Genomic DNA, 72,089 nt, shown 5'->3' on the forward strand with positions numbered 1-72,089 from the left:
CTGAATTGCCCTTAGGTGTGTGTGTGTGTGTGTGTCTGCCCTATATGGCCTACTGGCCTGTCCAGGGTGTCTCCCCCACCTGCCGCCAATGACTGCGTGGATAGACTCCAGCATCCCCATGACCCTGAGAGCAGGATAATGGATGATAATGGATGGATAATGGATGGATAATGGATGATAATGGATGGATAATGGATGGATAATGGATGGTAATGGATGGATAATGGATGGATAATGGATGGATAATGGAGGATAATGATGGATAATGGAGGATAATGGAGGATAATGGATGGATAATGGATGATAATGGATGGATAATGGATGGATAATGGATGGATAATAGATGGATAATGGATGATAATGGATGGATAATGGATGGATAATAGATGGATAATGGATGGATAATGGATGGATAATAGATGGATAATGGATGGATAATAGATGGATAATGGATGGATAATAGATGGATAATGGATGATAATGGATGTATAATGGATGGATAATGGATGGATAATGGATGGATAATGGATGATAATGGATGGATTGATAAATTATTATGAGAAAATGCAAAGTGAAGCTTTGATGAATTTACCCATTTTATGAATGTATTATAGAGGGGCAGTTAAAGAGTCTGGGTTGGGGGCAAGCCCAAAACAGTGAAATTCGGGCACTCTGAATTTTCAGCATACTGAACAAGTATAGAAATGTCCTCACTGAGACACACATCTTCTCTTCTTAGCTAACACAACCCAACTCTTAACACATACAATAACCGTTTTCTTCTTCTTGAAAATCAACCCTGGAGGCCGAAAAACTGCCTTGGCTGAAGACTCAGCCAGAAACACCCTGCCTGCTTCCTTCCGCTTCCTGGGCCAGCCTGGTCTGTCTTGGGTGCATGAGCAACTAGCCGAGCAGTCCATCAGGACAACAACACACGCGTGTAAGGGCAATAACACTTCCTTTGATGATTCACACGTACTTTCAGTGATTTGGGGGAGTTGGTTTAGAGTCTAGGATTCATATTTCAGCGCTACCCATTGCAGAAACCACATTCATGTTTATCTTATTACTTCCTATTCAACTGGCAAACAGGTCTGGATCAAATGAATCAAAGACCGATGTGAACTTCCTGTTTAGGAACCTTTCTGACCTTCACTTGTCAGATGTGGTGTTTCACTCTACAGCTGTTGGCAATAGACCAACATTCATCTCATTTGCATAAAGGGAATGTGTTGAAGTTCCTCATTCAGCACAGAACATTCCTTGCTCCCCTGGAGGCTGTGCGTGTTAATGACGTCATGGCTCAGCGTGTCGATCCTTGGAGTCTAGAGTCTCGTCTCGTGAGGTGGTCATTTAAGCACCACATCATGCTGCACACCAGATGAGGCGTCTCAGCCAAGTGGGGCAGTGTGGCAGTTTATAACGCCGGTAGCATCACCCCTGGGAAAGATGAAAAAAGGCATTCAATACTGAACAGGTATTTGATGAATAAATACATGTTAATTAGGGACATGTAAAACATGCTATTCGCTGCACCGGTGATATTTTACATCATTGTCTTGCAGGAAAACCCCACAGCTGATGTTTGAAGAGTCATAAGCAGAGGAATGTTATAAGGTACTGTCCCTGTAGTACATGTGTCATCAGTTTATGTTGTCTTTTAAGCTTGTGCGCCACTTTGGTCCAACTGCGGTTGTTTTAAAGGTGCTATATAAATACACTTGACTTGACTTGACTGCTGTAAAATCACAGAATCCTACACATTCACTTTTCATAACAAGTCTTTTTTTCATTCACGTGTCAATAAATGTGTATGTGTGTCACCCTGCAGGAAGCTTAAAGCTCTAATGTCAGGATATCATGGCCAGGACTGGGGCTCGTGTCAAGTGTAGGTATCGTGCACAATGCGTAGATCACCAATAGTGCCCGGGCTACACAAAACTCACACAACAAGTTAGCTCAACAACACCACAAATCAGTACCATGCACACTTCATAGTCAAGAGTGAGCGGCAAGTAGCAATAATGTAACTAGTGATGAGCAGATTACCAACAATGTTGTGAATACTGGGTGATTTAAAAGACAAATATATGAATATATAAATACGTAAATATTTTGCTAGTAAAATGATACAGTTCCATGAATTGTTCCAAATGCCAGCTGCATGGGTTTGAACTTGATGTGGGCAGCAAGCAGGAGCTGGTGCAAAGATATAAAACAGAGGTAGATGGGTGTCCATCATGGTGTCACACCGGGGGCAGGAACAGAGGACCCAAATCAGACAGTGGAGACGGGCTGGTTAAGAACAATGCTTTAATGAAGCGAAACAGACTTATAGATAGCAAGGAAGACCCGGGACAAGGCCTGAAGCATCTGCTAACTGAGAGTCAACATATATATATGTATATATGTATATATATATATATATATATATGTATATATATATATATATATATATATATATATATATATATATATATATATATATATATATATATATACACTCACTGGCCACTTTATTAGGTACACCTTGCTAGTACCAGGTTGGACCCCCTTTTGCCTTCAGAACTGCCTTAATCCTTCATGGCATAGATTCAACAAGGTACTGGAAACATTCCTCAGAGAGTTTGGTCCATATTGACATGATAGCATCACGCAGTTGCTGCAGATTTGTCGGCTGCACATCCATGATGCGAATCTCCCGGTCCACCACATCCCAAAGGTGCTCTATTGGATTGAGATCTGGTGACTGTGGAGGCCATTTGAGTACAGTGAACTCATTGTCATGTTCAAGAAACCAGTCTGAGATGGTTCGAGCTTTATGACATGGCACGTTATCCTGCTGGAAGTAGCCATCAGAAGATGGGAACACTGTGGTCATAAAGGGATGGACATGGTCAACAACAATACTCAGGTAGTCTGTGGCGTTGACACGACGCTCAATTGGTACTAAGGGGCCCAAAGTGTGCCAAGAAAATATCCCCCACACCATTACACCACCACCACCAGCCTGAACCGTTGATACAAGGCAGGATGGATCCATGCTTTCATGTTGTTGACGCCAAATTCTGACCCTACCATCCGAATGTCGCAGCAGAAATCGAGACTCATCAGACCAGGCAACGTTTTTCCAATCTTCTATTGTCCAATTTTGGTGAGCCTGTGCGAATTGCAGCCTCAGTTTCCTGTTATAGGCTGATAGGAGTGGCACCCGGTGTGGTCTTCTGCTGCTGTAGCCCATCTGCCTCAAGGTTCAACGTGTTGTGCGTTCAGAGATGCTCTTCTGCATACCTCGGTTGTAATGAGTGGTTATTTGAGTTACTGTTGCCTTTCCATCAGCTCGAACCAGTCTGGCCATTCTCCTCTGACCTCTGGCATCAACAAGGCATTTTCGCCCACAGAACTGCCGCTCACTGGATATTTTCTCTTTTTCGGACCATTCTCTGTAAACCCTAGAGATGGTTGTGCGTGAAAATCCCAGTAGATCAGCAGTTTCTGAAATACTCAGACCAGCCCGTCTGGCACCAACAACCATGCCACGTTCAAAGTCACTTAAATCACCTTTCTTCCCCATTCTGATGCTCGGTTTGAACTGCAGCAGATCGTCTTGACCATGTCTACATGCCTAAATGCATTGAGTTGCTGCTATGTGATTGGCTGATTAGAAATTTGCGTTAACGAGCAGTTGGACAGGTGTGCCTAATAAAGTGGCCGGTGAGTGTATACACACACACACACACACACACACACACACACACACACACACACACACACACACCCACACACACACACATATATATACACACACACACACACACACATATATATATACATATATATATATATATACACACACACACACACACACATACACACATATATATATATGCATATGTATATGTATATGTATATGTATATGACGTGTGTGTTTGATGATCTGACAAAGCGCCAGGGCAACCAGGGGGATACATATAACATTAGGGAGCCAATCAGTGAGATTGGGCTCAGGTGAGCAGGACAGGGCAGGAGCAGGAAAGCCAATCAGAGAAAGTGGAACAGGTCAGTAAAGCAGGGGCAATCATGTAAATGGGGCAATCATGGGGCAATCATGAGGCTCAGGCAAATGGGGCACAGGTGAGCAGAAACACCAATCAGGGAATGGGGGTCAGGTGAGCCTTGATGGCCCAGACCACACAACCATGACACTTGGCAGATTAAAAATCCAGTGTGCAGCTTTGTTCTGTATAATTTGCAGTGGTTAGAAGAGCAAAGACGTGCATTGCAACCATCTAGATGCAGGGTTCATGTAGTCATGAAAAACCTGGACTAGTTGATAATCTGAAAATACAATTTCCAGGTCCTGTAAAAGATATGGAAAATTACTGGCATAGCAGTGGGCCAAGTGCTGAGCCCTGAGGCACACCTATTGTACCCTGTCAGAGGGAGGACACCTGACCTTTCCATGATGCCATTTTGTTGGCCACAAATTGTCTCTGCACCAGTACCAGTACAAACTGTCCCATTTGCAATTAATTGTTTTTGTGAAAGCAGCTGTATTAATTGGTTTTGAAGGGCTGGTCAAGTCAAGTCAAGTCAATTTTATTTGTATGGCCCAATATCACAAATTACACATTTGCCTCAAGGAGCTCTACAGCAACACAACATCTCAACTTTAACTTTACACAGAGTGTAATTCTCTGACCAAATAGGCAGGCTCACACTTTTATAAATTGTGACTGGACAAACAGTTAGCCTATAGTTGATCAGATAGATGGGGCACAGTGGTTCTATGCCAGTGTTAAAATGGATACTGTCATCATTTTTAAATGCCCCAGATTTCCTTTATGCAGTTATATCACCCAGTCTGACCCTGGATGACTCTATCAAGACACACACCATTAAACCCTGTTTAACGTTCGCTGCTTTATTTTGCTCTGCTGATTTAATTTCTCAGTGCAGTCAAGGTAGCCTGGCATCCCGGTTTGGCTGCATCTGGGGGGTCGCAAGGGGAACATTGATTCATTAGACCTTTTCTGTTTTACAGAAGCTCTGCCAAGGCTGCCAATGGGAAAGTTCAGAGGCATCACAAGGCGTCATCTGCAGGGAGGAGGATGGTGTCTGATCTCAGCAGGTAATCCATCCAAACATGTTTCTCACTGTAGGAGGAGGGAGAGGGACTTGCAAAAATTGTCATTATGCAGCAAGCTATCATTATGCTCAGAGGGGAGGCTACTGTAGGGAGATGGGAACGCAGACAGCAGAGGTAACCAGCGAGGGAATATTCCTCTGGGAGTCATGGTACCCAACCACCTGGAATCCAACCTCTCCTCCAGGCCCCTTCCACGCAATCTCTAACCTCCGTGGAGGGAAGTGCAGAGGGAATAGACACACTGGCAATGGGATTTGTGTTTAACAAGGGATTGCACAGACAAAGCAGTTTGGTTATCCATATGTACACACCACAAGCAGAGCATAACACAATGTCACGCAATGTTGAACAGTGTGAAACGGTGAAATGAAACACAGCGTTAAAACACATCCTGATACAACACAATGCAACAAGACAATACAATTAACAATGCAACATGAGACAATGCAACACAACACAATGAGACACGATGGTCACTCTGACAGAGCTCCAGCATTCCTCTGTGGAGATGGGAGAACCTTCCAGAAGGACAACCATCTCTGCAGCACTCCACCAATCAGGCCTTTATAGTAGAGTGGCCAGACGGAAGCCTCTGCTCAGTAAAAGGCACATGACAGCCCGCTTGGAGTTTGCCAGAAAGCACCTAAAGGACTCTCAGACCATGAGAAACAAGATTCTCTGGTCTGATGAAACCAAGATTGAACTCTTTGGCCTGAATGCCAAATGTCACGTCTGGAGGAAACCAGGCACCTCTCATCACCTTGCTAATACCATCCCTACAGTGAAGCATGGTGGTGGCAGCATCATGCTGTGGGGATGTTCTTCAGCGGCAGGAACTGGGAGACTAGTCAGGATCGAGGGAAAGATGAATGGAGCAAAGTAAAGAGAGATCCTTGATGAAAACCTGCTCCAGAGTGCTCAGGACCTCAGACTAGGGCGAAGGTTTACCTTTCAGCACGACAACGACCCTAAGCACACAGCCAAGACCACGAAGGAGTGGCTTCGGGACAAGTCTGTGAATGTCCTTGAGTGGCCCAGCCAGAGCCCAGACTTGAACCCCATTGAACATCTCTGGAAAGACCTGAGAATAGCTGTGCAGCGACGCTCCCCATCTAACCTTACAGAGCTGGAGAGGATCTGCAGAGAAGAATGGGTGAAATACCCCAAATATAGATGTGCCAAGCTTGTAGCTTCATACCCAAGAAGACTTGAGGCTGTAATCGCTGCCAAGGGTGCCTCAACCAAGTACTGAGTAAAGGCTGTGAATACTTATGTACATGCAATATTTCAGTTTTTTATTTGCAAAAATGTCTACAAAACCTTTTTAACTTTGTCATTATGGGGTATTGTGTGTAGATTGAAGAGGAAAAAAGGAATTTAATCCAATTTGGAATAAGGCTGTAACATAACAAAATGTGGGGAAACTGAAGGGGTGTGAATACTTTCCGGATGCACTGTACATATATATATATATATATATATATATATATATATATATATATATATATATATATATATATATATATATATATATATATATATATATACACTACCGTTCAAAAGTTTGGGATCACATTGAAATGTCCATATTTTTGAAGGAAAAGCACTGTACTTTTCAATGAAGATAACTTTAAACTAGTCTTAACTTTAAAGAAATACACTCTATACATTGCTAATGTGGTAAATGACTATTCTAGCTGCAAATGTCTGGTTTTTGGTGCAATATCTACATAGGTGTATAGAGGCCCATTTCAAGCAACTATCACTCCAGTGTTCTAATGGTACAATGTGTTTGCTCATTGGCTCAGAAGGCTAATTGATGATTAGAAAACCCTTGTGCAATCATGTTCACACATCTGAAAACAGTTTAGCTCGTTACAGAAGCTACAAAACTGACCTTCCTTTGAGGAGATTGGGTTTCTGGAGCATCACATTTGTGGGGTCAATTAAACGCTCAAAATGGCCAGAAAAAGAGAACTTTCATCTGAAACTCGACAGTCTATTCTTGTTCTTAGAAATGAAGGCTATTCCATGCGAGAAATTGCTAAGAAATTGAAGATTTCCTACACCGGTGTGTACTACTCCCTTCAGAGGACAGCACAAACAGGCTCTAACCAGAGTAGAAAAAGAAGTGGGAGGCCGCGTTGCACAACTGAGCAAGAAGATAAGTACATTAGAGTCTCTAGTTTGAGAAACGGACGCCTCACAGGTCCCCAACTGGCATCTTCATTAAATAGTAGCCGCAAAACACCAGTGTCAACATCTACAGTGAAGAGGCGGCTGCGGGATTCTGGGCTTCAGGGCAGAGTGGCAAAGAAAAAGCCATATCTGAGACTGACCAATAAAAGAAAAAGATTAAGATGGGCAAAAGAACACAGACATTGGACAGAGGAAGACTGGAAAAAAGTGTTGTGGACGGATGAATCCAAGTTTGAGGTGTTTGGATCACAAAGAAGAACGTTTGTGAGACGCAGAACAAATGAAAAGATGCTGGAAGAATGCCTGACGCCACCTGTTAAGCATGGTGGAGGTAATGTGATGGTCTGGGGTTGCTTTGGTGCTGGTAAGGTGGGAGATTTGTACAGGGTATAAGGGATTCTGAATAAGGAAGGCTATCACTCCATTTTGCAACGCCATGCCATACCCAGTGGACAGCGCTTGATTGGAGCCAATTTCATCCTACAACAGGACAATGACCCTAAACACACCTCCAAATTGTGCAAGAACTATTTAGAGCAGAAGCAGGCAGCTGGTATTCTATCGGTAATGGAGTGGCCAGCGCAGTCACCAGATCTGAACCCCATTGAGCTGTTGTGGGAGCAGCTTGACCGTATGGTACGCAAGAAGTGCCCATCCAACCAATCCAACTTGTGGGAGCTGCTTCTGGAAGCGTGGGGTGCAATTTCTCCAGATTACCTCAACAAATTAACAGCTAGAATGCCAAAGGTCTGCAATGCTGTAATTGCTGCAAATGGAGGATTCTTTGACGAAAGCAAAGTTTGATGTAAAAAAAATCTTATTTCAAATACAAATCATTATTTCTAACCTTGTCAATGTCTTGACTCTATTTTCTATTCATTTCACAACATATGGTGGTGAATAAGTGTGACTTTTCATGGAAAACACAAAATTGTTTGGGTGATCCCAAACTTTTGAACGGTAGTGTATATATATATATATATATATATATATATATATATATATATATATATATATATATATATATATATATATATATATATATATATATATATAGTGGTTTTTTTCCGGAAACCATCAATGGTGTTGGTAAAAGTGCTCAACAAATGTGGAGCGGAATATTAAGATAGATGTAGGAAAAAAAACTTTAATTCACAGCAGTACAAGCCTGTTTTGTGCGTCACGCACTCATCAGCAGCTGATGAGCAGCTGAAAGGAATTGGGAACAACACCAGAAGGTCAAAGCATCAGCTACTGGTTGATAGAACAGTCACCTAAGAGTCGAATACCAGACAGACCAAACTGAGCAGTCTGGACTGACTACAAGAAAGTCTATGATTAAATGGCCCTCACCTGGTTACTGGAGTGCTTGGCACTATACAAAGCCAACAGCACACTACTAGCCTTCACGAAGAACTCAATGCGGCAGTGGAAAACAACACTAGAGGCCAACTCAGACACAATCACACAGGTAACCCTCAAACGTGGCACATACCAAGGTGATGCACTGTCCCCGAGGCTGATTTGCTTAGGCCTGAACCCCCCCAGTCAGATCACCACAGGGAGTGGATATGGATACATGTTAAGAAGTGGACTTGCCATCAGCCACCTCTTATACATTGATGACATTGACTTGCTGATCCACCTCACCAGGTTCTACAGCGGCGACATCGGGATATCATTTGGACTGGACAAGTGCAGCCGAATGGTGGCAAAAACAGCAAAGGTGGTGAGAACTGAAGGGGTTGAATTACCAGGTGGCAAGAAAACAGACATGCAGGACAGTTACACGTATGTAGGTATTCAACAGGCAAATAAAAACCACAAGGAATCAGCAAGGAGGTCAACTACAGCCAAATACCTCCAGAGAGTGAGGCAGGTACCAAGGAGCTGGCTCAATGGGAAGAATAAGATCCAAGCCATCAACACATATGCCCTCCCAGTCACCAGATACCCAGCTGGAATAACAAGCTGGCCAAAGAAGGAGATAAAGACCACAGATATCAGGACACAGAAACCCCTCACAATGCACAGAGGGTTCCACCCGAGATCCAGCAGCCTGAGACTGTACGTTAAGTGAAAAGATGGGGGCTGAGTGTTAGTGAGTGTCAGGGCCACTATCCAGAATGAAACAAGGAACATCCAAGATGACATCAGAAATACCCCCCCCCCCCAGGATGAGTAAGTAGCAGAGGAAGAAGAAGAAGAGGAGGTGTCATGGAAGACCAAGCCCCTCCATGAGTTGTACCATCGATAGATAGAAGATATCGCTGATATCAAGAATCCTACCAGTTGCTAGACAAGGCTGGACTGATGGGTAACACAGAGGCTCTGATCATAGAAGCACAAGCACAGGCACTCAAACCACCTCTGTTGAGGCAGTGGTCTACCACACCAGACAAGGCCCAAGATGCAGGCTGTGCAAAGACGCCCCCGAGACAGTCCAGCACTTAGTAGCAGGGTGGAAAATGCTAGTTGGGAAATCATACACTGAAAGGCATGGGATAGTGTCCAACAACATCTGTACTGAATACAGACTGGAAGTCCCCAAGTCCAAATGGGAGATACCACCAGAGGTGCTTAAGAATGGCAGAGCTAAGATCCTGTGGGACTTCAGGTTCCAGACAGGCAAGTAGGTGCTGGCTAACCCACCAGACATTGTGGTGGTCGATAAGGACCAGAAGACAGCAGTAGTGATCGATGTAGCAGTTCTGAGCGACGGCAACATCAGGAAGAAAGAGCACGAGAAGCTAGAGAAACACCAAGGACGGAGGGAAGAACTAGATCAGATGTGGAAGGTGAATCCACAGCAGTCCCTGTGGTAATAGGAGCACTAGGGGCCATGACACCCAAACTGGGAGAGTGGCTCCAGCAGATTCCAGGAACAACATCTGAGGTCTCTGTCCAGAAGAGTGCGGTCCTAGGGACAGCCAAGATACTGCACAGATCCCTCAAACTCCCAGACCTCTGGTAGAGGACCTGAGCTTGAGGAAGACACACACCACCCGAAAAAGGGTGAGGGGGAGATTTATTCTTATATAAAAGTGTATATGACGCAGGAAGTGGTCTTCCTCATCTGAATGAGATGCACCAGGTTCACTGGCACCTAAGCTTAATCCTGTAGTAATCCCTACCTAGCCTATATTCATTATGAGTCATAGACCAGGAAACAAGTCTACCTCATAAATGTGAGGGACACCTGCTGTGCGTCATACAAACGCCGGAGGTTGTCTTGTGTGTCATGCGTTGATGCTTTGTCAGTAGCATCAATACACGACGGCACATGAGCTGTGACATCAGGAAACAGGATTCATTCTTTAATCAGAAACCAGCATTCCCCAAAAAAGCAAAAGCAAACAAAACAAAAAGAAAGCACGGGGAACGTCTCAAAGCTAGCTTCTTGGCGTCTGAATGAGCCTTCCCCTTCAGGCTCACATGTGATGGATTGCAGTGACAGTCAAATACAAGAAAAAACTCTGCTACTAAATCAGGCCAGAGACGGGGCGCAGGCAGTAGATGTGTGTGTCCTCGTCATGCAGATGCTGTAACAGATGACTCATCCTGCTTGCACCCACTGCCACCAGAGCATTGTGGGAGGGCACATGGCTGGAACTGGCTTACGGTGCGTTGTGCTCTATCAAACGTGGAGGCTCCTCACTTGTACAGACGCAGTCCAAGCTAACGTGTGTGTGTGTGTGTGCGTGTGTGCGTGAGTGTGTCTATGTGTGTGTGTGTGCGTGCGTGTGTGTGCGCGTCTGTTTGTGTGTATGTGTGCGCGTGTGTGCGTGAGTGTGTCTATGTGTGTGTGTGCGTGTTTGTGTGCGTGTGTTTGTGTGTATGTGTGCGCGTGTGTGCGTGAGTGTGTCTATGTGTGTGTGTGTGCGTGCGTGTGTGTGTGCGTGTGTTTGTGTGTATGTGTGCGCGTGTGTGCGTGAGTGTGTCTATGTGTGTGTGTGCGTGTGTTTGTGTGCGTGTGTTTGTGTGTGTGTGTGCGCGTGTGTGCGTGAGTGTGTATGTGTGTGTGTGTTTGTGTGTGTTTGTGTGTTTGTGTGTGTGCGCGCGTGCGTGTGTGCGTGTGTGTGTGCGTGTGTGCGGGTGTGTGTGCGTGAGTGTGCGTATATGTGTGTGTGTGTCTGTGATGTGCAGCGTCTTCAAACACGAGCTTTTCCCCCCTTCATCGAATTAAAGCACACCGGAGACCTTGAAGAAAACAGACCCTGACTCTTTTGTCAGTTGACCGAAGTATTTAGGTCTCTTTTGGGCAATAACTGTGTTGATACCACGTTTACTTTTGTGTATTAGGGCAACATATTCAATACCACAGGTAATGACCCAGAACACAGATTTTTCCATTGGTAAGCAGTTGCAATCTTGGCAAAAACGCAGGGGCACAATGACAAAACGCTACAGCCCAATGAGCTGTGACTGTCCCTGTCTCGATGGCTGGAATACTCACATCTGTCTTGCATCTCGTCTTTGTCTAGCTGGCTGGAATAGTCACATCTGTTTTGCATCTCGTCTTTGTCTGGCTAGTTGGAATAATCATATCTGTCTTGCACCTCATCTTTGTCTAGCTGGCTGGAATAGTCATATCTGTCTTGCACCTCATCTTTGTCTAGCTGGCTGGAATAGTCATATCTGTCTTGCATCTCATCTTTGTCTAGCTGGCTGGAACAGTCATATCTGTCTTGCATCTCATCTTTGTCTAGCTGGCTGGAATAGTCACATCTGTCTTGCATCTCATCTTTGTCTAACTGGCTGGAATAGTCATATCTGTCTTGCAACTCATTTTTGTCTAGCTGGCTGGAACAGTCACATCTGTCTTGCATCTCATCTTTGTCTAGCTGGCTGGAATAGTCATATCTGTCTTGAATCTCATCTTTGTCTAACTGGCTGGAATAGTCACATCTGTCTTGCATCTCATCTTTGTCTAGCTGGCTGGAATAGTCATATCTGTCTTGCATCTCATCTTTGTGTAACTGGTTGGAATACTCACATCTGTCTTGCATCTCATCTTTGTCTAGCTTGCTGGAATAGTCACATCTGTCTTGCATCTCATCTTTGTCTAGCTGGTTGGAATAGTCACATCTGTCTTGCATCTCATCTTTGTCTAGCTGGCTGGAATAGTCATATCTGTCTTGCATCTCATCTTTGTCTAGCTGGGTGAAATAGTCATATCTGTCTTGCACCTCATCTTTGTCTAGCTGGCTGGAATAGTCACATCTGTCTTGCATCTCATCGTTGTCTAGCTGGTTGGAATAGTCACATCTGTCTTGCATCTCATCTTTGTCTAGCTGGCTGGAATAGTCATATCTGTCTTGCATCCCATCTTTGTCTAGCTGGCTGGAATAGTCATATCTGTCTTGCATCTCATCTTTGTCTAGCTGGGTGAAATCGTCATATCTGTCTTGCACCTCATCTTTGTCTAGCTGGGTGAAATAGTCATATCTGTCTTGCACCTCATCATTGTGTAGCTGGTTGGAATAGTCATATCTGTCTTGCATCTCATCTTTGTCTAACTGGGAGGAATAGCCATGTCTGTCTTGCATCTCATGTATGTCTAACTGGTTGGAATAGTCATATCTGTCTTGCACCTCATCTTTGTCTAGCTGGTTGTAATAGTCATATCTGTCTTGCATCTCATCTTTGTGTAACTGGTTGGAATAGTCATATCTGTCTTGCATCTCATCTTTGTCTAGCTGGCTGGAATAGTCATATCTGTCTTGCATCTCATCTTTGTCTAGCTGGCTGGAATAGTCATATCTGTCTTGCACCTCATCTTTGTCTAGCTGGCTGGAATAGTCATATCTGTCTTGCATCTCATCTTTGTCTAGCTGGCTGGAATAGTCACATCTGTCTTGCATCTCATCTTTGTCTAGCTGGGTGAAATAGTCATATCTGTCTTGCATCTCATCTTTGTCTAGCTGGGTGAAATAGTCATATCTGTCTTGCACCTCATCTTTGTCTAACTGGCTGGAATAGTCACATCTGTCTTGCATCTCATCTTTGTCTAGCTGGCTGGAATAGTCATATCTGTCTTGCATCTCATCTTTGTGTAACTGGCTGGAATAGTCACATCTGTCTTGCATCTCATCTTTGTCTAGCTTGCTGGAATAGTCATATCTGTCTTGCATCTCATCTTTGTCTAGCTGGTTGGAATAGTCACATCTGTCTTGCATCTCATCTTTGTCTAGCTGGCTGGAATAGTCATATCTGTCTTGCATCTCATCTTTGTCTAGCTGGCTGGAATAGTCATATCTGTCTTGCCTCTCATGTATGTCTAACTGGGTGAAATAGTCATATCTGTCTTGCATCTCACCTTTGTCTAGCTGGCTGGAATAGTCATATCTGTCTTGCACCTCATCTTTGTCTAGCTGGTTGGAATAGTCATATCTGTCTTGCATCTCATCTTTGTGTAACTGGTTGGAATAGTCATATCTGTCTTGCATCTCATCTTTGTCTAGCTGGTTGGAATAGTCATATCTGTCTTGCATCTCATCTTTGTGTAGCTGGTTGGAATAGTCATATCTGTTTTGCCTCTCATGTATGTCTAACTGGGTGGAATAGTCATGTCTGTCTTGCATCTCATCTTTGTGTAACTGGCTGGAATAGTCATATCTGTCTTGCACCTCACCTTTATCTAGCTGGCTGGAATAGTCATGTCTGTCTTTCATCTCATCTTTGTCTAGCTGGCTGGAATAGTCATATCTGTCTTGCATCTCATCTTTGTCTAGCTGGGTGGAATAATCATATCTGTCTTTCATCTCATGTTTGTCTAACTGGGTGGAATAGTCATATCTGTCTTGCATCTCATCTTTGTCTAGCTGGGTGGAATAGTCATATCTGTCTTTCATCTCATGTTTGTCTAACTGGGTGGAATAGTCATATCTGTCTTGCATCTCATCTTTGTGTAGCTGGCTGGAGTAGTCATATCTGTCTTTCATCTCATCTTTGTCTAACTGGGTGGAATAGTCTTATCTGTCTTGCATCTCATCTTTAAAATCACACTGCTTAAACGGAACAGAAGACAGACCCTTGTAAGTCCCCATGATTTTATGAGGACAGGCCATACGATGTCTTGGTTACGTGAATGTCCATTAGGAGACGATATCCAGACGCCCCTGTTCATCATATTCTCTTCATCTGTTCTCACACGACCCACTCCCAGCAGCTTGCCCCGACAGAAGGGCTTCATCATTATCTTCATCATCATCATCATCATCATCATCATCATCATCTGTATCACCGCCTGTGTGCTGTGCTAAAACAGCAGAGCATGCAAACTGAAAACGAGTGCTTGGTGCACTTCATTCACTCCGGTGAGTGTCTGCGACTTGGTGCACTGTTGTCAGATTGGGCTACTTTTTGTTTGATTGGGCGGGTAAAAATGGCTCTGATAATCATAATTATTATTACGTACATACACCGGACGGACAGAGAAACCATCTACTAAACGGCAGTAAACAAAAAAAAAGAAAGAAAAAAGGGCTATTTTTTGGCGGCTTCAGAGCTCTGCTATTCAAATCTGGCAACAGTGCTTGGCTGGCTTCTTTGGCACCACAGTGCATCACACACTGGGTATAAGCGCATGCATGCCCTCACACAATGATGAGCACACGTGGGGAAGGAGCATGTTAGAGGTGCGGGACTCCTGCTTGTAACGTGGTAAAGGTGCTGACCTGTGTTAGCTATGGCTCAGATTCAGATAAGTGGATGGACATCGCCAACAGCTTGCTTCCTGCTAGGTCGGCTTTTATACCATCCATCATGGCCTGGGTTATTCTGCAAAGGGTCCTTGAGGCCGAAATGGACCATGGGCTTCTGCCAACCCAAATTCTCCACTGTCCATTTCCCCCGTCGCTGTCAGGCCCTATGCTGGAATATTGCATAAGCACAGGTCCACAAATGGGTTGAAGGGTGCTCACCATGTGAGGAATAGTAATAAAAGCAAAGTGTCCTGTCACATAGCGGTTATAATGTCCACGCTAGCTGACTCTCTAACTTGTGGCTAACGTTAAGTCAGCTCTTATAACCTTATTCATAGTAAACACACTGCCAACAGCAGTCTGACTTACGATACTAGACGAAGCAACACAACAACACACTGACTACATGTTCTATTGTTCCCACGTTGTTTTAAAAACCCACAATGCACTGAGGCGAAAAGTATCTGTGGCATATCTACTGCCGCCGCTAGGGGCGCTAATTTAGGAAACCCTCCCGTGGGTCGTATTAGAGGACAAACGACCTATGTGGTCGCATGGGTTGGAGCAGTGTTTCTCAACCGGGGGTCCGCGGACCCCTAGTGGTCCGTGGTGTAATTGCAAGGGGTCCGTGAAAATAAAATATCTTTAAAAAAAAAAGATCATATGACATTTATAGAAATAGGATTATTTTACTCAAATGTGACTGAGACCTTTATCTACCTAAACTATAAAGGGTAACAGGACTTTTTTCTCTAATTACATCTGTTTCACAAGTTTAATTTATTGTATTTTAATAAGAGATCTCGCTCCCGTTTGCATTGTTAAAGTTACTGAACACATATTCTGTTTTGTTACATATATCTGAAAGTTACTGAACACATATTCTGTTTTGTTACATATATCTGAAAGTTACTGCATAAGAATTCTGTTTTGTTACATATATCTGAAAGTTACTGCATAAGAATTCTGTTTTGTTACATATATCTGAAAGTTACTGCATAAGAATTCTGTTTTGTTAACTATATCTAAGTTACAACTGAAAGCTCTTATTTTTGCCCCGGAGTGAATAAATGCTATAATGCAATTTAAAATGCAGTTTCTACTGTTTCTATCAAATTGCAACCCCCCTCCCCCAAGATCAGGTGGAGGGGTCCTCAGGGTAGATCAACAATACGCAGGGGGTCCCGCACCCCAAAAAGGTTGAGAACCACTGGGTTGGAGGACTCGTTGCAACCTACACATTTCACAGCATGATCTGCTCATAACAGCCTCAGTGTGTAGCCATACATCCCCACAACGCCCACTCACGCCAGGGTACATGTGCAAGCAGAGAGGAAGTAAGCTTGTTCACATGGGTACTTCCTTGGTTTGTGTGTCATGTGACTCTGCTGGTCTTCCTGTCACACACTGTCATACTGCATTTGGTAATGCTTTAAATTGCAGGCCAAATAGTCTCTCATCTCACCTCACCTCATCTCACCTCACCTCATCTCACCTCACCTCACCTCATCTCATCTCATCTCATCTCACCTCATCTCACCTCACCTCACCTCACCTCATCTCACCTCATCTCATCTCATCTCACCTCACCTCACCTCACCTCACCTCACCTCACCTCACCTCACCTCACCTCATCATAATTTCACCTCACCTCACCTCACCTCACCTCACCTCACCTCACCTCACCTCACCTCATCATCACCTCACCTCACCTCATCATCATCTCACCTCACCTCACCTCACGTCACCTCACATCACCTCATCATCATCTCACTTCACTTCACCTCACCTCACCTCATCATAATCTCACCTCACCTCACCTCACCTCACCTCACCTCACCTCACCTCATCATAATTTCACCTCACCTCACCTCACCTCACCTCATCATCACCTCACCTCACCTCATCATCATCTCACCTCACCTCACCTCACGTCACCTCACACCACCTCATCATCATCTCACTTCACTTCACCTCACCTCACCTCATCATAATCTCACCTCACCTCACCTCACCTCATCATCATCTCACATCATCTCACCTCACCTCACCTCACCTCACCTCACCTCACCTCATCATAATTTCACCTCACCTCACCTCACCTCATCATCATCTCACCTCACCTCACCTCACGTCACCTCACATCACCTCATCATCATCTCACCTCACCTCACCTCATCATAATTTCACCTCACCTCACCTCACCTCACCTCACCTCACCTCATCATCATCTCACCTCACCTCACCTCACGTCACCTCACATCACCTCATCATCATCTCACCTCACCTCACCTCATCATCATCATCTCCCCTCCCCTCACCTCACCTCACCTCACCTCACGTCACCTCACATCACCTCATCATCATCTCACCTCACCTCACCTCACCTCACCTCACCTCACCTCACCTCACCTCACCTCACCTCACCTCACCTCACCTCACCTCACCTCATCTCATCTCATCTCATCTCATCTCATCTCATCTCATTTCATCTCATCATATCATAGGCTGCTTCTCCGGGTCGGGTCTTGGTGGCAGCAAGCTAAGTAGGGAACTCCAGACGTCCCTCCTCCCAGCAATGCCCTCCAGCCCCTCCTGGGAGATCGGACATGTAGTCTCTCCATAAGGCGTTCCCAGGCCAGATTGGATATGTAGTCTCTCCAGCGAGTTCTGGGTCTACCCCGGGGTCTCCTCCCAGTTGGACGTGCCCAGAAAACCTCCAGAGGAAGGTCAAATAGTGCTACGGGAAAACAACAAGTCATCTGTGAATAAAATGGGTGTAATTGGACTATGGTGAGATGTAGCTACTGAGTACACAGGGGGCTTTTATATCTTTAGTTTGTTTACTTGTCATTATAATGTGCTGTTAAGTACAATATAAATCAACACAGTATGGGATAAACTCACAATTCACGTTGTACCAAACACGAGTATTGTGAATCTTTTGTGTCACGAGGATGAATATAAGAAGTAATTATCTGTTAAACTTGAATAGAAGAAGTAATTATCTGTTAAACTTGAATATAAGAAGTAATTATCTGTTAAAGTTTAATATAAGAAGTAATTATCTGTTAAACTTGAATATAAGAAGTAATTATCTGTTAAAGTTTAATATAAGAAGTAATTATCTGTTAGTTGAATATAAGAAGTAATTATCTGTTAAACTTGAATAGAAGAAGTAATTATCTGTTAAAGTTTAATATAAGAAGTAATTATCTGTTAAACTTGAATATCAACCACAGCAAAGATAAAACAACATTTGATATTCACCTTATATTCAAGTTTACCAGATAATTACTGTCTATCGCTGTGACACAAAACTCAAAATACTTGTTTGGTACAAGGTGACTCGTGAGTTTATCTCATACGGATGCAGTGTGATGTAGATTATATTCAACAGCACATTATAATGACATTATAAGAAGCAAAGTAGAGATGCAGAAAATACTCTATTTTACTCTTACATTACTCAGTAGTTACCCTTCGTCATACTACAGTTACATCTATTTTTACTTGTATATTACTTGGAGCGTTTCTTTTTTTTGAAAACTTCATTTTCTGACTTTCAAGTTTTTTGGTACAGGTATACAGGGTACACACAAAAAAAAACATAGGTGAAACCCCCCCCCCCAAAAAAAACAAAAAAACAAAAAAGGCTCAAGAAGAAGAAGAAGAAGAAGAGGACTATGCAGGGACATCTCATTCCAACTCCACATAATAACTGTTTTGGAGGGTGTACACATATATTTGTATAAATATTGTAGTTACAACCATGTAAAGAAGTAATTTCAATAAAAGAGAAAACCTTCAGTAAAGTCCAAGAACGGACTCCAGGTCAAAGCAAGGTTTTTGCGGGTTTTACATATTTTATACCGGAGCTTTTCTAAAGGCAGAAAGGACAGCACCTCCCTTAACCACGGCAGACATGATGGAGCTCTATTCCACTTCCAGTTAAACAGAACAGGTCTGCCAGCTAGCTAGTAATGGCTTTATTCCACTTCCAGTTAAACAGAACAGGTCTGCCAGCTAGCTAGTAATGGCTCTATTCCACTTCCAGTTAAACAGAACAGGTCTGCCAGCTAGCTAGTAATGGCTCTATTCCACTTCCAGTTAAACAGAACAGGTCTGCCAGCTAGCTAGTAATGGCTCTATTCCACTTCCAGTTAAACAGATCAGGTCTGCAAGGTAGCTAGTAATGGCTTTATTCCACTTCCAGTTAAACAGTACAGGTCTGCCAGCTAGCTAGTAATGGCTCTATTCCACTTCCAGTTAAACAGAACAGGTCTGCCAGCTAGCTAGTAATGGCTTTATTCCACTTCCAGTTAAAGAGAACAAGTCTGCCAGCTAGTAATGACTTTATTCCACCTCAATTTGAAGAGAACAAATATGTAATGAAAACAGAACAGGTTGGCCAGCTAGTAATGACTTTATTCCCCTTCCAGTTAAAGAAAACAAGTCTGCCAGCTAGTAATGACTTTATTCCCCTTCCAGTTAAAGAGAACAAGCTAAAGAGAACAAGTCTGCCAGCTGGTAATGGCTTTATTCCCGTTCCAGTTAAAGAAAAAAAGTCTGCCAGCTAGTAGTGACTTTATTCTTCTTCCTGTTAAGAGAACGAGTCTGCTATGAAGCAGTTAAAGAGAACAAGCTAAAGAGAACAAGTCTGCCAGCTGGTAATGACTTTATTCCACTTCCAGTTGATGAGAACAAGTCTGCCAGCTAGTAATGACTTTATTCCACTTCCAGTTAAGAGAACGAGTCTGCTATGAAGCAGTTAAAGAGAACAAGTCTGTAATGAAGCAGATGCTGGAACACCTGCCTGCTAACGAGGACTTCTCTGATAATTAATGAACGTCCAGTAATTTAACATGTTGGTTTCTCTCCATTCACCACCATATTGTCATCCAGTCCCAACTCTCTCCATCACCACTCATCCAGTCCCAAGTCTCTCCATCACCACTCATCCAGGCCCAAGTCTCTCCATCACCACTCATCCAGTCCCAAGTCTCTCCATCACCACTCATCCAGGCCCAAGTCTCTCCATCACCACTCATCCAGTCCCAACTCTCTCCATCACCACTCATCCAGGCCGAAGTCTCTCCATCACCACTCATCCAGTCCCAACTCTCTCCATCACCATTCATCCAGTCCCAACTCTCTCTTATCACCACTCATCCAGTCCCAACTCTCTCCATCACCACTCATCCAGGCCCAAGTCTCTCCATCACCACTCATCCAGTCCCAACTCTCTCCATCACCGCTCATCCAGGCCCAAGTCTCTCCATCACCACTCATCCAGTCCCAAGTCTCTCCTTCACCACTAATCCAGGCCCAAGGCTCTCCATCACCACTCATCCAGGCCCAACTCTCTCCATCACCACTCATCCAGTCCCAACTCTCTCCATCACCACTAATCCAGGCCCAACTCTCTCCATCACCATTCATCCAGTCCCAACTCTCTCCATCACCACTCATCCAGTCCCAACTCTCTCCATCACCATTCATCCAGTCCCAACTCTCTCTATCACCACTCATCCAGGCCCAACTCTCTCCATCACCACTAATCCAGGCCCAAGGCTCTCCATCACCATTCATCCAGTCCCAACTCTCTCTTATCACCACTCATCCAGTCCCAACTCTCTCCATCACCACTCATCCAGGCCCAAGTCTCTCCATCACCACTCATCCAGTCCCAACTCTCTCCATCACCACTCATCCAGTCCCAAGTCTCTCCATCACCACTCATCCAGTCCCAGTCCCAACTCTCTCCATCACCACTCATCCAGGCCCAAGTCTCTCCATCACCACTCATCCAGTCCCAACTCTCTCCATCACCGCTCATCCAGGCCCAAGTCTCTCCATCACCACTCATCCAGTCCCAACTCTCTCCATCACCACTCATCCAGGCCCAAGTCTCTCCATCACCACTCATCCAGTCCCAAGTCTCTCCTTCACCACTAATCCAGGCCCAAGGCTCTCCATCACCACTCATCCAGTCCCAACTCTCTCCATCACCACTCATCCAGTCCCAAGTCTCTCCATGACCACTAATCCAGGCCCAACTCTCTCCATCACCACTCATCCAGTCCCAACTCTCTCCATCACCACTAATCCAGGCCCAAGGCTCTCCATCACCATTCATCCAGTCCCAACTCTCTCCATCACCACTCATCCAGTCCCAACTCTCTCCATCACCACTAATCCAGGCACAAGGCTCTCCATCACCATTCATCCAGTCCCAACTCTCTCTTATCACCACTCATCCAGTCCCAACTCTCTCCATCACCACTCATCCAGGCCCAAGTCTCTCCATCACCACTCATCCAGTCCCAACTCTCTCCATCACCACTCATCCAGTCCCAAGTCTCTCCATCACCACTCATCCAGTCCCAGTCCCAACTCTCTCCATCACCACTCATCCAGGCCCAAGTCTCTCCATCACCACTCATCCAGTCCCAACTCTCTCCATCACCACTAATCCAGGCCCAAGGCTCTCCATCACCATTCATCCAGTCCCAACTCTCTCTTATCACCACTCATCCAGTCCCAACTCTCTCCATCACCACTCATCCAGGCCCAAGTCTCTCCATCACCACTCATCCAGTCCCAACTCTCTCCATCACAACTCATCTAGTCCCAAGTCTCTCCATCACCACTTAGCAAAATCCCCCCCCCAGATCTCTCCCTTCCACACATCTTTCTGCCTTCTCATCTTCCTTTTCCTTTCTCTGTCTTTTTTTCCGTCTAAACCTGCTCATCCGTCCTCACTTGCCCCTTTTTTTCTGGAGCCTTCTGAATCAAGAGAACTAGGCTTTGGAAGAGAACCTGGCTTTGGGCAACCCGGGGAATAAATCAGCTCGTCAGAGGATCTGCTGCCTTCAGTATGTTCCTGACATCACACTGGACCTTCAAGTCACTTAAGAATTATGGTCTCTTCTCAAACAAACAAAAAAAGTACAGCCGTCTCTTGACAAAATAACCGACCGGAAATATTTCATATATTTCCATAATGCTTTGTGCTACACTGTAAATTCTAACAAGTTCAGTTTACTTAAAAAAAAAGGAAACCGATTACCTTGGGAAAAGTAAGCAAATGAACGTAATTGTCTCAAGTTATGTGAAACGATTTTATGTGAAATGAGGTCACGTAACTTGGCACAAGTTCATTTACTTTTCCCGAGGTAATCGGTTTCCTACATCTTTTTTCAAGTAAACTTAACTTGTTGGAATTTACAGTGTACTGCTGGACAACAGTCACTGCTTCTCCTGCAGGATGTCCTGGTGGGGACCGAGAGCTGTGTGGTCGTATGGGTTGGAGGACTTGTAGTGGAGATCCTGCTCTGCTGGACTGTGAGTTGTGCTCCTCGGTGTTGCTGCCAACCCCCTCAGTACCGACGCTTCTGGACCACCTTGGCACTCAGCATCTGCAGAAAATACAAGTTACATACAACCCAGGCGACATCTTGTATTCACACGTAGTACGGCGTGCATTGCCAGGGCCAGGACAGTGTAAATATACTCAGGAAGCAGAAACAAGGAGTCTGTTGTTCTGCACTCCAGCAGTCCCTCTCCAAGCTGAGTGAACGCTCATCAGCAATCAGGAAACACTTTATTTGTCATACGAAATATCATTTCCCGCAGCCCACAGCAGCGCAACACAACGACCAAAACACACATCCAAAAACTACAACAACTACAGGTCACATACCCAAACTAACACACATCCAAAATACACAAAAAATCACTGTCCAGGAGAACGAACACCATCCAGGAAGACTGTCGGAACTGCCGGTCTGCATGGGCTAGCAGTTAGCTTAACTGCCCCGCTTCCACGTCCTGTCAGACCGCCATCGCTGTTTACTCTTCAGGCGCCACTCCGGTCAGGGCCATGGTCCGTGGGCCCGCCGGAGAAAGCAGACCAAGCTCCCCAGCCAATCCAGTGCCAGCTCTCCCAGCCAGACACCACTGACACACCTCCCCGCACTCCTCACGATAACGCTAAAAAGACCACAGGCAATGCCAGGCAAAGCTGCTGCCACACCACCCTCAGTGTTATTGGAACTGCCGGTCTGCATGGGCTAGCAGTTAGCTTAGCCTGCCGAGCTTCCACGTCCTGTCAGACCGTCCCTGGCGCCGCGGTCCCTGGGCCCACAGGGCGACGCAGGCCAAGCTCTCCCAGACGATCCAGGGCCGGCTCTCCCAGCCATCAAATGAAGACAAACTTGGATGCAGATCTGGACAAAGACACTGCATGGATGGTGCTGGGTGAGGCCGCCGCAAACGTGAATTCGTGCCGCCATCTTCCCACACCGGAAGTGGAAAGTCTTAGGTTTGGTTTCTGGAGGTGAGAAAACAGAGTCTGGTAGGTGAGTAGGTGAAGGTATGTCTGCATAACAGAGGTCTTAGGTTTGGTATGTGGATGTGAGAAAACAGAGTCTGGTATGTCTGGTTAACAGAGGTCTTAGGTTTGGTATGTGGATGTGTGAACACAGAGTGTGGTAGGTGAGTAGGTGAAGCTGTGTGATTACAATAAATATAATTAAGTGTTTTCAACAGGAGTTGCCAGAACAACACATTACGTTTGTGACGCTGCAGCTACAGACCTGGACGGACTTACAGACCTGGCAGACCTGGACGGACTTACAGACCTGGCAGACCTGGGCGGACTTACAGACCTGGCAGACCTGGGCGGACTTACAGACCTGGCAGACCTGGGCGGACTTACAGACCTGGCAGACCTGGGCGGACTTACAGACCTGGACAGACCTGGACGGACTTACTGATACTGTGACATCTTACACCAGCTTCTGTGAGGACATGTGTGTCCACCAAAACCTTCTGTGCCTTCAACAACAATTATAGGTCCTGGTTCACAGCAAAACTCAGGCAGCTTCACCAGGCCAAAGAGGAGGCCTACAGGAGAGGAGACAGGATCCAGTACAACACAACCAGAAATACACTCACAAAGAGGAAGCCTAGAGGGGAGGAGACAGGATCCAGTACAACACAACCAGAAATACACTCACAAAGAGGAAGCCTACAGGAGAGGAGACAGGATCCAGTACAACACAACCAGAAATACACACACAAAGAGGAAGCCTACAGGAGAGGAGACAGGATCCAGTACAACACAACCAGAAATACACACACAAAGAGGAAGCCTACAGGAGAGGAGACAGGATCCAGTACAACACAACCAGAAATACACTCACAAAGAGGAAGCCTAGAGGGGAGGAGACAGCGTCCAGTACAACACAACCAGAAATACACTCACAAAGAGGAAGCCTAGAGGGGAGGAGACAGCGTCCAGTACAACACAACCAGAAATACACTCACAAAAAGGAGGCCTACAGGGAGGAGACAGCGTCCAGTACAACACAACCAGAAATACACTCACAAAAAGGAGGCCTACAGGAGAGGAGGCAGCATCCAGTACAATACAACAAGAAAAACACACACAAAGAGGAGGCCTACAGGAGAGGAGACAGCATTCAGTACAACACAACCAGAAATACACACACACACAAAGGAAGCCTACAGGAGAGGAGACAGAATCCAGTACAACACAACCAGAAATACACACATAAAGAGGAAGCCTACAGGAGAGGAGACAGCATTCAGTACAACACAACCAGAAATACACACACACACAAAGGAAGCCTACAGGAGAGGAGACATCATCCAGTACAACACAACCAGAAATACACACACAAAGAGGAAGCCTACAGGAGAGGAGAAATCCAGTACAACACAACCAGAAATACACACACAAAGAGGAGGCCTACAGGAGAGGAGACAGCATCCAGTACAACACAACCAGAAATACACACACAAAGAGGAAGCCTACAGTAGAGGAGACAGCATCCAGTACAACACAACCAGAAATACACACACACAAAGGAAGCCTACAGGAGAGGAGGCAGCATCCAGTACAACACAACCAGAAATACACACACAAAGAGGAGGCCTACAGGAGAGGAGGCAGCATCTAGTACAACACAACCAGAAATACACACACACAAAGGAAGCCTACAGGAGAGGAGGCAGCATCTAGTACAACACAACAAGAAATACACACATAAAGAGGAGGCCTACAGGAGAGGTGGCAGCATCCAGTACATCACAACCAGAAATACACACACACAAAGAGGAAGGCTACAGGAGAGGAGACAGCATCCAGTACAACACAACCAGAAATACACACACAAAGAGGAAGGCTACAGGAGAGGAGACAGCATCCAGTACAACACAACCAGAAATACACACACAAAGAGGAAGCCTACAGGAGAGGAGACAGCATCTAGTACAACACAACCAGAAATACACACACAAAGAGGAAGCCTACAGGAGAGGAGACATCATCCAGTACAACACAACCAGAAATACACACACAAAGAGGAAGGCTACAGGAGAGGAGACATCATCCAGTACAACACAACCAGAAATACACACACAAAGAGGAAGCCTACAGGAGAGGAGACAGCATCCAGTACAACACAACAAGAAATACACACACAAAGAGGAGGCCTACAGGAGAGGAGACAGCATCCAGTACAACACAACCAGAAATACACACACAAAGAGGAAGGCTACAGGAGAGGAGACATCATCCAGTACAACACAACCAGAAATACACACACAAAGAGGAGGCCTACAGGAGAGGAGACAGCATCCAGTACAACACAACCAGAAATACACACACAAAGAGGAAGCTTACAGGAGAGGAGACATCATCCAGTACAACACAACCAGAAATACACACACAAAGAGGAGGCCTACAGGAGAGGAGACAGCATCCAGTACAACACAACCAGAAATACACACACAAAGAGGAAGTCTACAGGAGAGGAGACAGCATCCAGTACAACACAACCAGAAATACACACACAAAGAGGAGGCCTACAGGAGAGGAGACATCATCCAGTACAACACAACCAGAAATACACACACAAAGAGGAAGGCTACAGGAGAGGAGGCAGCATCTAGTACAACACAACCAGAAATACACACACACAAAGGAAGCCTACAGGAGAGGAGGCAGCATCTAGTACAACACAACCAGAAATACACACACAAAGAGGAGGCCTACAGGAGAGGTGGCAGCATCCAGTACATCACAACCAGAAATACACACACACAAAGAGGAAGGCTACAGGAGAGGAGACAGCATCCAGTACAACACAACCAGAAATACACACACAAAGAGGAAGGCTACAGGAGAGGAGACAGCATCCAGTACAACACAACCAGAAATACACACACAAAGAGGAGGCCTACAGGAGAGGAGACATCATCCAGTACAACACAACCAGAAATACACACACAAAGAGGAGGCCTACAGGAGAGGAGACAGCATCCAGTACAACACAACCAGAAATACACACACAAAGAGGAAGGCTACAGAAGAGGAGACATCATCCAGTACAACACAACCAGAAATACACACACAAAGAGGAAGGCTACAGAAGAGGAGACATCATCCAGTACAACACAACCAGAAATACACACACAAAGAGGAGGCCTACAGGAGAGGAGACAGCATCCAGTACAACACAACCAGAAATACACACACAAAGAGGAAGTCTACAGGAGAGGAGACAGCATCCAGTACAACACAACCAGAAATACACACACAAAGAGGAGGCCTACAGGAGAGGAGACATCATCCAGTACAACACAACCAGAAATACACACACAAAGAGGAAGGCTACAGGAGAGGAGGCAGCATCTAGTACAACACAACCAGAAATACACACACACAAAGGAAGCCTACAGGAGAGGAGGCAGCATCTAGTACAACACAACCAGAAATACACACACAAAGAGGAGGCCTACAGGAGAGGTGGCAGCATCCAGTACATCACAACCAGAAATACACACACACAAAGAGGAAGGCTACAGGAGAGGAGACAGCATCCAGTACAACACAACCAGAAATACACACACAAAGAGGAAGGCTACAGGAGAGGAGACAGCATCCAGTACAACACAACCAGAAATACACACACAAAGAGGAGGCCTACAGGAGAGGAGACATCATCCAGTACAACACAACCAGAAATACACACACAAAGAGGAGGCCTACAGGAGAGGAGACAGCATCCAGTACAACACAACCAGAAATACACACACAAAGAGGAAGGCTACAGAAGAGGAGACATCATCCAGTACAACACAACCAGAAATACACACACAAAGAGGAAGCCTACAGGAGAGGAGACAGCATCCAGTACAACACAACCAGAAATACACACACAAAGAGGAAGGCTACAGAAGAGGAGACATCATCCAGTACAACACAACCAGAAATACACACACAAAGAGGAGGCCTACAGGAGAGGAGACATCATCCAGTACAACACAACCAGAAATACACACACAAAGAGGAAGGCTACAGGAGAGGAGACATCATCCAGTACAACACAACCAGAAATACACACACAAAGAGGAGGCCTACAGGAGAGGAGACAGCATCCAGTACAACACAACCAGAAATACACACACAAAGAGGAAGCCTACAGGAGAGGAGACATCATCCAGTACAACACAACCAGAAATACACACACAAAGAGGAGGCCTACAGGAGAGGAGACATCATCCAGTACAACACAACCAGAAATACACACACAAAGAGAAGGCCTACAGGAGAGGAGACAGCATCCAGTACAACACAACCAGAAATACACACACAAAGAGGAGGCCTACAGGAGAGGAGGCAGCATCTAGTACAACACAACAAGAAACACACACAAAGAGGAAGCCTACAGTAGAGGAGACAGCATCCAGTACAACACAACCAGAAATACACACACACAAAGAGGAGGCCTACAGGAGAGGAGACAGCATCTAGTACATCACAACCAGAAATACACACACAAAGAGGAGGCCTACAGGAGAGGAGGCAGCATCTAGTACAACACAACAAGAAATCCACACATAAAGAGGAGGCCTACAGTAGAGGAGACAGCATCCAGTACAACACAACCAGAAATACACACACAAAGAGGAAGTCTACAGGAGAGGAGACAGCATCCAGTACAACACAACCAGAAATACACACACACAAAGAGGAGGCCTACAGGAGAGGAGGCAGCATCTAGTACAACACAACAAGAAATCCACACATAAAGAGGAGGCCTACAGTAGAGGAGACAGCATCCAGTACAACACAACCAGAAATACACACACAAAGAGGAAGTCTACAGGAGAGGAGACAGCATCCAGTACAACACAACCAGAAATACACACACAAAGAGGAAGCCTACAGTAGAGGAGACAGCATCCAGTACAACACAACCAGAAATACACACACACAAAGGAAGCCTACAGTAGAGGAGACAGCATCCAGTACAACACAACCAGAAATACACACATAAAGAGGAGGCCTACAGTAGAGGAGACAGCATCCAGTACAACACAACCAGAAATACACACACAAAGAGGAAGTCTACAGGAGAGGAGACAGCATCCAGTACAACACAACAAGAAACACACACAAAGAGGAAGCCTACAGTAGAGGAGACAGCATCCAGTACAACACAACCAGAAATACACACACACAAAGAGGAGGCCTACAGGAGAGGAGGCAGCATCTAGTACAACACAACAAGAAATCCACACATAAAGAGGAGGCCTACAGTAGAGGAGACAGCATCCAGTACAACACAACCAGAAATACACACACAAAGAGGAAGTCTACAGGAGAGGAGACAGCATCCAGTACAACACAACCAGAAATACACACACAAAGAGGAAGCCTACAGTAGAGGAGACAGCATCCAGTACAACACAACCAGAAATACACACACACAAAGGAAGCCTACAGTAGAGGAGACAGCATCCAGTACAACACAACCAGAAATACACACATAAAGAGGAAGCCTACAGGAGAGGAGACAGCATCCAGTACAACACAACCAGAAATACACACACAAAGAGGAAGCCTACAGGAGAGGAGACAGCATCCAGTACAACACAACAAGAAATACACACACAAAGAGGAAGTCTACAGGAGAGGAGACAGCATCCAGTACAACACAACCAGAAATACACACACAAAGAGGAGGCCTACAGGAGAGGAGAGAGAATCCAGTACAACACAACCAGAAATACACACACAAAGAGGAGGCCTACAGGAGAGGAGACATCATCCAGTACAACACAACCAGAAATACACACACAAAGAGGAAGTCTACAGGAGAGGAGACAGCATCCAGTACAACACAACCAGAAATACACACACAAAGAGTAAGTCTACAGGAGAGGAGACAGCGTCCAGTACAACACAACCAGAAATACACACACACAAAGGAGAACAGAGTGGCAAAAAGTTGCTGCTCTTAAAAGTTGAAAACATGACCCAGCGTCATGCCCCTGGGCGTCCTGTAGGGTTGCTGTGGTTAGGGATGCCAAGTCGACTAGGTTGTTTTCCTAGAGATTTACTTATACATTTTTTTGGGGGGGGGGGTTCTGTGTTCGGCAGGTCAGAATTGTCACGACAACCTATAAATAGCCACCCCCGCAGCAACAGGTCCTGTGATCTGGGGGTAAACACCCTCTGTGTCGCTACCGGCCTTGGTCCTACCGCACGAGATGTTCTTAGCGATGTCAAAACCGGAAGGGTTTTTGGTAGCATCTTGTTCCCGCCGTCCAGGCTAGCATAGCTTAGATGGTGCAAAACCGAATGATACTGTAGGGAATTCGGGGGGCAACCACAGTCACCGCCGCAGCCGGGACACGACCCCGTATCTCCCGCACCGTCGCTAACGGCTCGACTAAAGGGTCCGACCCGTTAGCCAAGGACCAACGCCTCTACTTACCCATGCACATTACAATACACTTGTCCTACCAGTACACCTGTCCTACCTGTACGCATGTCCTACCAATACACCAGTCCTACCAGTACACTTGTCCTACCAGAACGCCTGTCCTACCAATACACCTGTCCTACAGTACACCAGCCCTACCAGTACACCTGTCCTACCAGAACGCCTGTCCTACCAATACACCTGTCCTACAGTACACCTGTCCTACCAATACACCAGCCCTACCAGTACACCAGTCCTACCAATACACCTGTCCTACAGTACACCTGTCCTACCAATACACCAGCCCTACCAGTACACCTTGGCTACCAGTACACCAGTCCTACCTGTACGCATGTCCTACCAATACACCAGTCCTACCAGTACACCTGTCCTACCAGAACGCCTGTCCTACCAATACACCTGTCCTACCAATACACCAGCCCTACCAGTACACCTGTACTACCAGAACGCCTGTCCTACCAGAACACCTGTCCTACCAATACACCTGTCCTACAGTACACCTGTCCTACCAATACACCAGTCCTACCAGTACACCTGTCCTACCAGAACACCTGTCCTACCAACACACCTGTCCTACAGTACACCTGTCCTACCAATACACCAGCCCTACCAGTACACCTGTCCTACCAGAACGCCTGTCCTACCAGAACACCTGTCCTACCAATACACCTGTCCTACCAATACACCTGTCCTACAGTACACCAGTCCTACCAGTACACCTGTCCTATCAATACACCTGCCCTACCAGTACACCAGTCCTACCAGTACACCTGTCCTAGCTCTTCCTGGGATGAGTCCCTTTCGCAGAAAAGGAAGTTATGTGAGGCGTTGTGGTTTCTCAGCATCTCTGTGCTCCTGGCTCTCAGCACGAGCGCCAGTGCTGGTTTTCCTTCATACTGTAACGTGCATGGATAAGAAGACACGCTGGCCGCTGGCTGGCTGGCGGGTCTGTCCCTTTAGTCTAGCGGTTAGCGATGTCTCCTGCGGTGCGGGCGATACGGGTTCGTTTCCCGGCCGCGGCAGTTCCTGTGGTTGCGTTGTCCCCCGAATTCGCTCCAGTATTCTCCAGAGAAACGGTGGCGGCGCAGCGCGCATTCAGCGGCCATGCCATCAACGTCTCGTAGCCAGGTTCTGAAACCCTCTTCCTCGCACCACTTGTCTTGAAAATAGCAGCGGTGGTTCTGCCATGTCGGTGGCGGTTCGGGTTAACTTTAACTATAAAATGCTTTCTCTAGCGACAATACTAGCTAACGTTAGCTGTAGCCTAGCAACCACATGAACGTCGTCAGCTAGCGCGTGTGGCAGCGTCACCCGGCGCCCTCGCGTGCACGCGTGCACACGATTGGTTGAAGTGTTTGGATATCACTGCGTCGGTCTTCACAATAAGAGTCCCGCTCAGTAAACCCGCTGATCCAGTTTTAACACATTTTTAAATGTCAGATGGTCAAAAAATCTCCCGGATTGGATTTGCTGCTGTCCGGGAGACTGGGGCCAATTCCGGGAGACCCCCGGCCAACCCGGGAGGGTTGGACAACAGTAGATCCACACCTTCCCCTTTAGCTGTTAGCTGTTAGCTGTTGCCGACTTGACCCGACCAACGAAGATTTGCACTTCTCAATCGATGCAATCGATGATCTATGAAATAGACAAACCACAACAGGATCCACAACAACCCAAAGGTCTGTCGGAGCTGTTAATGGTCGGCAGAGCCGCAAACAAACCAACTGCTGCTGGCAACCGGAACCGGAAGTGACTGAAATGCGTTTTCAAGTTGTACAATTATGCACTCGTGCCACCTGTAGTGTGTGCGTGTGTGCGTGAGTGTGTGTGTGTGTGTGTGTGTGTGTGTGTGTGTGTGTGTGTGTGTGTGTGTGTGTGTGTGTGTGTGTGTGTGTGTGTGTGCTGGATGCCAGAGGTGGCGTCATGAATCAGATTTACATACATCATAACCATAGAGGCTGTAGAGGTGGACTTGTTTTGTGTGCATGACCGAGTGCACATGCGTTTGCGCAAGTGTGGGTGTGGATGTGGAAGAGAAAGAGGCAACGACGCAGTACCGAACCAAAAGGACAGTTTCCTCAGTTATGGCATTTCTGCCTCTCAAATGAAGAGAGAAAACAGAAAGACTGATGTTGGAGTAAGTTGGAAACGGCTGGTGTCCTCCAAGAGGACGGATAAAGGAAGGGTAGAGGGGGCCGGAGGACTGCAGATCAGCTCCTCTCCCTCGTTACTGTCGCAGGTGACACCTCGGAGACTGGAGGTGAATGAATAAGTGTGCTGGCCATCTGCAGCGACGGCCGCTGGCCAAAGGCTCCATTATTCACAGGTGGCATCAGACAGGGGCCCCTGTGCTCCTGCTGGGCTCGCGTGTCTGGGAGCGCTGGAATACACATGCAAAGGGGAGTCAGGAGAAACTCCGTCAGTGGGCTTTGGCACCCCTGTCACTGGACCTTGCGTTGCAACCGTAAGCAATGGCCGTGCAATACGTTGTGTTGGCCACACTTGTGAGTGTTGCTCATTAGTTTGTAGCCAGTGGTTCCGAGTATGTAGAAAGCCCAAATCAAGCGGTGTGTTGACGACAACTGTCATGGCGGAGGGTGGGAGGCATTACAAAACCAGGAGCCTCTTCTGAATCTGGGGCCTACGTAGTGTTGTTAAAGATGAGATATTTCCTCACACCGAGCGTATGGACAGACGGCTGGACAGCTCGGGGGGGGGGGGGACAGTAACTAAAACAAGCTCTGCTCGTCAGCTTGCCTTTGCAGTTACACCGCCCTTTTCATGCTGCCACACATGTCGTTTCATCTGCTGGTGTCAACATTTCATTTCGTTGCACTGTTCCTTTACCACAACGTCCACAGGATACAATCATGGGTACGACTTAAATGTTGCTCATAGATTTGTTTATGCTACGTACTGTAACAACCACGGACGACTAGGCTCGCTAGCCCTTGGCTAACGGGTCGCATCCTTTGGTTGACAGCTTAGCGCAGTCGCCTGCGGTGCGGGCGACCCGGGTTCGCGTCCCGGGTGCGGCGGATTCCCGGCTGCCCCCGCTACAATACCAACGTTGCTTGATTCCAGATATATCACACACACATAGCACTGTCGAGCCACTGGGGTGTGCGGGTGGCGTGGCGGTCTGTTCCGTTGCCTACCAACATGGGGACCACCGACTCCAGTCCCCGCATTACCTCCGGCTTGGTTGGCGGTCCCTACAGACACAGTTGGCCGTGTCTGCAGGTGGCAAGCCTAATGTGGGTATGTGTCCTGGTCGCTGCACTAGCGCCTCCTCTGGTCGGTTGGGCGCCTGTTCGGAGGGGAGGGGGAACTGGGGGGATTAACGTGGTCCTCCCACGCGCTACGTCCCCCAGGTGAAACTCCTCACTGTCAGGAGAAAAGAAGCGGCTGGTGACTCCCCATGTATGGGAGGAGGCATGTGGTAGTCTGCAGCCCTCCCCGGACCGGTAGGGGGGGTGGAGCAGAGACCGGGACGGCTCGGAAGAAAAACAGCTCTTAAAAATCATTTGCATAGACTGGTATTTTTGCAAGCCTTTCTACTTGCTAATGTCTAATATGCACATTTTTTCACAGCCCTTTCTGAAGGAATGGTCATGTAATAATTGTGATTATTGACACATTCATGTCATATAAGATGTGACCTCCAAGTAACATCCAGTATAGATCATATACTAATATGCAGATATACTGCACATTATTTGGGAAAACTGTGCACTAGCCCTTTTTTCAGCTGCTGACCTCAGAAACTTTGGAAAAGACCAATGTTTTTAATTAGAGGGCTTATTTTATATGTTTATGTGTCTGAAAGTGTAAAACAAGTGGTTGCTCCGCTTGCCAGCAGCTAGTTTTGCTGTGACTGTGGCAGGTCAAAGGCTGCATGCTTCAGTAATGAATGTAATCCTACCCGCCTCTTCATCACTACTCCTTCTCAGTTCATCCACGTCAGCCTGTGACAGCTGGAGAGAAACTATTCTAGTACGTCTGGCGTTATTGTTACTGGCAATACACTTGCTGCTTGTCTGAAGGTTTTTACATCCCCTGCGCTGTGCAGCTAGTTTTGTGGTATCATGACCACAACAGACCTACACAAAGCTGTTGTTGACCTCGCCAATGTCTCTAAACATTTGTCAAATATGCTCAATGAACAGCCTTTTTTCTACCCATTTGCTGGAATAGGTGGTAGGTTTATTACGGAGTCCTTAGACAGCACCGAATGAAGTAAAAAGTCTGTAGCACATGGCAAACAAGAACAGAATGTTGAAGAGCAAAGTCTTGATTCCAACAGCTTTGACTTTGCGTTCCTGTTATAACTTAAGCCAGTAAACAGGTCCAGGTGTTAAAATGTGCAAACTGTTACTTTTCGGTGGTTTTAGATCTAAAACCGTGACTCAAAAGCTCAACAAGTCCCACAGAAGTTCATTACTTCTGACATGGCTAACGTCAGGACCTGCAGACCAATATCCTTCCTAAGTGGAAATCGGCAAACTCCGTCCCTCACCCTATCAATATGTGAATGAGAGTTTAGTGGATTAGACGAGAAGATGGTCAGGAGCCGGTAGGCTGGAGTACCAGGGCGAGTCACTGAGCCCAGAGTCGCCAGGATAAATTCTGAACAGCCACAATGCAGAAACACACAATGAAAACAAACTAATACTGATGAAATAAAATTTCACAAGAAACAAGAGCTCATCTAGGCATCCAAAACCAGCCCTTTAACCCAGGTGCGTATGTTGAAATTCATCCTGTTGTGAAAAATGTTGAATATTTAGTTCCATGCGCAGAGGAAACAAGAAACAAAACAGGCCCAGTTCTTCACTGATACCAAAATGCTCCACATAATTAGAGGTAAAAATTAAGTTAGCTTCAGTACTTATAGAAGCTTATTAAAGTATCTCCACCTCTTCAGACTGCATAACCATCACCACTACCAGTGGTAGGAATGATTACTAGATTATTGTGATTCACACATTTAGGAGAGGAGAGCTTGGGAGCAGTACAGCAGGTAGGGGAGATGGTCTCAGTGTTATAGACCAGGATGTCAGTTTGATAATCTACACTATGAGAAATCCCCTTACCAAACACTTTAATTAAACTAGTTGACTCCACATCCGCGCCAGATTTAAACCTAGCAGACTCTCTAATCACCTGCAACCTGCTGAATGAGAAGTCCCTAGTGTCAAACTAAACCTAAACAGCTATCTATATTGCTAGACAAAAGAGCGGCGCCGTCCCCAGTAGGGTGAATGCCGTCCGCTTTCAGCAGGTAAGGGCGGCCCAGAAAGAAGGGCAGAAAGCCGAATCCCTGCTCATTACACTACCGAGCCAGCCAGCGGTTCATTGAGGTGAGCCTACTGTACATCTCATCATTAACCTTCACTCGTAAGGGACCAGAGACAATTAATTGATGCCAACATATCTTTATGGGAAACTCAAGCATCCTGACTAGGCTGGCTTTTGTGATCTCTGATTGCTTCTTACTGGCATTATTGGTGCCGACATGAATAACAATGTTGCTGGAGGTAGTGGTGCTGTGTGCCTGGGTTCCCTGACTCTCCCTCTAATCCACTATGTCAGAGACTCTTAAACAGTGAACCAAGGCTGGCAAAGCTTATCTAATATTACAGGTAATTGAGTCTCCTATCAGTATTGCTTTACTCTGTCGACAGGAGGGGGAGAAGCCCGTTGGCTGGTAGGAAGACCAAAAGGGCTGATGATGAGCCAAAACTGGTTTACAGTCAGGTGAGGTGACTACAGACCAGGCCACATGACCGGTGGCTTGCTCTTGCGACCCTTCCCATGCTGGTAAACAGAGACAAACTCTGCCGACGAGGCTGAGCTAGTGCTAACAACAGCAGGCCTGCTGTCAGGCCCGGGACTACTGAGCTAGTGCTAGCCATAGCAGGCCTGCTGTCAGGCCCGGGACTACTGAGCTAGTGCTAACAATAGCAGACCTGCTGTCAGGCCCGGGACTACTGAGCTAGTGCTAACCATAGCAGGCCTGCTGTCAGGCCCGGGACTACTGAGCTAGTGCTAACCATAGCAGGCCTGCTGTCAGGCCCGGGACTACTGAGCTAGTGCTAACCATAGCAGGCCTGCTCTCAGGCCCGGGGCTAAGGCTATCTGGAGTGCCCGTCACGTCTAACGTAATCCTAGCTGAAAGCAGCTGCTCTAACTCACGGACACGTCTCTCTAGTAGAGACAACCTGTCTGTAACTACGGAGCAGTCACCACAAACCATCGTTTTAACCAGGCTGCTTTGACTGCGAATGTAATAGAGCTAACTGCTAAGCTAGGCTAAGCTCAAAGCTAGTAATGAACTAGGAACAAGAAGCTGCCTACTAAACACAAGAGTCGTATAAGAAAGAAAACTAGAAAACCTGGCAATAAGTGAACTAAGCACAGAAAATAGCTAAATCAGTAGAACAAATGAAGAGGTAAGGGCAGAGTATAGAGAAGAGATAGTAAGAAAATACACAGCAGTTATCGATCTCACGAAGGCGGGAGCGGGAAACAGCTGGCAGTGACGAGACGCTCCACTGAGGCTGACACTTTATTTTCTAGTTGCCCCGGGACAGTTGTCTGAACACACACACTGCTTCCTTTCATCCATAGACTCTCAAATATGTGTCCACCCACAGGAGCTGCCCTCTTTAAAGGACGGATGTATACACAACACAACCTGAGAACCCTGACAACTTACACGTAGGGAGTACCATCACTGCTCACACCTTTAGTTTTCACCAGCATTTCAAAAGTTTCTTGCATTTTGTGAGATTTTGGCCTCAAATGTTGATGCCAAAAGAGATTAATTCCTCTCTCTAATCAAAGCCATTTAATTTTGGGTCCAGTCACATTTATTGGTTTTGCTGTACAATCATAAAGAGGATGAAGTGGAGTCATGTACCTTCCTCTCCGTCCAGCTGTCTTTGATACTATCAGTAGCTCCAGGTCTTCTGCATTCAGGTGAATCCTGTGACTCTGTCATCCCATAGTTTCCTATTCCCCCGAGAAATAATGATTCATTCTTAGCTGCCATTTAATAACACAGTAGGATTTTCAGCATGACAGATGACAAATAATTGCAAACCAAACCACTTATCCGGCTCTCAGGGTCGCGGGATGCTGGAGCCTATCCCAGCAGTCAGACACCCTGGACAGGTCGTCGGGCCGTCACAGGGCTATAATTGCATTATATTACCATGAATAAGAGGATTGTATTCAATAAAGTCACCTCCCCTGAACAAGTGTGAAAGACACACAAAGATGCGTGTGCGTGCACACACACACGTACACATGCTCAGTCTGGCATCGTCTCCATGTAAATGATGTGGGCGGTCAGCTCAGAGGCTTCAGTTAGTGCAAGTAAAGCCTATCCATGGCAGGTTTGTGACTATTCCAGGCACTAAAATGTGCCTGCTCAAAGGGGACTCTAGCTTGTGCTGCGGAGCCCCGAGTCTGTCTCTAGATAAACAGTTGCACAGATAGGTGCCTGCAGGCCTGGATAATGCCACTGCCGATTAAAATCCTTGACTTGAATCCCTGGCCCTGTTGGAAATTACTGGCCCTCTTACTGTGCCTGCATTTGATTTAATTTAATTTTTTTCTGGGGTGCAGGTGATGGTACTGCCTCAGGAACATGACCAGAGATAAAACGAACTATTACCGGCGTTTTGATTGAACTGTCAGGTCCTGCTCTCTCTCACTCGCTCTATTTTATTTATCTAGCTATTTATGTATTGATGTATTTTGACAAAGCTGCCAGTGCTGCAGTCTGACCAGCTTGTTCTGCTCTGACACCAGTCCTGTACTGCAGCAGCACACCGTCACACCGAGGCCGTGTGCTGCTCTGTCATGTCCTCGTTAACATGCATTACTGTACCTACATTAATAACATGTCTCTACCGAGGATTCATTTATTTCCCCCCACCGCAAAGCCCCCTGTGTGTAGCAGCTTCATGAAGTCTCAGTTTGTTCGGGGTCATAGGTCATAGTCTTTCTGTTCCTGGCTTATTTCAAGCTATGTAGCGTGTTACATGTTAGTGTGTATCATTCTGCATATACATCATATTACATCATATATGTAGTCGGTACATACATGCATATTTCATATACACTACTTACATACATTATATATGTTGTCAGTTTTACTGGTCAGGTGTGTTTGCGTATGAGGACTTGGTACGTTGCTCTCACTTACACGTTCAGCATGTACTATATACACTCACCGGCCACTTTATTAGGCACACCTGTCCAACTGCTCGTTAACGCAAATTTCTAATCAGCCAATCACATGGCAGCAACTCAATTCATTTAGGCATGTAGACATGGTCAAGACGATCTGCTGCAGTTCAAACCGAGCATCAGAATGGGGAAGAAAGGTGATTTAAGTGACTTTGAACGTGGCATGGTTGTTGGTGCCAGACGGGCTGGTCTGAGTATTTCAGAAACTGCTGATCTACTGGGATTTTCACGCACAACCATCTCTAGAGTTTACAGAGAATGGTCCGAAAAAGAGAAAATATCCAGTGAGCGGCAGTTCTGTGGGCGAAAATGCCTTGTTGATGCCAGAGGTCAGAGGAGAATGGCCAGACTGGTTCGAGCTGATAGAAAGGCAACAGTAACTCAAATAACCACTCATTACAACCGAGGTATGCAGAAGAGCATCTCTGAACGCACAACACGTTGACCCTTGAGGCAGATGGGCTACAGCAGCAGAAGACCACACCGGGTGACACTCCTGTCAGCTAAGAACAGGAAACTGAGGCTACAATTCACACAGGCTCACCAAAATTGGACAATAGAAGATTGGAAAAACGTTGCCTGGTCTGATGAGTCTCGATTTCTGCTGCGACATTCGGATGGTAGGGTCAGAATTTGGCGTTAACAACATGAAAGCATGGATCCATCCTGCCTTGTATCAACGGTTCAGGCTGGTGGTGGTGGTGTAATGGTGTGGGGGATATTTTCTTGGCACACTTTGGGCCCCTTAGTACCAATTGAGCACCGTGTCAACGCCACAGCCTACCTGAGTATTGTTGCTGACCATGTCCATCCCTTTATGACCACAGTGTTCCCATCTTCTGATGGCTACTTCCAGCAGGATAACGCGCCACGTCATAAAGCTCGAATCATCTCAGACTGGTTTCTTGAACATGACAATGAGTTCACTGTACTCAAATGGCCTCCACAGTCACCAGATCTCAATCCAATAGAGCACCTTTGGGGTGTGGTGGACCGGGAGATTCGTATCATGGATGTGCAGCCGACAAATCTGCAGCAACTGCGTGATGCCATCATGTCAATATGGACCAAACTCTCTGAGGAATGTTTCCAGTACCTTGTTGAATCTATGCCACCAAGGATTAAGGCAGTTCTGAAGGCAAAAGGGGGTCCAACCCGGTACTAGCAAGGTGTACCTAATAAAGTGGCCAGTGAGTGTATGTGTGTGTGTGTGTGTGTGTGTGTGTATGTGTGTGTGTGTGTGTGTGTGTGTGTGTGTGTGTGTGTGTATTAAGATAGATGTAGGAAAGTAGACTTTAATACATAACAGAACAAGCTTCATACGAAGATGGAGATATAATCATATGTCCATCAGTCAGTCCTTCCGTCCGTCTGTCAGTCCATCCATCTGTCAGTCAGTCAGTCAGTCAGTCAGTCAGTCAGTCAGTCAGTCAGTCAGTCAGTCAGTCAGTCAGTCAGTCAGTCAGTCAGTCAGTCAGTCAGTCTGTCCATCCATCAGGTACTCCTCACACAGCCACAGGCACCTAATGTGTGTCAGTCAACATACGTGAATATTTAAGCTTTATAAAGATCTTATTTCTCCCTGGCATATTTTAATGGCCAAAAATTGTGCACATATCTTAAGAAATACAAAGAAAGTAACAATAATCATATTGCGTACTAAATGAATGTTGATTTTATTCAACATGCAAACTTCTTTCTTATTCTCTGGTATTTTCTTTCATTAAAATAGCATTTAGAAAAGTGAAATATAAGTCATTATCACCACAACAAGCCCCACAGGATGTTAGGATAGACCACTTCTTCTATTTACTACATCATCCGTTTACTACCTCATCCTTTTACTACCTCATCCTTTTACTATTTTATCCGTTTACTACCTCATCCTTTTACTACCTCACCCTTTTACTACCTCATCGTTTACTACCTTATCTTTTTACTACCTCATCCTTTTACTACTTCATCCTTTTACTACCGCATCATTTTACTACCTCATCATTTTACTTCCTTATCCTTTTACTACCTCATCTTTTACTACCTTATCATTTTACTAACGCATCCTTTTTCTACCTTATCCTTTTACTACCGCATCATTTTACTACCTCATCATTTTACTTCCTTATCCTTTTACTACCTCATTTTTTACTACCTTATCCTTTTACTATCACATCCTTTTACTTCTATACCCTTTTAATCAGAGGCAGGTTATTAAGGGGCGTACAGAACAATCATCTTGTGTGTGTGCTGTTCTGCTCCACGTTGCATAACGCAGACCCCTCATTGTCATTCCTGCCCTGTGACAGACGTGGGCTGCATCTGCAGCACCGAGATAGTGCTGCCTGCACCTACATGGAGGCCTGCTTCTGCTGAGAACAACAACAACAACAACAACAACAATGATGACGACAACAACAACAGCAGCAACAATGACAACAAGCAGCAGCATTGGGGAGAATGTCCTTCACCAAAAAACGACCCTAGCGGTGGTTTGTACAAGCAGCTTATTATGACATATAGTGAGGTTTTAAGCTACTTCCTCGCGCTCCTCCGTCATTATACTACGTCACTTCCCCTGTAACAATAAGTTTCTCCTTCAATAAGCTGTGGTGAGAAGGAATAGTAATAAAAGCAAAGTGTAATGTCACATAGCGGTTATAATGTCCAAGCTAGCTGACTTTGTAACTTGTGGCTAACGTTAAGTCAGCTCCTTTAACCTTATTCATAGTAAACACACTGCCAACAGCAGTCTGACTTACGATACTAGACGAAACAACATAAAAACACACTGACTACATATCGTCACCTTCTTAAAATAATGGCCTAAGTCATATTTTCAAGTTTTTCGAAAAACAGAATAAACTGAAACAAATATAGAATATATGATATTTCTTAATCATTTCACAAAAAAGGGTTAGGACAATATACGTAGTATGTCATTCAAATCGGCTGAGTGAGACTGTTGTTTTTATTTATTTTTTTGTCTGTGTTTCCTGTTGTAGACTCTGGGTATGGAAGTTAGATGGATGAGAGTAGGGTTAGATGTGCAGGAGAACAGGGTCACGTGTAAGTTAGATGTGCAGGAGAACAGGGTCACGTGTAAGTTAGATGTGCAAGAGAACAGGGTCACGTGTAAGTTAGATGTGCAGGAGAACAGGGTCACGTGTAAGTTAGATGTGCAGGAGAACAGGGTCACGTGTAAGTTAGATGTGCAAGAGAACAGGGTCACGTGTAAGTTAGATGTGCAAGAGAACAGGGTCACGTGTAAGTTAGATGTGCAAGAGAACAGGGTCACGTGTAAGTTTGATGTGCAGGAGAACAGGGTCATGTGTAAGTTAGATGTGTAAGAGAACAAGGTAACATGTGTAAGTTAGATGTGTAAGAGAACAGGGTCACGTGTAAGTTTGATGTGCAGGAGAACAGGGTCATGTGTAAGTTAGATGTGTAAGAGAACAAGGTAACATGTGTAAGTTAGATGTGCAAGAGAACAGGGTCACGTGCAAGTTAGATGTGCAGGAGAACAGGGTAACGTGTAAGTAGATGTGCAGGAGAACAGGGTCACGTGTGAGTTAAACGTGCAGGAGAACAGGGTAACGTGTAAGTTAGATGTGTAAGAGAACAGGGTAACGTGTAAGTTAGATGTGCAGGAGAACAGGGTCACGTGTGAGTTAAACGTGCAGGAGAACAGGGTCACGTGTAAGTTAGATGTGCAGGAGAACAGGGTAACGTGTAAGTTAGATGTGCAGGAGAACAGGGTCACGTGTAAATTAGATGTGCAGGAGAACAGGGTCACGTGTAAGTTAGATGTGCAGGAGAACAGGGTCACGTGTCAGTTAGATGTGCAGGAGAACAGGGTAACGTGTAAGTAGATGTGTAAGAGAACAAGGTAACATGTGTAAGTTAGATGTGCAGGAGAACAGAGTCACGTGTAAGTTAGATGTGTAAGAGAACAGGGTCATGTGTAAGTTAGATGTGTAAGAGAACAGGGTAACGTGTAAGTAGATGTGCAAGAGAACAAGGTAACATGTGTAAGTTAGATGTGCAAGAGAACAGGGTAACGTGTAAGTTAGATGTGCAGGAGAACAGGGTCACGTGTGAGTTAAACGTGCAGGAGAACAGGGTAACGTGTAAGTTAGATGTGCAGGAGAACAGGGTCACGTGTGAGTTAAACGTGCAGGAGAACAGGGTCACAGGGTAACGTGTAAGTTAGATGTGCAAGAGTACAAGGTAACATTTAAGTTAGATGTGCAGGAGAACAGGGTCATGTGTAAGGTAGATGTGCAGGAGAACAGGGTCACGTGTAAGTAGATATGCAGGAGAACAGGGTCACGTGTAAGTTAGATGTGCAAGAGAACAGGGTAACATTTAAGTTAGATGTGCAGGAGAACAGGGTCACGTGTTAGTTAGATGTGTAAGAGAACAGGGTAACGTGTAAGTTAGATGTGCAGGAGAACAGGGTCACGTGTGAGTTAAACGTGCAGGAGAACAGGGTCATGTGTAAGTTAGATGTGCAGGAGAACAGGGTCACGTGTGAGTTAAACGTGCAGGAGAACAGGGTAACGTGTAAGTTAGATGTGCAGGAGAACAGGGTCACGTGTGAGTTAAACGTGCAGGAGAACAGGGTCACGTGTAAGTTAGATGTGCAGGAGAACAGGGTCACGTGTGAGTTAAACGTGCAGGAGAACAGGGTCATGTGTAAGTTAGATGTGCAGGAGAACAGGGTCACGTGTGAGTTAAACGTGCAGGAGAACAGGGTAACGTGTAAGTTAGATGTGCAGGAGAACAGGGTCACGTGTGAGTTAAACGTGCAGGAGAACAGGGTCACAGGGTAACGTGTAAGTTACATGTGCAAGAGTACAAGGTAACATTTAAGTTAGATGTGCAGGAGAACAGGGTCATGTGTAAGGTAGATGTGCAGGAGAACAGGGTCACGTGTAAGTAGATGTGCAGGAGAACAGGGTCACGTGTAAGTTAGATGTGCAAGAGAACAGGGTAACATTTAAGTTAGATGTGCAGGAGAACAGGGTAACATTTAAGTTAGATGTGCAGGAGAACAGGGTCACGTGTTAGTTAGATGTGTAAGAGAACAGGGTCACGTGTAAGTTAGATGTGTAAGAGAACAAGGTAACATGTGTAAGTTAGATGTGCAAGAGAACAGGGTCACGTGTAAGTTAGATGTGCAGGAGAACAGGGTCACGTGTAAATTAGATGTGCAGGAGAACAGGGTCACGTGTTAGTTAGATGTGCAAGAGAACAGGGTCACGTGTAAGTTAGATGTGCAGGAGAACAGGGTCACGTGTAAGTTAGATGTGTAAGAGAACAGGGTAACGTGTAAGTAGATGTGCAAGAGAACAAGGTAACATGTGTAAGTTAGATGTGCAAGAGAACAGGGTAACGTGTAAGTAGATGTGCAGGAGAACAGGGTCACGTGTAAGTTAGATGTGCAAGAGAACAGGGTAACATTTAAGTTAGATGTGCAGGAGAACAGGGTCACGTGTTAGTTAGATGTGTAAGAGAACAGGGTCACGTGTAAGTTAGATGTGCAGGAGAACAGGGTCACGTGTAAGTTAGATGTGCAAGAGAACAGGGTAACATTTAAGTTAGATGTGCAGGAGAACAGGGTCACGTGTTAGTTAGATGTGTAAGAGAACAGGGTAACGTGTAAGTTAGATGTGCAGGAGAACAGGGTCACGTGTGAGTTAAACGTGCAGGAGAACAGGGTCATGTGTAAGTTAGATGTGCAGGAGAACAGGGTCACGTGTGAGTTAAACGTGCAGGAGAACAGGGTAACGTGTAAGTTAGATGTGCAGGAGAACAGGGTCACGTGTGAGTTAAACGTGCAGGAGAACAGGGTCACGTGTAAGTTAGATGTGCAGGAGAACAGGGTCACGTGTGAGTTAAACGTGCAGGAGAACAGGGTCATGTGTAAGTTAGATGTGCAGGAGAACAGGGTCACGTGTGAGTTAAACGTGCAGGAGAACAGGGTAACGTGTAAGTTAGATGTGCAGGAGAACAGGGTCACGTGTGAGTTAAACGTGCAGGAGAACAGGGTCACGTGTAAGTTAGATGTGCAGGAGAACAGGGTCACGTGTGAGTTAAACGTGCAGGAGAACAGGGTCATGTGTAAGTTAGATGTGCAGGAGAACAGGGTCACGTGTGAGTTAAACGTGCAGGAGAACAGGGTAACGTGTAAGTTAGATGTGCAGGAGAACAGGGTCACGTGTGAGTTAAACGTGCAGGAGAACAGGGTCACAGGGTAACGTGTAAGTTACATGTGCAAGAGTACAAGGTAACATTTAAGTTAGATGTGCAGGAGAACAGGGTCATGTGTAAGGTAGATGTGCAGGAGAACAGGGTCACGTGTAAGTAGATGTGCAGGAGAACAGGGTCACGTGTAAGTTAGATGTGCAAGAGAACAGGGTAACATTTAAGTTAGATGTGCAGGAGAACAGGGTAACATTTAAGTTAGATGTGCAGGAGAACAGGGTCACGTGTTAGTTAGATGTGTAAGAGAACAGGGTCACGTGTAAGTTAGATGTGTAAGAGAACAAGGTAACATGTGTAAGTTAGATGTGCAAGAGAACAGGGTCACGTGTAAGTTAGATGTGCAGGAGAACAGGGTCACGTGTAAATTAGATGTGCAGGAGAACAGGGTCACGTGTTAGTTAGATGTGCAAGAGAACAGGGTCACGTGTAAGTTAGATGTGCAGGAGAACAGGGTCACGTGTAAGTTAGATGTGTAAGAGAACAGGGTAACGTGTAAGTAGATGTGCAAGAGAACAAGGTAACATGTGTAAGTTAGATGTGCAAGAGAACAGGGTAACGTGTAAGTAGATGTGCAGGAGAACAGGGTCACGTGTAAGTTAGATGTGCAAGAGAACAGGGTAACATTTAAGTTAGATGTGCAGGAGAACAGGGTCACGTGTTAGTTAGATGTGTAAGAGAACAGGGTCACGTGTAAGTTAGATGTGCAGGAGAACAGGGTCACGTGTAAGTTAGATGTGCAAGAGAACAGGGTAACATTTAAGTTAGATGTGCAGGAGAACAGGGTCACGTGTTAGTTAGATGTGTAAGAGAACAGGGTCACGTGTAAGTTAGATGTGCAGGAGAACAGGGTAACGTGTAAGTTAGATGTGCAGGAGAACAGGGTCACGTGTGAGTTAAACGTGCAGGAGAACAGGGTCATGTGTAAGTTAGATGTGCAGGAGAACAGGGTCACGTGTGAGTTAAACGTGCAGGAGAACAGGGTAACGTGTAAGTTAGATGTGCAGGAGAACAGGGTCACGTGTGAGTTAAACGTGCAGGAAAACAGGGTCACGTGTAAGTTAGATGTGCAGGAGAACAGGGTCACGTGTGAGTTAAACGTGCAGGAGAACAGGGTCATGTGTAAGTTAGATGTGCAGGAGAACAGGGTCACGTGTGAGTTAAACGTGCAGGAGAACAGGGTAACGTGTAAGTTAGATGTGCAGGAGAACAGGGTCACGTGTGAGTTAAACGTGCAGGAGAACAGGGTCACAGGGTAACGTGTAAGTTACATGTGCAAGAGTACAAGGTAACATTTAAGTTAGATGTGCAGGAGAACAGGGTCATGTGTAAGGTAGATGTGCAGGAGAACAGGGTCACGTGTAAGTAGATGTGCAGGAGAACAGGGTCACGTGTAAGTTAGATGTGCAAGAGAACAGGGTAACATTTAAGTTAGATGTGCAGGAGAACAGGGTAACATTTAAGTTAGATGTGCAGGAGAACAGGGTCACGTGTTAGTTAGATGTGTAAGAGAACAGGGTCACGTGTAAGTTAGATGTGTAAGAGAACAAGGTAACATGTGTAAGTTAGATGTGCAAGAGAACAGGGTCACGTGTAAGTTAGATGTGCAGGAGAACAGGGTCACGTGTAAATTAGATGTGCAGGAGAACAGGGTCACGTGTTAGTTAGATGTGCAAGAGAACAGGGTCACGTGTAAGTTAGATGTGCAGGAGAACAGGGTCACGTGTAAGTTAGATGTGTAAGAGAACAGGGTAACGTGTAAGTAGATGTGCAAGAGAACAAGGTAACATGTGTAAGTTAGATGTGCAAGAGAACAGGGTAACGTGTAAGTTAGATGTGCAGGAGAACAGGGTCACGTGTGAGTTAAACGTGCAGGAGAACAGGGTCACGTGTAAGTTAGATGTGCAGGAGAACAGGGTCACGTGTGAGTTAAACGTGGAGGAGAACAGGGTAACGTGTAAGTTAGATGTGCAAGAGAACAGGGTCACGTGTAAGTTAGATGTGCAGGAGAACAGGGTCATGTGTAAGTTAGATGTGTAAGAGAACAGGGTAACGTGTAAGTTAGATGTGTAAGAGAACAGGGTAACGTGTAAGTTAGATGTGTAAGAGAACAGGGTCACGTGTAAGTTAGATGTGTAAGAGAACAGGGTCACGTGTAAGTTAGATGTGTAAGAGAACAGGGTAACGTGTAAGTAGATGTGCAAGAGAACAAGGTAACATGTGTAAGTTAGATGTGCAGGAGAACAGGGTCACGTGTAAGTTAGATGTGCAAGAGAACAGGGTAACGTGTAAGTTAGATGTGTAAGAGAACAGGGTCACGTGTAAGTTAGATGTGTAAGAGAACAGGGTAACGTGTAATTTAGATGTGCAGGAGAACAGGGTCACGTGTGAGTTAAACGTGCAGGAGAACAGGGTCACGTGTAAGTTAGATGTGCAGGAGAACAGGGTCACGTGTGAGTTAAACGTGGAGGAGAACAGGGTAACGTGTAAGTTAGATGTGCAGGAGAACAGGGTCATGTGTAAGTTAGATGTGCAGGAGAACAGGGTCACGTGTAAGTTAGATGTGCAAGAGAACAGGGTCACGTGTAAGTTAGATGTGCAGGAGAACAGGGTCACGTGTAAGTTAGATGTGCAGGAGAACAGGGTCACGTGTAAGTAGATGTGCAGGAGAACAGGGTCATGTGTAAGTTAGATGTGTAAGAGAACAGGGTCACGTGTAAGTTAGATGTGTAAGAGAACAGGGTAACGTGTAAGTTAGATGTGTAAGAGAACAGGGTAACGTGTAAGTTAGATGTGTAAGAGAACAGGGTCACGTGTAAGTTAGATGTGTAAGAGAACAGGGTAACGTGTAAATAGATGTGCAAGAGAACAAGGTAACGTGTAAGTTAGATGTGCAGGAGAACAGGGTCACGTGTAAGTTAGATGTGTAAGAGAACAGGGTAACGTGTAAGTAGATGTGCAAGAGAACAAGGTAACATGTGTAAGTTAGATGTGCAGGAGAACAGGGTCACGTGTAAGTTAGATGTGCAGGAGAACAGGGTCATGTGTAAGTTAGATGTGTAAGAGAACAGGGTCACGTGTAAGTTAGATGTGTAAGAGAACAGGGTAACGTGTAAGTTAGATGTGTAAGAGAACAGGGTAACGTGTAAGTTAGATGTGTAAGAGAACAGGGTCACGTGTAAGTTAGATGTGTAAGAGAACAGGGTCACGTGTAAGTAGATGTGCAAGAGAACAAGGTAACGTGTAAGTTAGATGTGCAGGAGAACAGGGTCACGTGTAAGTTAGATGTGTAAGAGAACAGGGTAACGTGTAAGTAGATGTGCAAGAGAACAAGGTAACATGTGTAAGTTAGATGTGCAGGAGAACAGGGTCACGTGTAAGTTAGATGTGCAGGAGAACAGGGTCACGTGTGAGTTAAACGTGCAGGAGAACAGGGTCACAGGGTAACGTGTAAGTTAGATGTGCAAGAGAACAAGGTAACATTTAAGTTAGATGTGCAGGAGAACAGGGTCATGTGTAAGGTAGATGTGCAGGAGAACAGGGTCACGTGTTAGTTAGATGTGCAAGAGAACAGGGTCACATGTAAGTTAGATGTGCAGGAGAACAGGGTCACGTGTTAGTTAGATGTGTAAGAGAACAGGGTAATGTGTAAGTAGATCTGCAAGAGAACAGGGTAACGTGTTAGTTAGATGTGCAAGAGAACAGGGTAACGTGTTAGTTAGATGTGTAAGAGAACAGGGTAACGTGTTAGTTAGATGTGCAAGAGAACAGTGTAACGTGTTAGTTAGATGTGCAAGAGAACAGTGTAACGTGTAAGTTAGATATGGAAGAGAACAGGGTAACATGTAATTAGATGTGCAAGAGAACAGGATAACGTGTGTAAGTAGATGTGCTAGAGAACAGGGTAACATTTAAGTTAGATGTGCAGGAGAACAGGGTCACGTGTTAGTTAGATGTGCAAGCGAACAGGGTCACATGCAAGTTAGATGTGCAGGAGAACAGGGTCACGTGTCAGTTAGATGTGCAAGAGAACAGGGTCACATGTAAGTTAGATGTGCAGGAGAACAGGGTCACGTGTTAGTTAGATGTGTAAGAGAACAGGGTAATGTGTAAGTAGATCTGCAAGAGAACAGGGTAACGTGTTAGTTAGATGTGCAAGAGAACAGTGTAACGTGTAAGTTAGATATGGAAGAGAACAGGGTAACGTGTTAGTTAGATGTGCAAGAGAACAGTGTAACGTGTGTAAGTAGATGTGCTAGAGAACAGGGTAACGTGTTAGTTAGATGTGCAAGAGAACAGTGTAACGTGTGTAAGTAGATCTGCAAGAGAACAGGGTAACGTGTTAGTTAGATGTGCAAGAGAACAGTGTAACGTGTAAGTTAGATATGGAAGAGAACAGGGTAACATGTAATTAGATGTGCAAGAGAACAGGGTAACGTGTGTAAGTAGATGTGCTAGAGAACAGGGTAACGTGTAAGTGGATGTGCAAGAGAATGGGGTCACGTGTAAGTTAGATGTGTAAGAGAAGTGTTACATGTGTAAGCAGATGTGCAAGAGAACAGGGTTACATGTGTAAGCAGATGTGCAAGAGAACAGGGTTACATGTGTAAGCAGATGTGCAAGAGAACAGTGTTACATGTGTAAGCAGATGTGCAAGAGAACAGGGTTACATGTGTAAGCAGATGTGTAAGAGAACAGTGTTACATGTGTAAGCAGATGTGCAAGAGAACAGGGTAACATGTGTAAGCAGATGTGTAAGAGAACAGGGTTACATGTGTAAGCAGATGTGCAAGAGAACAGGGTTACATGTGTAAGCAGATGTGCAAGAGAACAGGGTAACATGTGTATGTGAGAAGTTACTTGTCTTTCTCTGCAGTGAACCAGTGATTCTGCCACTAATGAGCCAAAATAGAGAAAGAAAACAAAATCCGTGTGGTCTGAATAATAATTTGCATAAAACGCTCATCAGCTCCTGGACACTTTTGGCTGGGCCTCGTTGACAGGGGTTGAGTTTTCATATTGAAATTCAAACTGCCAGGTTAGGCTTTATAATCCTGGGAATGAGGCAGTAAATCACAGATGTGCTCAATGTGCACAGACTCCATCAAAGACTTCAGGGAACAAGCTCCACTTTAATGCCTTGTGAGCAGCCTGGGTGATCTCAGCTGTAATGGGATACATATAATATAATTACAGTTATTTAACGTAATATAAACAGACATTTTGAATGATAAATGATAACATGGTTGCACAGTGGCTAGGACAGACTTTGTTTCAGATCAGTGTTTTCATCTCAGGAAAGCAGAGTGGCATGTCTTTATTTGTCTCTAATTATCAGTCTCTAGTCATTTTTCCATGAAAGTAGGCTCATCTGCATGACAAGTTATCACACTAGAAAAGCAGGATGGAAACAACAAAATTTCATTAAAAATTCTCAGTTTTGCCAAAAAAAAAAGAGGCATGGTTGCTTGAGGTGGTTGTTGCTTTTGTGGATAAAGTTTGTGCACTAACAAGGCAATGGAGACGCATTTCTTCAATAAAAACAGGAAATGCAAAATAATGTAATCACAAATGCAATATAATCACAACATCAGCTATGTTTCAGTCTTACTTGGTCCATTTCTCTCAGGAATTTTGAACACATCACTGTGAGGCGCTTCTCAGTGTGTGACCCAAATCAGTCGACCTACATACTGCTGACATACTGCTGATACACATGACACACATGACATCCTGCTGGCTGACATACATGACATACTGCTGATACACATGACACACATGACATCCTGCTGGCTGACATACATGACATACATGACATCCTGCTGGCTGACATACATGACATCCTGCTGGCTGACATACATGACATACATGACATCCTGCTGGCTGACATACATGACGCACATGACATCCTGCTGGCTGACATACATGACATACATGACATCCTGCTGGCTGACATACATGACATACATGACATCCTGCTGGCTGACATACATGACGCACATGACATCCTGCTGGCTGACATACATGACATACATGACATCCTGCTGGCTGACATACATGACATACATGACATCCTGCTGGCTGACATACATGACATACATGACATCCTGCTGGCTGACATACATGACATACTGCTGACATACATGGCATACCACTGAAATACATGACGGTCATTAGCTGCATGACATATGACATACATGACATACATGACATATATGAAATACATGACATACTGCTAATATACATGCTATACATGATATACATTGACATACTACATGACATGCATGATATACTGCTGACATACATCACATAATGACATGCATGATATCCAATAAAATCAATAAGATACAACATACATGATATACATGATATACATACATACTATATACAAGCACACATTGCTGTGTGCTTAACGGGCATCTCGGAGTGGATGGCAACACACCACCTGAAGCTCAGTCTGGAAAGGACATAGCTGATGTTCCTCCCGGGGAAAGGTTGCCCGCTCCGAGACCTGGCCATCACCACAGACAACACCGTGGTGACACCAACTGGGACTGTGAGGAATCTGGGTGTGATCCTGGACGGCCAACTGTCGTTTGCTGAAAACGTTGTATTGGTTGCTCACTCCTGCAGATTTCTCCTCTATAACATGAGGAGGATTCGCCCATTCCTCACTAACGAGACGGCACAGGTGCTCATCCAGGCTCTGGTCACCTCCCGGCTGGACTACGGCAACTCCCTCCTTGCTGGCGCCCTGGCGTCGGCCATCAGACCTCTGGAGCTTGTTCAGAAAGCTGCAGCTCGTCTGGTGTCGAACTGCCCTAAGTTCTCCCACACAACTCCCCTTCTCATGTCCCTACACTGGCTCCCAGTAGCTACCTGAAAACACTGACTGGTGTGTCAGGTCACATTCCTACCTGAAAACACTGACTGGTGTGTCAGGTCACATTTCCACCTGAAAACACTAACTGGAAATACAGATGAGATGAGAACGGTTTGCAATGGTCCATAATCTATACTCGATATTCTGTACTCTATATTATATACTTTATAATCTATACTCTATAATCGATACTCTATAATCTATAATCTATGCTCTATAATCTATATTCTATAATCTATAGTCTATAATGTATACTGTAAAATTTGGTGGACAGAACATTGGTTGTTAAATTTATTGAGACAGAAAACGACCCACCATGCAGTACAGGTTGTGAAGCACTCAACTTAAAGGCAACTAATTGTAAGCTAAGGCAAAAACCTGAGTTTAAGTTTGGATTTAAAGGACTCAACAGACTCTGATTGTCTGATGGCAGCAGGCAGGTTATTCCACAACAACGGAGCCCGGTAGGAAACGGCCCTGCCACCAGCTCACTTCTTCTTAACTTTGGGTACACACAGGAGCCCTGTATTTTGAGATTGAAGAGGTCGAGATGGACTGTAAGGTTTAAGGAGATCAGACAGGTAGGATGGAGCAAGCCCATTTAGGATTTTATAAGTCAGCAGAAGCACCTTGTGTTCAGATCTAACATGGATAGGAAGCAAATGAAGGGAGACAAGAATTTGTGTAACATGGTCAAATGTCCTAGTTTCAGTTAGGATTCTAGCAGCAGCATTCTGAACCATCTGAAGACTGTTAGTACTAGAATGTGGCAGACCTGAAAACAGAACATTACAGTAATCAAGTTTGGAAAGATCAAACTTTAGCTATGTTACATAAGTGAAAAAAGGCAGTCTTGGTGATTTCTTTAATGTGCTTATCAAAGGAAAGCCTGGAATCAAAAATAACACCAAGATTTTTGGCTGCCACATTTTGTGAAACCACAGAGTTGTCGATTGTTATCGTTACTTGATCAAATTGGTGTCTGTGTCTAGTAGGGCCAATGACCAGCATCTCGGTTTTATCTGAATTTAAAAACAGAAAGTTAAGTGACATCCAATCTTTCACAGCGGCCAAGCAGGCCTTTAAGTTAGTCACTTGAGTGTGATCATCAGCTCTTATAGGCACATACAGCTGAGTATCATCAGCATAGCAATGGAAATTTATTCCAAGACTGTGTCTAATTTGGCTAAGAGGTAAAATATAAAGAGATAAATGTAGAGGGCCAAGAACTGAGCCCTGAGGCACACCACATTTAACATCAGATAACTCTGATGTAATATTACTATAGCAGACACAATATGTTCTTCCAGATAAATAGGACTTAAGCCAAGAAGGGACTAAGCCAGAGACACCAAAATTACAATTTAATATCTAATAGTATAGAGTGATCAATAGTGTCAAAGGCTGCACTGAGGTCCAGTAGTAGAAGCACAAAAGTGGAATCAGAGTTCATAGCTAGTAAAATATCATTCACCACTCTGGTCAGAGCAGTTTCAGTGAAGAGACAGGGCCTGAAAGTCGATTGAATAGGTTCGCCTAGTCGCCTAGCTCTGGTAGTGAGAGGTGCAACTGAATCGAGGAGACTAGAGAGGGCCACATTTAAGTCACTAGTGACATTTTCAGCAGAGTCAGTTACCACAGTGAAAGGAGCCAAGACTTCAGGCAGCTGCTGGCCAAATGCAGATACAGCGGAGGGACCAATACGGCGAGGGGCAATTACATCTGTGCTGACATTAACTGGACAGGCCAATAAAGCTTCAAATTTGATGAGAAAATGATCTGACGCAGCAGATGTGGTTGGCAAGACATTCAGGTCAGAAACAGCTATTCCTTTAGATAAAAACCAAATCAAGGGTGTTACCACTGCAATGAGTCGACTCTTGAACAAACTGAGTGAACTCAAAAGTATCAACTAGTGTCACAAAGGCTTTACTTAGAGGATCAGCAGCCTTATTCAGATGAATATTAAAATGACCAAGAACTAGAATCTCATCAGAGTGATTAACAAGACCTGAGACCAATTCTCCAGATTCATCAAGTCTAGAAGTCAGACTGAAAATAGATTCATATATTAAGGTAACACCCAACCCAGCCACTGAGGATGCATAAGCCAGTGCATTTTTAGTGCCGGTCCCGAGCCCGGACAAATGGGGAGGGTTACGTCAGGAAGGGCATCCGGCGTAAAATCTTTGCCAAATCAAATATGCGGATCATAAATAAGATTTCCGGTCGAGGCCCGGGTTACCAACGACCGCCACCGGTACTATAACCAGCAGGGTGTCGGTGGAAACTATGCTACTGTTGGGTGAAGGAGAAGGAGAGGAGGAAGGCATGTCCAGAGGCAGCTAGAGAGGAGGAAGGGTAGGCATGTGGAGGTGAGAGTTGGAACTTTGAATGTTGGCACTATGACTGGTAAAGGGAGAGAGCTGGCTGACATGATGGAAAGAAGAAAGGTAGGCATACTGTGTGTGCAAGAGACCAGGTGGAAGGGGAGTAAGGCCAGGAGTATCGGAGGTGGGTTCAAACTCTTCTACCATGGTGTGAATGGGAGGAGTAATGGGGTAGGGGTAATTCTGAAGGAAGAGTATGTCAAGAGCGTGCTGGAGGTGAAGAGAGTGTCAGACAGAGTGATGAGTATGAAGCTGGAAATTGAAGGTGTATTGCTGAATGTTATCAGCGCATATGCCCCGCAAGTTGGGTGTGAGATGGATGAAAAAGAAGAATTCTGGAGTGAGTTGGACGACATGGTGGAGAGGGTACCCAAGGAGGAGAGAGTGGTGATTGGAGCCGACTTCAATGGACATGTTGGTGAAGGGAACAGGGGTGATGAGGAGGTAATGGGAAGGTATGGAGTCAAGGAGAGAAATGTGGAAGGACAGATGGTGGTGGATTTTGCGAAAAGGATGGAAATGGCTGTGGTGAATACATATTTCAAGAAGAGGGAGGGACACAGCGTGACGTACAAGAGGGGAGGAAAGTGCACACAGGTGGACTATATCTTATGTAGAAGGCGCCATCTAAAAGGGATTGGAGACTGCAAGGTGGTGACGGGAGAACGTAGCTAGGCAGCATCGGATGGTGGTCTGTAGGATGACTTTGGAGACCAAGAAGAGGAAGCGAGTGAAGACACAGCCGAAGATCAAATGGTGGAAGTTGAAGAAGGAAGGCTGTTGTGTGGAGTTCAGGCAGGAGTTAAGACAGGCACTGGGTGGTAGTGAAGAGTTGCCAGATGGCTGGACAACCACTGCAGAAATAGTGAGGGAGACAGCTAGGAAGGTACTTGGTGTGTCATCAGGACAGAGGAAGGAAGACAAGGAGACTTGGTGGTGGAATGAGGAAGTACAGCAAATTATACAGAGGAAGAGGTTGGCAAAGAAGAAGTGGGATAGTCAGAGAGATAAAGAAAGTAGACAGGAGTACAAGGAGATGCAGCGTAAAGTGAAGAGAGAGGTGGCAAAGGCAAAGGAAAAGGTGTATGGTGAGTTGTATGACAGATTAGACACTAAGGAAGGAGAAAAGGACTTGTACCGATTGGCTAGACAGAGGGACCAAGCTGCAAAGGATGTGCAGCAAGTTAGGGCGATCAAGGATAGAGATGGAAATGTGCTGACAAGCGAGGAGAGTGTGCTAAGAAGGTGGAAGGAGTACTTTGAGGGGCTGATGAATGAAGAAAATGAGAGAGAGAGAAGGTTGGATGATGTAGGGATAGTGAATCAGGAAGTTCAGCGGATTAGCAAGGAGGAAGTGAGGGCAGCTATGAAGAGGATGAAGAGTGGAAAGGCAGTTGGTCCTGATGACATACCTGTGGAGGCATGGAGATGTTTAGGAGAGATGGCAGTGGGGTTTTTAACTAGAGTGTTTAACACAATCCTGGAAAGTGAGAGGATGCCTGAGGAGTGGAGAAGAAGCATACTGGTACCGATTTTCAAGAACAAGGGTGATGTGCAGAACTGTAACAGCTACAGAGGTATAAAGTTGATCAGCCACAGCATGAAGATTTGGGAAAGAGTAATAGAAGCTAGGTTAAGAGGAGGAGAGGTGATGATCAGCAGCAGCAGTATGGGTTCATGCCATGAAAGAGCACCACAGATGTGATGTTTGCTTTGAGGATGTTGATGGAGAAGTATAGAGAAGGCCAGAAAGAGTTGCATTGTGTCTTTGTAGATTTAGAGAAAGCATACGACAGGGTGCCAAGAGAGGAGGTGTGGTATTGTATGAGGAAGTCGGGATTGGCAGAGAAGTATGTAGGAGTGTAGCAGGATATGTATGAGGGCAGTGTGACAGTGGTGAGGTGGGTGGTTGGAATGACAGATGGGTTCAAGGTGGAGGTGGGATTACACCAAGGATCGGCTCTCTTATTTGCAATGGTGATGGACAGGTTGACGGACGAGATCAGGCAGGAGTCTCCATGGATGATGATGTTCGCGGATGACATTGTGATCTGTAGCAAGAGTAGGGTGCAGGTGGAGGAGAGCCTGGAGAGGTGGAGGTATGGACTGGAGAGAAGAGAAATGAAAGTCAGAAGGAGCAAGAAGGAATACTTATGCGTGAATGAGAGGGGGGACAGTGGAATGGTGAGGATGCAAGGAGTGGAGGTGACAAAGGCATATGAGTTTAAATACTTGGGGTCAACTGTCCAAAGTAACGGGGAGTGCAGAAGAGAGGTGAAGAAGAGAGTGCAGGCAGGGTGGAGTGGGTGGAGAAGAGTGTCAGGAGTGATGTGTGACAGAAGGGTACCAGCAAGAGTTAAAGGGAAGGTTTACAAGATGGTAGTGAGACCAGCTATGTTATATGGTTTGGAGACAGTGGCACTGATGAAAAGACAGGAGGAGGAGCTGGAGGTGGCAGAGATGAAGATGATAAGATTTTCACTGGGAGTGATGAAGAAGGACAGGATTAGGAAGGAGTATATTAGAGGGACAGCTCAGGTTGGACGGTTTGGAGACAAAGCAAGAGAGACAAGATGGAGATGGTTTGGACATGTGTGGAGGAGAGATGCTGGGTATACTGGGAGAAGGATGCTGAATATGGAGCTGCCAGGGAAGAGGAGAAGAGGAAGGCCAAAGAGGAGGTTTATGGATGTGGTGAGGGAGGACATGCAGGTGGCTGGTGAGACAGAGGAAGACACAGCAGACAGGAGGAAATGGAAACGGATGATCTGCTGTGGCGCCCCCTAACGGGAGCAGCCGAAAGTAGTAGTAGATATTAAGGTAACACCCCTGCCTTGCTTATTTGCCATGTTTCACATAACCCAGTCAAATCCCAACTATGTTGAAGAATCAGATCATTTATTAGTAAGGCTTTGGTAGAAAGTGATCTGATATTTATGAAACCACATTTAAGCGTCTTGTGGAAGTGACCAGTAGTAGGCAGAACTTTAGAGCTACCAATAGATGAAATATTAATTGGAATTAGACACCTTGTATTATTAGTTGACAACTTTGACGACCAACACTCTGGAGGATATGTGGTCACATTCTTGACAACATTAGATGATTGGTTCTGTAGATTATTAGGTACTTTGTTGCACATTTCACCACCACCAGTGGTAGGAATGATTATTAGATTATTGTGATTCACACATTTAGGAGAGGAGAAATTGGGAGCAATACAGCAGGATAAGGGAGACAGTCTCAGTGTTATAGACCAAGCTATCAGACTGATAAGCTACACTGTGAGAAATTCCCCGACTAAACATATTAACTAAACTAGTTGACTCCACATCTGCACTAGATTTAAACTAGCAGGCTCTCTAATCACCTGCAACCTGCTGAATGATAAGTCACTAGTGTCAAACTAAACATAGACAGATATCTATATTGCTAGACAAGAGAGTGGCGCCATCCCCAGTAGGGTGAATGCCAGCCTGTCCCCAGTAGGGTGAATGCCGTCCTCAGTAGGGTGAATGCCGTCCTCAGCACGGTGAATGCCATCCTCAATAGGGTGAATGCCATCCCCAGCACGGTGAATGCCATCCCCAGTAGGGTGAATGCCAGCCTGTCCCCAGTAGGATGAATGCCGTCCTCAGTAGGGTGAATGCCATCCTCAGCAGGTGAATGCCATCCCCAGTAGGGTGAATGCCCGCCTGTACCCAATAGGATGAATGCCGTCCTCAGTAGGGTGAATGCCAGCCTGTCCCCAGTAGGGTGAATGCCGTCCTCAGTAGGGTGAATGCCGTCCTCAGCACGGTGAATGCCATCCCCAGTAGGGTGAATGCCAGCCTGTCCCCAGTAGGGTGAATGCCGTCCTCAGTAGGGTGAATGCCATCCTCAGCAGGTGAATGCCATCCCCAGTAGGGTGAATGCCATCCCCAATAGGATGAATGCCGTCCTCAGTAGGGTGAATGCCGTCCCCAGTAGGGTGAATGCCGTCCTCAGTAGGGTGAATGCCGTCCTCAGCACGGTGAATGCCATCCCCAGTAGGGTGAATGCCAGCCTGTCCCCAGTAGGGTGAATGCCGTCCTCAGTAGGGTGAATGCCATCCTCAGCAGGTGAATGCCATCCTCAGTAGGGTGAATGCCGTCCTCAGTAGGGTGAATGCCGTCCTCAGTAGGGTGAATGCCATCCTCAGTAGGGTGAATGCCATCCCCAGTAGGGTGAATGCCAGCCTGTCCCCAGTAGGGTGAATGCCAGCCTGTCCCCAGTAGGGTGAATGCCGTCCTCAGCAGGTGAATGCCATCCCCAGTAGGGTGAATGCCATCCCCAATAGGATGAATGCCGTCCTCAGTAGGGTGAATGCCGTCCCCAGTAGGGTGAATGCCGTCCTCAGTAGGGTGAATGCCGTCCTCAGCACGGTGAATGCCATCCCCAGTAGGGTGAATGCCAGCCTGTCTCCAGTAGGGTGAATGCCATCCCCAGTAGGGTGAATGCCATCCTCAGCAGGTGAATGCCATCCCCAGTAGGGTGAATGCCCGCCTGTCCCCAATAGGATGAATGCCGTCCTCAGTAGGGTGAATGCCGTCCTCAGTAGGGTGAATGCCATCCTCAGTAGGGTGAATGCCGCCCTCAGCACGGTGAATGCCATCCCCAGTAGGGTGAATGCCATCCTCAGTAGGGTGAATGCCATCCTCAGTAGGGTGAATGCCGTCCTCAGCACGGTGAATGCCGTCCCCAGTAGGGTGAATGCCCGCCTGTCCCCAGAAGGGTGAATGCCGTCCTCAGTAGACTTAAATCTATGGAAGTGGCTCCCACAGTGGTGATAACGATGCTAACCAAGCTAATGGCTGAAGTTATATCAATCAATCAAGTCAATCTCTTGTTAATCAATTGGGTATGCCGCTCTAACATGTGCTGCCCCCGCACTCACCTCTGGCTCTTTACAATTACAGTGTCTACTGTTTTCCCCATTACCCAGACTGCACCTCATCTAATGCTCCACCACTACAAGATTAATTTGGCAATTCCACACGAGATAATTGAATTTTTTTATTTTTTTTATTTTTTTGTGTGCACTTTTGGGTACATGGCCCTGCAAGGAGTGTTTCCAGTGCTCTGTTGCAACTCCCCCAGCCTCGACCAGCAACAAGGCTTCCGAAGCCTGGCGATTCCACGTTTAACATGGCCTGAGCACATTTCACATGCTACCTTCATCAGTGAATGTAGTAATGTGCATGGCTAATGATCACGTCTTCCTTGAAGGATCAGTAAACCTCATCGTAACTCAGCTTCTCTCACATAAAGCCTACTTAGTGGAGGTCAGGATGCAGGGTCAGCTGCAGGGCCATGCCTCTGCAGCAGTCTGCGGTTCACTGCCTCTTCCAGGAGTGCCGGTGGGCAACCTTGTGTTTCATACAAGTTGCATGCCAGTCATGAGCCCAGGACAGGAGAACGCCCCCTGGCCTGTAGCAGGACTTCCACCGGCACCATCCTAGTTTCCTTGTTTCTTCCACTTCCTTTGGCTTTTGTTGTACAACCTATATGGAAAACGAGCTAAATCTCAATTGTTATGCTAAGCTTATATAGACTTATTACTCATTCCCAGGTCTGGGTTTGTCACAAAGGGTGATGGAGGTGTTGCTGTTTGAGCCCCACAGTATCGACCTGTCCCTCTTCCTGCGGACCTAAGACACACCATGTCTCTAGCTGCTTCTACATCTCCTCCTAAAACTTTTCTTTCAATGAAAGCTTTTACAAATGTGTGATATTTGTTTTTATTTATTTTTACTGTTTTTATTACTTATTTGATCTTACTCTTATTTCGGCCTTGTCTGGTATCTATTTATGTATTTGTTTATTTGTTTATTTGTTTAGTTATTTTTGGTTAAGCACTTTGTAACATTGTTTAAGAAAAGGGCTATATAAATCAGATTATTAACATTGTCATTATTATTCCATCCATCCATTATCCAAACCGCGTCTCCTGCTGTCAGGGCCGCGGGATGCTGGAGCCTATCCCAGCAGTCATGCTATGATTATCAACAATCTCAATAATAGGCCGGGGAACGTATCCGGTGTACTGTGTTTGACTTGCTCCCCAGGACCCCAGAGGGAAGATCCGGAGTTGTGGGAGGATGCGACCCCAACTGGGATAACTGGCGTTGGATAATGGGTGGATGGATGGGGAAAAAATAAATCTATCTATCTGTCTATCTGTCTATCTGTCTGTCTGTCTGTCTGTCTGTCTGTCTATCTATCTATCTATCTATCTATCTATCTATCTATCTATCTATCTATCTATCTATCTATCTATCTATCTATCTATCTATCTATCTATCTATCTATCTATCTATCTATCTATCTATCTATCTATCTATCTATCTGTCTGTCTATCTGTCTATCTGTCTATCTATCTATCTGTCTATCTGTCTATCTATCTACATGTATGTATCCGTGTTGATATATCTATATTAGGGCTGGGACTTTAACGCGTTAAGTCGATAATTAATTATAGGAAAAATAACGGCGTTAAAAAAAAATTAACGCATTTCATCGCATTTTATTTTTCCACTCCAGTCAACACGGAACGCTTCTCAGTGTACTCGTTTCTGACATACGGATTATACCGATGCACCGAGTGACGTCAGTCAAGCGGAAGGCGGAGTAGGTTAGGCTAAGAAGTTAGTATGCTAACAACAGATGTGATGGACGACAAGGACGACACCTCGGTGCTTAGCTCCGTGGATGGGAAATTAACGTTTAAAAACCGGTGGGATGGAGGCCTGGATAAGAGCGCTGGTGTGTGCAGACTCTGCAACAAAGACTTGGCAGTCCACCGCAGGTATTCAGGCCTCCGGTACCAGCTACATGCCAAACACGCTGCAGCTAGTACCAACACCGGAGCTAAGGCTAACGCTAGTGCTAACGCTAGTGCTAACGCTAGTGCTAACGCTAACGCTAACGCTAACGCTAGTGCTCCTAGTACAACCAAGCAGAGTCGCCCACCGACTCTCCACCAGATGGCGGGGTTCAAAGCCAAGATGAGTAAGTCCACGTCTGATAAATGAACAAGCTCACTGGCCAAATGGATTGCTGTGGACTGTAGACCACTTTCAGTGGTAGAAGATCAGGGCTTACAAAAAGTACTGTGTTTACAAAACAAACTTGTTCTGAACAAATAAACAGGATTTTGCTGTTTAAACGTATGTATGTGTCTATTCACTGATTTAGTCATCTACCAAGACCTGTTCGAATTGAAAAATGTTGCTTCTGGTGTCAAATATCGATATGCCATTAAAATGCGATTAATTACGATTAATTAATTACAAAGCCCTTAATTAATTCGATAATTTTTTTAATCAAGTCCCACCACTAATATATATATATATATATATATATATATATATATATATATGTATATATATATGTATATATATGTATATATATATATATATATATATATATATATACTTGGAAACAGGAAAACAGACATTAATGCATGGCAGTACAGGCCTGTTTCTTGCGCGGTCCGCTCATCAGCTGCTAATGTGGCTCAACAAAGAATCCTACCGTTACGCTGTCCAGCCCCTCATTTCGGTTGGACAGCGACCAATCAGATGTGGAAACGTTCAGATTATAACAGCCAATGGGGTAGGTCCTTATGATGCACAGCAACCAATGGAGGGGTAGAAAACATTACAACCAATGGGACTGGGGTTTGTTTTGAAAAGCATTTAGGGGCCAGGGCGCTGCTGAACTGGCCTACATTAGACATATTACAAGGTAACTTATGATAATTATATATTGGGGTGGTTTTGGGGCACAGTTGGGAGGACAGGTGGTTAAAAATATATTTAAGAAAACCCATATTTAAGATAGCATGTTAAAAAAAGCATATTAAAAGGCTTGTACTGCTATGCATTAAAACCTTTCTTGCTGTATCCGTGTTGATATTCCACTCCTCATTACTCGAGCACTCAACACCATTGACGGTTTGGGAAAAACGCTATATATATAATATATATATATATAATATACATATATAATATATTGCTGATCATAAGCAATCATCAGCTGTCAATAAAGCTACCTGGGAGAGAACATACCATGTACTGCCTCGTCATGCACATCACGTGCACAACCTCCAGTGGGGAAGGGGGAGGTGCGGCATTCAAACATTCAAAAACACGCCATTGTGGTGGACACGTATTGGGGACAGAATTCAACCCAGGAACTAAGGGTTAAGTCATGGTTGCCCTGGCAGGTTAACGCAGGGTTAAGTTATGGTTGTCCAGCCAGTTTTCTGGTTATTCTTGCCACCTCCGCTCAGTCGAGCTGTGGTTTGGTTGTCTCTCTGATTTACCGTGGATTAAAGAAAGTTGCCTACACGGCTAAAGTGTGAACCTACGGTCTTCTCCGTTCCTTCGGCTCTACACCATCGCTGAAAGTCTAATTAGGGGTGGGGTGGGGTAAGGAGGGTTGGTATTTTCTATTGTCATGATTTATTTATAATTACAAAATAGGTTCTTATATCTACGTCTGCAGGCAGCACGGTGGCGCAGTGGTTAGCGCGTTCACCTCACAGCAAGAAGGTCCTGGGTTCGAGTCCCGCGGTAGTCCAACTTTGGTGGATCATCCCGGGTCGTCCTCTATGTGGAGTTTATATGTTCTCCCCATGTCTGTGTGGCTTTCCTCCGGGTGCTCCAGTTTCCTCCCACAGTCCGAAGACATGTAGGTCAGCTGAATCAAAGACATGTAGGTCAGGTGGATCAAAGACATGTAGGTCAGGTGGATCAAAGACATGTAGGTCAGCTGAATCAAAGACATGTAGGTCAGATGAATCAAAGACATGTAGGTCAGGTGAATCAAAGACATGTAGGTCAGCTGAATCAAAGACATGTAGGTCAGGTGGATCAAAGACATGTAGGTCAGCTGAATCAAAGACATGTAGGTCAGCTGAATCAAAGACATGTAGGTCAGGTGACTCAAAGACATGTAGGTCAGCTGAATCAAAGACATGTAGGTCAGGTGGATCAAAGACATGTAGGTCAGGTGAATCAAAGACACGTAGGTCAGGTGAATCAAAGACATGTAGGTCAGGTGGATCAAAGACGTAGGTCAGGTGAATCAAAGACATGTAGGTCAGCTGAATCAAAGACATGTAGGTCAGCTGAATCAAAGACATGTAGGTCAGCTGAATCAAAGACATGTAGGTCAGCTGAATCAAAGACATGTAGGTCAGGTGACTCAAAGACATGTAGGTCAGGTGGATCAAAGACATGTAGGTCAGGTGAATCAAAGACATGTAGGTCAGCTGAATCAAAGACATGTAGGTCAGGTGACTCAAAGACATGTAGGTCAGCTGAATAAAAGACATGTAGGTCAGATGAATCAAAGACATGTAGGTCAGGTGAATCAAAGACATGTAGGTCAGGTGAATCAAAGACATGTAGGTCAGGTGGATCAAAGACATGTAGGTCAGGTGAATCAAAGACATGTAGGTCAGGTGAATTGGCCATACTGCATTGCTGGGATAGGCTGCAGCATCCCCTGAGAGCAGGATGAGCGGTTCAGATGATGGAGGGAATCTGTGTGTGTATCTAAGCTACACATGTGAGCATTAAACCTCTCTTTGAATGTCCCTCTGTTAGACCCTCGTATGTCTCTACGTTGTCGTTGTCCTCTCTTGTTATTGCAGCTTGGTAGATAACTCCCTTCGTCTGGCATATTCCCTCGAGGGGGCGTGAGTCCTTCACACGGCAGTTGCAGTTGTTGGAGTCTGGTTGTGATGAAGGTGTCATTGATGTGTTGATGATTCTTGTGTTGAGGGACGATATTGAGTGTTGAATGTTTGGGATGCAGCTGTAACTCCTGTTGATGGTGTTCCTGTTGAACACTTTCCTCAGTTGATGGTCCGGGGTGAAGCAATTATCCAAAAGTTCAAAACACAGCTTACCGATGTCTGTGGCCACGGTGTCAGTGCAGGGTGGGTTGTACCACGGTGTCAGTGCAGGGTGGGTTGTACCACAGTGTCACTGCAGGGTGGGTTGTAACACGGTATCACTGCAGGGTGGGTTGTACCACAGTGTCACTGCAGGGTGGGTTGTACCACAGTGTCACTGCAGGGTGGGTTGTACCACGGTATCACTGCAGGGTGGGTTGTACCACAGTGTCACTGCAGGGTGGGTTGTACCACAGTGTCACTGCAGGGTGGGTTGTACCACAGTGTCACTGCAGGGTGGGTTGTACCACGGTATCACTGCAGGGTGGGTTGTACCACAGTGTCACTGCAGGGTGGGTTGTACCACGGTGTCACTGCAGGGTGGGTTGTACCACGGTGTCAGTGCAGGGTGGGTTGTACCACAGTGTCACTGCAGGGTGGGTTGTACCACAGTGTCACTGCATGGTGGGTTGTACCATAGTGTCACTGCAGGGTGGGTTGTACCACAGTGTCACTGCAGGGTGGGTTGTACCACGGTGTCAGTGCAGGGTGGGTTGTACCATAGTGTCACTGCAGGGTGGGTTGTACCACAGTGTCACTGCAGGGTGGGTTGTACCACAGTGTCACTGCAGGGTGGGTTGTACCATGGTGTCACTGCAGGGTGGGTTGTACCACAGTGTCACTGCAGGGCGGGTTGTACCACGGTGTCAGTGCAGGGTGGGTTGTACCACGGTGTCACTGCAGGGTGGGTTGTACCACAGTATCGCTGCAGGGTGGGTTGTACCACAGTGTCACTGCAGGGTGGGTTGTACCACGGTGTCAGTGCAGGGTGGGTTGTACCACGGTATCACTGCAGGGTGGGTTTTACCACGGTGTCATTGCAGGGTGGGTTGTACCACGGTGTCAGTGCAGGGTGGGTTGTACCACAGTGTCACTGCAGGGTGGGTTGTACCACGGTGTCAGTGCAGGGTGGGTTGTACCACGGTATCACTGCAGGGTGGGTTTTACCACGGTGTCATTGCAGGGTGGGTTGTACCACGGTGTCAGTGCAGGGTGGGTTGTACCACGGTGTCAGTGCAGGGTGGGTTGTACCACGGTATCACTGCAGGGTGGGTTGTACCACGGTATCACTGCAGGGTGGGTTGTACCACGGTGTCAGTGCAGGGTGGGTTGTACCACGGTGTCAGTGCAGGGTGGGTTGTACCACGGTATCACTGCAGGGTGGGTTGTACCACGGTATCACTGCAGGGTGGGTTGTACCACGGTGTCAGTGCAGGGTGGGTTGTACCACGGTATCACTGCAGGGTGGGTTGCACCACAGTATCAGTGCAGGGTGGGTTGTACCACGGTATCACTGCAGGGTGGGTTTTACCACTGTGTCAGTGCAGGGTGGGTTGTACCACGGTGTCAGTGCAGGGTGGGTTGTACCACAGTTTCACTGCAGGGTGGGTTGTACCACGGTATCAGTGCAGGGTGGGTTGTACCACAGTTTCGCTGCAGGGTGGGTTGTACCACGGTATCACTGCAGGGTGGGTTGTACCACGGTATCACTGCAGGGTGGGTTGTACCACGGTATCACTGCAGGGTGGGTTGTACCACGGTATCAGTGCAGGGTGGGTTGTACCACGGTGTCAGTGCAGGGTGGGTTGTACCATAGTGTCACTGCAGGGTGGGTTGTACCACGGTGTCAGTGCAGGGTGGGTTGTACCACGGTGTCAGTGCAGGGTGGGTTGTACCACAGTCTCACTGCAGGGTGGGTTGTACCACGGTATCAGTGCAGGGTGGGTTGTACCACGGTATCACTGCAGGGTGGGTTGTACCACGGTATCAGTGCAGGGTGGGTTGTACCACGGTGTCAGTGCAGGGTGGGTTGTACCATATTGTCACTGCAGGGTGGGTTGTACCACGGTGTCAGTGCAGGGTGGGTTGTACCATAGTGTCACTGCAGGGTGGGTTGTACCACAGTGTCACTGCAGGGTGGGTTGTACCACAGTGTCACTGCAGGGTGGGTTGTACCATGGTGTCACTGCAGGGTGGGTTGTACCACAGTGTCACTGCAGGGTGGGTTGTACCACATTGTCAGTGCAGGGTGGGTTGTACCACGGTGTCAGTGCAGGGTGGGTTGTACCACGGTATCAGTGCAGGGTGGTTTGTACCACGGTGTCAGTGCAGGGTGGGTTGTACCACGGTGTCACTGCAGGGTGGGTTGTACCACGGTGTCAGTGCAGGGTGGGTTGTACCACGGTGTCAGTGCAGGGTGGGTTGTACCACGGTGTCACTGCAGGGTGGGTTGTACCACGGTGTCACTGCAGGGTGGGTTGTACCACGGTGTCAGTGCAGGGTGGGTTGTACCACGGTATCACTGCAGGGTGGGTTGTACCACGGTATCAGTGCAGGGTGGGTTGTACCACGGTATCACTGCAGGGTGGGTTGTACCACGGTATCAGTGCAGGGTGGGTTTTACCACGGTGTCAGTGCAGGGTGGGTTGTACCACGGTGTCACTGCAGGGTGGGTTGTACCACGGTGTCAGTGCAGGGTGGGTTGTACCACGGTGTCAGTGCAGGGTGGGTTGTACCACGGTGTCACTGCAGGGTGGGTTGTACCACGGTGTCACTGCAGGGTGGGTTGTACCACGGTATCACTGCAGGGTGGGTTGTACCACGGTATCAGTGCAGGGTGGGTTTTACCACGGTATCACTGCAGGGTGGGTTGTACCACGGTATCAGTGCAGGGTGGGTTGTACCACGGTATCACTGCAGGGTGGGTTGTACCACGGTATCAGTGCAGGGTGGGTTTTACCACGGTATCACTGCAGGGTGGGTTGTACCACGGTATCAGTGCAGGGTGGGTTGTACCACGGTATCACTGCAGGGCGGGTTGTACCACGGTGTCAGTGCAGGGCGGGTTGTACCACGGTGTCAGTGCAGGGTGGGTTGTACCACGGTATCAGTGCAGGGTGGGTTGTACCACGGTATCACTGCAGGGTGGGTTGTACCACGGTGTCAGTGCAGGGTGGGTTGTACCACAGTGTCACTGCAGGGTGGGTTGTACCACGGTATCAGTGCAGGGTGGGTTGTACCACGGTATCACTGCAGGGTGGGTTGTACCACGGTGTTAGTGCAGGGTGGGTTGTACCACGGTGTCAGTGCAGGGTGGGTTGTACCACGGTGTCAGTGCAGGGTGGGTTGTACCACGGTGTCAGTGCAGGGTGGGTTGTACCACGGTGTCAGTGCAGGGTGGGTTGTACCACGGTGTCAGTGCAGGGTGGGTTGTACCACAGTGTCACTGCAGGGTGGGTTGTACCACGGTGTCAGTGCAGGGTGGGTTGTACCACGGTGTCAGTGCAGGGTGGGTTGTACCACGGTGTCAGTGCAGGGTGGGTTGTACCACGGTGTCAGTGCAGGGTGGGTTGTACCAGCTGATGTTTCCTCTGTTGGTTTGCTGGCGGTCAGTGTGTCATGGTGGGTTGTACTCGAGCTTAAGACTGCAGCCCCTCGGTGGTGGTCACGGTGCGTCTGCAGCGGCGTCTGTAACCAGACATGTTGGACATCATCACACATCAAGTTTAGACTATTTGTCTCCACTGGAGGGCGCTAGTGTGTTTCTAGGACACAGCAACGAACTTCACGAAGGAAATGACGCGACAACACACGTCATCAATACTGACATGACGCACACCATCACATGCAAAGTCGGAGCGGTCACTGTGGCGCTCGTGGTGTTTTTAGGTCGATCTGGTCGTACCCGGAGTTTGGCTAAGTCACCAGGTCACAGCGGCACTGAAAGCAAAGGTTCACGCACTGCTGCCGCGCACAGACCTGCAGGTCTGGACCACTTCCCTCGATCGGTCCGTGGCCGAGTGTACCGGGTTGTGTGGTTGGTTTGACTCGGTTGTCTGCATCCACTTTCAGGACTGGTGTGAAAACCTGATGCTGCTTCAGGTCATGTTTATGCAGACATACAAAACGTTCTAGAGGGTTCACAATCGATCTAGCACCGCTGCACGTCACTGAGACGCAGTTTCTGCCCATTCCAGCTGCTGCTTATAGCACTTTGGAGTCGTTTTGCGACATTTTCACTTATCGGTTATTTAACACATGCTGAATTAATTTACCGATATGCAAATGTACGAAACGTGCTGCACATGTTGCGATACACAAGACCCTTCTCACCCTGGCCTAAACATACCCACCTCTGCTCAGCAAGGTAGGAGTACTCACGTATGGTCCCTAACCCCGCCTACAACCTCACAGTGTGACGACTACTGGGGCGCCCTCTGCTGTCTTTTTTAACCAAAATAAAGAATCTGGCTTTTGAAACCAGCAAGCTCAACACCTGCCAAAGTTATGGCTTCACAATTGGACAGGGATGAAAACTCTTTCTTAACCCCACCCCTCCTGACTCACGGTCTTTTATTTTGACATGATAAACCCACTCCTCCTGACTCACGGTCTTTTATTTTGACATGATAAACCCATTCCTGCTGACTCACGGTCTTTTATTTTGACATGAAGCACCGACTCCTCCTGACTAAAAGTCTTTTATTTTGACATGATAAACCCACTCCTCCTGACGCACGGTCTTTTATTTTGACATGATAAACCCACTCCTCCTGACGCACGGTCTTTTATTTTGACATGAAGCACCGACTCCTCCTGACTAACAGTCTTTTATTTTGACATTAAACCCGCTCCTCCTGACTCACGGTCTTTTATTTTGACATGATAAACCCGCTCCTCCTGACTCACGGTCTTTTATTTTGACATGATAAAAGCAAACCCTACCTGATCATATCTGTACCTCCTCTGTTCGAGAGTTTTCTTGGCCCTTTCCATATGTTGCTGCTCCTTGTCCAACACTGCATCACACCTCCCTTCTCAGCGCAGGTACGGCTCCTCCATTACAGCTGGGATCGTCCCGGTGTCTCTGTAAACCCTCCGGCCTGCCAGCTTCCTCCTGGGAGCTGAGAGACTTCCAGAACGGCTTGGCTGAACTGCACCCAGCCCACCTCAGAGCTCCGCAGAGCCACGCTATGTAAATGTTCTGCAACATGGGCGGGGCTGATCTTCCTCTTCCTCTTCCTCTGAAGATTCCAGCCACTCTGGATCAACGTGGCATCTGAGTCGTCACTTGTATGTCCATTATTACCTTTATGCATATTCTCATGCGTTAATGAGGTAAGTTTCATGTCACATTTCACACATTTTTGTTCAACGTTTTTATTCTGTGTGACACCACAGTGGAACACGTCAGATTCTCACTAACGTCACTCAGCACTGTCCAATCCTAGTGGACATTACAGAAATGTAATGATGTCCTAAAAAGGCGTTTTGGAAGACTGCCTGGCGTTAGATGAGCATTGTGTTGTGTGCTGTGTGCAGGGAATAACACTTCCACAGCTCTGCCTCTCCTACACCTTCATGCTGTGTGCAGGGAATAACACTTCCACAGCTCTGCCTCTCCTACACCTTCATGCTGTGTGCAGGGAATAACACTTCCACAGCTCTGCCTCTCCTACACCTTCATGCTGTGTGCAGGGAATAACACTTCCACAGCTCTGCCTCTCCTACACCTTCATGCTGTGTGCAGGGAATAACACTTCCACAGCTCTGCCTCTCCTGCACCTTCATGCTGTGTGCAGGGAATAACACTTCCACAGCTCTGCCTCTCCTGCACCTTCATGCTGTGTGCAGGGAATAACACTTCCACAGCTCTGCCTCTCCTGCACCTTCATGCTGTGTGCAGGGTATATCCACACCACTTCCACAGCTCTGCCTCTCCTACACCTTCATGCTGTGTGCAGGGAATAACACTTCCACAGCTCTGCCTCTGCTGCTGCACCTTCATGCTGTGTGCAGGGAATAACACTTCCACAGCTCTGCCTCTCCTGCACCATCATGCTGTGTGCAGGGAATAACACTTCCACAGCTCTGCCTCTCCTACACCTTCATGCTGTGTGCAGGGAATAACACTTCCACAGCTCTGCCTCTCCTACACCTTCATGCTGTGTGCAGGGAATAACACTTCCACAGCTCTGCCTCTCCTACACCTTCATGCTGTGTGCAGGGAATAACACTTCCACAGCTCTGCCTCTCCTACACCTTCATGCTGTGTGCAGGGAATAACACTTCCACAGCTCTGCCTCTCCTACACCTTCATGCTGTGTGCAGGGAATAACACTTCCACAGCTCTGCCTCTCCTACACCTTCATGCTGTGTGCAGGGAATAACACTTCCACAGCTCTGCCTCTCCTACACCTTCATGCTGTTTGCAGGGTATATCCACACCACTTCCACAGCTCTGCCTCTCCTACACCTTCATGCTGTTTGCAGGGAATAACACTTCCACAGCTCTGCCTCTCCTACACCTTCATGCTGTGTGCAGGGAATAACACTTCCACAGCTCTGCATCTCCTACACCTTCATGCTGTGTGCAGGGAATAACACTTCCACAGCTCTGCCTCTCCTACACCTTCATGCTGTTTGCAGGGTATATCCACACCACTTCCACAGCTCTGCCTCTCCTGCACCTTCAGCTGCAGGGCTTTCACTTGATGAGACAGTGGCAGAGAAACCGGGTTTAGAAAAGTCTCTCTGAAGACGGTTCCATACACATGCTATGGGCCCTGTGTGACCCGCCCGGACTCCTTAATGGGAGTACAGGATGCACATGCACTACGTTAGCTGTGCTACCACAGTGGTAATTTACAAAGGTACATTATGAGGGGCAATATTTAAAAAGGGAACATTGGATTTCAAATAGAAATTGTAATGATCTATAATTTAAGTATTATAGCGAACCCTTATCACCGCTAACCGCGCGACTGAAGGCTCCGACCGGTTAGCCAAAGATTAAAGCCTCCAGCACCTTAGGGCTCACGTGTCTACTTATCCACACACGTGACAGCATGTATTTCTAGATAATACTACAACACGTTTCTTCCTGAGACGTCACTGCGTTTACATGCACAGTGAAGTGGAGCTACAGTTACAGCTCGACTAGGCCATGTAACTGGACTACTGACGTTGTCCCAGTATACAAGAACCGGGGGAGAATCGATTTATTGATGGAAGTATATCCGACCCCGGTACGGTAGGTGGCGATATGCCCCCTTTCAGCTGGTTGCTATTGGACCTTCTTCCGGTTGACGTATTGCATCACATACCGAACGAGCGACAAACAAGCTAGCGAGCAGCAAGCGGCAAGCGGGCTCCGTGTGGAGCGGTGGAACATGGACACCTGTACTGTGCTGTCCATGTCGCACATACTCTACGCTTTACTTTTGATACTGTTGATGCTACGCTGTTCCACTTCCGGGTGAAAGACCAACAACAAAGTTGTTTTATTAAAACATCCAATTTCTGCAACACTTCCCTCTTGTTTTAGTGAGAATTGTTTATAGAACGACAAATGCTCTGCTTTAAACTCAGTTAAAACTCACAGTGAAGCACTGTGTTCTTCAGAAGATGTCTCCTCACAGTGAAGCACTGTGTTCTTCAGAAGATGTCTCCTCACAGTGAAGCACTGTCTACTTCAGAAGATGTCTCCTCATAGTGAAGCACTGTGTTCTTCAGAAGATGTCTCCTCACAGTGAAGCACTGTCTACTTCAGAAGATGTCTCCTCACAGTGAAGCACTGTGTTCTTCAGAAGATGTCTCCTCACAGTGAAGCACTGTCTACTTCAGAAGATGTCTCCTCACAGTGAAGCACTGTCTACTTCAAAAGATGTCTCCTCACAGTGAAGCACTGTCTACTTCAGAAGATGTCTCCTCACAGTGAAGCACTGTGTTCTTCAGAAGATGTCTCCTCACAGTGAAGCACTGTGTTCTTCAGAAGATGTCTCCTCATAGTGAAGCACTGTCTACTTCAGAAGATGTCTCCTCATAGTGAAGCACTGTGTTCTTCAGAAGATGTCTCCTCACAGTGAAGCACTGTGTTCTGCAGAAGATGTCTCCTCACAGTGAAGCACTGTCTACTTCAGAAGATGTCTCCTCACAGTGAAGCACTGTCTACTTCAGAAGATGTCTCCTCACAGTGAAGCACTGTGTTCTGCAGAAGATGTCTCCTCACAGTGAAGCACTGTCTACTTCAGAAGATGTCTCCTCACAGTGAAGCACTGTCTTCTTCAGAAGATGTCTCCTCATAGTGAAGAAATGTCTTCTGCAGAAGATGTCTCCTCACAGTGAAGCACTGTCTTCTTCAGAAGATGTCTCCTCACAGTGAAGCACTGTGTTCTGCAGAAGATGTCTCCTCACAGTGAAGCACTGCCTTCTTCAGAAGATGTCTCCTCACAGTGAAGCACTGTCTTCTTCAGAAGATGTCTCCTCATAGTGAAGAAATGTCTTCTGCAGAAGATGTCTCCTCACAGTGAAGCACTGTCTACTTCAGAAGATGTCTCCTCATAGTGAAGCACTGTGTTCTTCAGAAGATGTCTCCTCACAGTGAAGCACTGTCTACTTCAGAAGATGTCTCCTCACAGTGAAGCACT

This window comes from Lampris incognitus, chromosome 12 (assembly GCF_029633865.1).
Source record: "Lampris incognitus isolate fLamInc1 chromosome 12, fLamInc1.hap2, whole genome shotgun sequence".
NCBI classification, from domain to species: domain Eukaryota; kingdom Metazoa; phylum Chordata; class Actinopteri; order Lampriformes; family Lampridae; genus Lampris; species Lampris incognitus.